The 72,089-nt window shown below is 37.9% G+C and overlaps 1 protein-coding gene and 1 long non-coding RNA gene across 2 annotated transcripts; one reads left to right on the forward strand and one right to left on the reverse strand.

Moving 5' to 3' along the window:
- Nucleotides 1-11,957: 11,957 nt before the first annotated feature.
- On the forward strand, nt 11,958-37,964 carry ISX (intestine specific homeobox). The gene is made up of 6 exons (XM_039353138.1): nt 11,958-12,020; nt 12,357-12,411; nt 13,078-13,194; nt 31,734-31,885; nt 33,412-33,522; nt 35,538-37,964. The coding sequence occupies exons 1-6, from the start codon at nt 11,958-11,960 to the stop codon at nt 35,625-35,627; spliced, it is 588 nt and encodes a 195-aa protein (XP_039209072.1). The 3' UTR covers nt 35,628-37,964.
- A 17,940-nt stretch (nt 37,965-55,904) lies between these two features.
- Nucleotides 55,905-68,909, reverse strand: LOC120312421. Its single transcript, XR_005557893.1, has 3 exons — nt 68,862-68,909; nt 56,175-56,306; nt 55,905-56,052 (listed from the first exon to the last, which is right to left on the reverse strand). It is a non-coding gene; the product is annotated as an uncharacterized LOC120312421 (long non-coding RNA).
- Between the last annotated feature and the right edge of the window lie 3,180 nt (nt 68,910-72,089).

The following is a 72,089-nucleotide window of genomic DNA, read 5'->3' on the forward strand; positions in this document are numbered from 1 at the left end:
CCCGGCTAGCTAGACAGAATGATCTTTAAACAGGGGTTTTTATACCCTTTTGTGGTTTCCAAACTTGTCATTTCTGATTGGTAACAAACTTACCATTTCTAATTGGTGAGTTAAAATTTGTCTTTCTTGATTTGCTGGTTTGTGACTATTGTTAGTTCCTTTTTCTTGCCTAAAAGGTGTTAATTACTTTTATTGTTGTGTGTTAATCCTGATTGCTGCTAGCTGGTTCCTCATTGTGTGTGTCAAGTGTTTGCTGTTTAGCCTCAGGCTGCTGTTGACCCAGTTTAGTTGGGGTGTTCCTAGGATATTTCTTAGTTGGGCTGGGGAGGGGGTGTCCAACTCTCATCAATAGATAGATAGATAGATAGATAGATAGATAGATAGATAGATAGATAGATAGATAGATGGATGATATGGCATGTATGTCAAGAATGATTGTATTCCAGACAGCATGGAAGGTCATCCTCAAGCATTCACTCTTGCAGTCTCTTTAAGTCTCTCTAGAGCAGAATCTCCTCTGAAGAATTCAGTGACTCATCAGGTTTGCAACTTACAAGGACTTTGTCAAGTTTTTTGGTACTAGGTGCTTATATATCAAAAGTAAAACATTGAAACTAGATATGCAGTTAGCTGTCAGCCAATACATTTGCATCAGCAGAGGTCAGTAATGCTCAAGTGCGCCACTTGGCAACTTGACTACAACTCTTCTGCTCCAGCTACCATTTTCAGATCCAGATCGAGGGATATCGTCCTACAGAGCACATTTTCATGGTAATCTATAGTTGAATAACTGTAATTAGGCTAATCCTGCCTGAAAAAGGGTGTAGTTGCTATAGCAACTGAAGCTGACAATCAACCACAAAAATCACTTGGGTCTCCAATGACAATGATGAGCCAGAAACATTTTCTATAACTGGGATTTAATATTCACCCACTGGTTCTCTGTCTTTTCAGGATACAGTCTCAGTTTATTACATAGCATGTTTGATGATACCAAAATCTACTGAGAGATTAAGCTGGATCTATAAAGTTATACTCCTGTCCTCTCCGTCCCTCACAGAAAATCATCTATCCAGTTGATTGGGTTGGATATTATCCTAAATCATGACTATTACCAGACTGACAAAGATCAAGGTCACTGATGTCCTCCAAATATATTTCAAGTGGAAAGATACCATCTTCTTAAACACAAAGTTGCTCTAATTCTCTGTATCCATAAAAAAGTTATTTCTGGAGAAGATAGCCTATTGCTTGCTTTAATGTTGTTGGCTCCACTTCACTATTCAGGGATGTATCCATGATTCCCTAGATCCAATATGACTTCTTCAGTTACTTTAAATCAGGATGTCTAACTACTGCCCTGTAGGCCGGACACATCACATGGAAGCCATGCCCACCCCATTGCCAGCAATGGCAAAACAGTCCTGATATGACGCACAACATCATTGATGTCGTAAGTTTGACATGTCTGCTTTAAATAAATCAAGTTTGATAGGCGTCAAAAAAAGCATGTGCTAAGGGATCAAGCTCCCCAGACCAGGAGTTAGTTATAAATCAGAGTCCTCCTTCATATCATTTAATTAGGCTCCCAAGCTGGAACTTGACAGAAGTATCTCAGATATTCTATATTATACAGCATAAGAATATTTGTTATATGGAGCAATTGCTTAACCTCTGTCAATGTGAAGGTGCATTCCCTCTTATGCCCATAGCAGTTTAAACTCATTGCTTTTTCATCATATCTTTCATTTTTAACTGACTTTTATTCTGCATTTCAAAACCTTGAAAATGAACAGTTGTTGACTGCTGACAATCCTGACATCTCTATCTTGACAACTGCTGGCTTTCAGCCAAATTCTCATCCTTGTCTTGCCCTGCTCCTGTGGCCTCAAAAGCTAAACGGTGCCTATACAAATCAGCCTTATCCAATGTGGTCTTTTTTATGTTTTATTGATTTTTAAGAATTACAATTTTTAGTGCTTAGTAAACAACATGTTGCCTAAGTTCAGATATTTAACATTAGCTTCTTCAATATAAATTCGTTTAGTTCTACAAAATCCAGTATTTTTTCCCTGATCCTCCTTTCTTCCCCATATTTTTTCCATTTTCCCCTCATTACACAGTTACAATTTTTGGTACTGTTGATGTACACAAAGTTAGATATAAGCATCTTCATCATATTTTACTAATGTCATACAAATAACAATAATATCAATTCATAAATCAATAATATCAACTCATAAATCAATATCCTGTTTTTCGTGCTCTTGTTAAGGTTTGATTCCCCATCAGTTATAATTTTCTCAATATTAATTACATTTATATGGCTAAAAGTTTTATTCATAGCAATCCTCCTCTTATTTTCATATTTCCCATATCAAAAAAAGAAAGAAAAAAATGCTATTTTAGTTCTAAATCATATCTTTCATTATAAAAGTCTAATTATATTTAAGGGTCATTCGTTCTTTTAATCTTATTCAAACAAGTATTTAAGCATATAATGTCCCCTCTAAAAGATCAAATCTTCTGTTTTTTTTAAATCTGACTCTTTTTTCTTTCTTTGCCAAGTAGCTTTCCAAGCCAGGGCAATTAGATCGCCCAGAAATTTTCTTCCTATTTTTGTGAAAATTGCTTGGCATGAGGAAGACAATTTAGGTAGGGTATTTGGGGGGGGGGAATTCCACCTACTCTACCTATTCCTTAAGTAACTCCCAGTTTCTTTCTCCCTCAATTTCTCTTTTCATTCCCTGTCTTCCAAGTTATAACATTTCCCCTAACAGCTCTATATTCCATTTTTTAAAATCTGCTTCCTTGCCATCAGATGTATTTTGCAGACCTAAGGGGTAAAGGGTCTTTTGCATTTTCATTGTTATGGCTAAGTCTTGCAGTATTTTGTTTGTGTATGGTTGTTTATATTTCCCTTATTTTATCTCTTCCGTATCTAAATCCATTTCCTCTGTTTCGTCTTCTGATTTCTGGTTTATTTGTTCATACTTTGTGGTCATTATCTGGGAACTTTCCAGTTTTAGATTTAATTTGGATATTTGCTCATTTATATTATCTAAATTGTTTTTAGTCTCATTATGATTTCTTTGTATATCGTCTTTGTATGCAACAATTGTTTGGTGAATTAGTTGTAGCATAGAGTATATTTCTTTCTGAAAAGTGTTTGTTTTTTCTTGAGGCATTGTTCCTGGAGATCCTCTAATATCACTAGTCTCAGTAAGAGTAGATCAAAATTTCCTCTAGTTTTCTGGTCTTTATATGTAGCCATTATAATCCAATAGATTCTGGAGTATAGGTCCAGTCCTGAAAGCAATATTTTATAGTGATTCTTTGTCTCAAGTATCCAAAAATTGTCAGTCAGGCAAGGTTGTAATCCACAATGTTCAAAGTGCTCAAAATGTTCAACCTCCCCAAAAACAGTTCAAATGTCTCTCCCATCCAGGCAAAGTCCAAGGTCAAATTTTTCTTTCTCTCCCACTAGCTCTTTAGGTTAAAAGTCCACGCTCAGTAAATATTTATAATCCAAGAAGGTCAGGTGATAATATGCCAAAATATTTTCCTTTATTGCCAGCTGTTCTTCTAATTTAGGAGTCACCAAGCAGCCAGGAAGCAAATTATAGTGTTATACGCTAATACACTACTAGATGTCATTCTAAATCCATTTTCCACTCTTAAGACAAAGGATTGATTTCTTATATTTCACCTCAATGTTTTTTTTTCAAAGAGAAAATCTTAACGGTTATCTCAGTTTTCAAATTTATCAAAACCGTAGCTTTATGTTACTTCAACTTCAGTATTGTATGTTTCTGTCCCCCATAAAATTAAAACACTGCTTACATTCACATTCAGAGGCTTTTAGCTTCCTGGGAACCTTTTCCAGGAAATTCAGTTGTAAAATAGTAAAGAAAGGATCAGTATTCTCACCCAGTTCCAAACATGCTGTTTATGACGTGTTAATTGGTGATTTTATTTCTTCGGTTGTCAACAGCTAATGGCCAGCCACAGGAATATAGCCAGTCTTTCCCCTGCTAATTTGGAGGGCTTTCCTTGGATCAAACAAAAAGACCACTGTCTCTCTATAATCAATAAGGCACCCCTCCTCTTCATCATCTTTTTGGGGCAACTTCATCATCTTTTAGGGGCCTTTTTAGGGCCCCCAGCAGGGCGAAATCAGGTGTGGAAGGCAGAGCCCTGCCTCCTGCATCCTGTACTGCTGCAATGCAAAACCAGAAGTCTGCCAACATGGTCTTTTTCAGATGTACAGATTGAGAAACCTGAGATTCTCATCTCTACATGTGGAATGGGCAGCCAGTTGAGGAAATATAGCAAGTCAGCCTCACATATTGTATATCCTTTCCATAAAAAATGTCACAGTTCAGAAATAAACAGGCATATTTAAGATTTTAAAAGCACCCCTCCTCATCAGACAACTGCCACTTTGATTTAGCAGATAAAATCTTTGTCAATAGGATAGGACAGGATAGGATTCTTTATTGGCCAAGTGTGATTGGACACACAAGGAATTTGTCTCTCAATGTACATACAACCATACATGCTAACAAACATATGGTGTGTATACAAACATAAACTCTCAGTGTACATGTAACCAACAAAATGATAGATCATAAATCATAAGATACAATCATAGATCATCAGATACAAACAACAAAGTGATAAAATACCAATAGGAGAAGGTAATAGGAAAAATGAGAAGGATAATAGCAATACAGCTGAAAATTGCACAGGGATCTATTCAGATTTCATTCACTGCATTCCTCTGAAGATAGCTTTATTTTCATTTTTGTCCTTTGGAATCGAGTTCTCAGCATTTGGAAGACATCTGGAACACAATAATCTTGGATGTTGCCCATCTTTCCTATTCCAGTAGTCTTCAGATTATCTTTGGAAAGCAAAGGCAAGGAAGCTGATTAATAGTCCCCCAAGGGATACCACAAGCATGAAAATATGACAAAGTATATAATTCATTTTGTGCTGCCAGCAGAAGAGGATCAATAAAACAGGCTTCCCCCTCAAGTGTATTAAATAGAGATCCAACTGGCACCATTAAAAAATAAGCAAAACAATTGGATCCATAGAGTCAAGAACACTGCAGTCTTCATGTGATAATGCCATATGGAGGAAGCAGAGCATGTAGGAAGAAAACTTCAACAACAGAAGAAAGTAAGAATGGGTTTTACAATACCTGATGTTGATGACAATGTCTGTGATATTAATTTCTTTGATTAGGCTTCAGTACATGTATTCCTCACACATTTTTTGCAGACATCATGAACTGGGTGTATTTTGTTTAGTTTTATGGGCAGCTCACCAGGTTAGTGTACAAAACACCATTTGGCACAAGGTAGAAATGCTGATATATTTACTAAATTTGAAAATGAAATATCAAACCACTTCCCCCACAAATAAACTATATAAAATATTATAACCTCAATCACAGTGTGAAAAAGACATTCCTTTAAAAGCTCATTTAAAGTAAGACTTCATGTGGAACTGTTCAACCATGATTATATCTATTTAGGCCTAAATAGAAACAAAAGTATCCTGTCCATTACAAGTGTTATTTATCTTCCTTAGGTTGTACTTTCCAATTATTCCTGTTGCAATTGAATGAGATTTGCACTTAATATTTGATTATATTTCAATGTAATAATCACATATTCCATATTGCATAAATCCATAAAGATACCATAATGATACCACTCCACTTGTTACCTTTTCCATTGTATGCATATACCTAAGTCAGCTTAGAATAACTTTCAAGTGAGCTGAAGTCTGACAACATATGGCAGGGATCCCAAACCTCCAGGCCGCGGCCCACTACTGGGCCATGGCCCATTCACAACCGGGCCATGCAAGCAGTGGGCCAATACACACACACGTGTGCACAGCTTGACTTGTTTGAGTGATGGGCCGGCATTTGTGCACATACACGCACAGCTCAACTTGAACAAATTGAGCTGCGTAAACATGCACATACGCGCTGCCCTGCCACTCGCACAAGTTGAGCTGCACACATGCGCACCGGCCTGCCACTCAAGTAGCCTGGTTCCCCTCTCCCCCCTCCCCCCCTCCCCCAAGGCACAAAGTTGGGGACTGCTGGTTTATGGCATAAACATATAGTTACATTTTTTTATATTTCTTAAGTCCTTTCATTTGTTTCACTACTGCAGGCTTACATGGTTACCCCAAAAGCCCCATTTGCCATTGCACAACTGTGATACACAGAAGCATGTGAGGAGGATAATGTCAATAAATAGTGCTTACCCATAGGTAACAGATACACATGGTCTGAATTTAGAATTTCCATCCCAAAGAGAGTCCTTGATTCATGGCACCATACTGATTTTCAAAGGCATGAAGGAATGACCCACATTCTATTGTAACTATAATATGTGCACCATCCCTTTCTATTTGAAGGTTTTCAAGTGCTCTAAAATTATTAGATTTGAACTAATGGATTACAGCATTATGTACTGCACCTGAATGTAGCTTTAATAGCTACAATTTATATAGTACTTACTGCATATGTAAAACAATAATTTAGGAGCCTTTATGCTGAAGAAGCAAGCATTCTTGCTCCAGCTACTTTGATTCTATCTCTTAATAAGTTGGTCCACCGGACGATATTAACACTTTAGTGACAAAAACTAATCCAATGGACTAATTATTTATACTTTATAGTCTCTATACTCCTTAAGAGCATAAGAAGAACCCCTTCTTCCTCAACTCCAGGACACCATGACCACCATTCTTTGTCATGCAGGGGACAACCAACTTCATTCAAGAACATCACAAATATGAGCAGGTGGTAATAAATGATAAGCATAACCTGTATTTAAGGTATGCTACCTGTGTATTTTATCTAATCTTTCACAGTCTAATTCACAAAAACCTGGTCTAATTTTAAAACTGTCTAAATTGGTGATCATCTCTACATCTTGTGGTAGCAATTACCATCTATAATTATGCATGGTATAAAGAAGTACCCCTTTTACTGTTCCTGAAAGACCGGTTATGATTTCTTAGAATATCATACCCTAACCAAAAAAAATATGAAAAAAAATATTTATAGTGTAGTGAGATTCATGGCAGATATGATTGGAGATGGGTGGTTGTCATGGACCCAAATCATATTTTTTAAATAATTACTCAAAAACATTAGATTGAAGTGACTAAAGTCTAAGCAGGTGCCTTCTTTCTTTTGGCCCTTTTATCTCAATATTGTCACCACTGCCAGTTTTGTGGCTGTTTAGAATTTTAATGTTATTCAATGTTCCTTCAGAAATGCTAGCATACAAACCATCTGCTTTCTTCATGGAATATGAAAGCTTTGGGTTCAGGTCCCTTCTTAATCAAGTACTTCATCAAGGATAAGCCCTGATGGCATTAGCATAAATTTCTCCCAACAGCACTTAAAAATGAAACAAGAATGAAGATTTTCAGTAATCTGAATAAACTTTCTAAATGTTTAGTTATTTAAATAAGAGCTTATACAAATTCTCAAGAAATTTTCCCGTTGTTCAAGTGTTTACAATGTTTCAAGCATTGGCACACTACCCAGTGCAATTGTCAAGCATAGGCTCTTTCTATTTTAGATTGTTAGTGAAGGAGTAAAGAGCCTCTGCTGGGAATGAATCAATAGACCTTGAATTTATTATCTGAAGACGGGTGCACTACATGCAGTGGAGAATATATTCAAAAATATATCTAGCCACAGAGAGTTCAGAATCCTTTCCATTTCAACAAATATTTTCTGAAGTTGAACAAGATAACAATGTAAACATACTGTACGTTCCATCAGTAGAACAAGAACTGATTATGAAAGAATGTCTCTTATAAGAATGTTACAATAAGTGGTATCTTGTATATGGGATTGAGTGATATGTATGAAACAAAAGCCTAAAATAAAATGGTTTCACTCTCTATTTATTCTTTGCAAAAGAGCAAAGGTAACAAAACAATTGCAACCATTTCCAAGCATAAATTAAACTCTGTCTACCATCAAGTAATGCTGTTATAAAACTGATTACCAATACTGCATAATCAATGCAAGTAGAGTTGAACTATTTAATTTTTTCTCCTCCCCCCCCCTTTCACATTTCTCTTTATCGTTCCACAAAATTATTATTTTATCTTGGAGCAATGGGTTCATAGGCCCTGTCACTTCAATGGATTACATGACTGTCTTAAATGTCAATGGATAATAATTATTCCATAAAGAACATGATAAATATTATAGGTTTAAACCCACTGTGGCATGCTATTAATATTTTTAAATCACAGGCACATTAACAGAGACAATGAGAGTAATAAATTCCCAAGGAAGGCTGAATGTGCTGTCTCCAACTTTTTTCCTAACTCTTAAACTTGTGAAAGGTCAAAGAAATGGCCCTGGGTTCAGCATTAAAACCAAGGATGAGAAAGTGAGGTTATCAAAATGTCAAATTACATATGACATGGAAATTCCAAAATTGGAATTCTAATCTTATTTTATGAACAGCTTTTAACATATCCTATGTAGGAATCTCCAATACCTCATACAACTTTATCTTCTTTTCCTCCAGGTTTATTTGTTTTACATGGCACTTCAAGGGTCAATGATGTTGGTATAACTAGCCTGGTCTCTAATTTGGACACCCTATAATGATTTGCCTATCTATGAGACCTAAGACTAATAGGAACATGGCATCTGCAACAAAGTTAATCACCATAATTTAAAATACAGAAATTTGGAGGAATTTCTGCAATTTCTTATTTTCAAGTAGAGAGATGAGAAAGTAAAACCCAAGAAATCATTCAGAAAAAGTATTTCATCAAAGAAAACTGGCTCATCTTTAGAAAATTTGATTTAATTTAGTATGCTTTAATTTAGTATGCTTGTCATTCATCAAAGCCTGTGCTTACTGAAAAAAAGTATCTGTCTTCAAAGAATAGCTACCCATTAAATTCCTATAATTCACAAAGCAATTTTTTTTAAAAACCCTCTGGATACCACTCAAGTTGTATACAGCAGAAATATTTCACACTAAAGAGAAGAATTGTAGTGCTTTCTTTCTGCATTTATTTTAAGCTGAGAAAACAGCTAGCTTCTTGGATTCAATGGGAAATGCAGAATTTTGCCATTTCTCTTTTGAACTGATAAGCAAGCAAGCCTAGCTTTCTTAACATGGGTTGTCATTCTTTTAATAAATCTATGAATCATAAAGTGAATGTTTTTTCTCTTTTCAGTGCCAACAAAGAGCAAATGGGAAAGTGTTATAGAGAAAGGGTTTCCTTCTTTTTATTAAATATAAATCATTGGGCATCCTCCAGATACATACTGTTCAATTTCTATACAAATGTGCCATTAACAAAAATTCTGGAAGTCTAACAAATATAAATAAATAAATACTAAAAGAAGATGTGATTGTGTTCTTTAAAAAGGATGCTTATGTGAAAGGAAATATAGATGACTTCTTGGAATAAGGAACAGAAAGGATTGTAAGGAAGGACTTTAATTGCAAGATGAGTTCAACTACCTGAAGCAACAATAGGCTTCCCTTTGCTAGAGATGTTTAAATAAAGACTGGATGGCCATTGATCAAAACTGCTGTTAATTCATTCTGCATTACAGATTCCATTTACCTTTGAGCAGGAGATGGCTTCTAAGGTTACTTCTAATAGAATCGGAATATAACATTTGGAGGATCTTAAAGATCATCTATTCCAACCTCCTGACTAATGCAATGATTACATTGCCCCTAACAGATGGCCATCGAGCCTTTGTTTAAACATGTTCAGCCCAAGAAAATCCATGTCTAGAAGCAGACTGTTCCACTGCTGAATGACACTATTAGGAATTTTTTTCTATGTCTAAATGAGATCGGTTGCCTTGTAATTTCTTGTCCTGTCTTCTGGAGCAGTTCTACTCTGTCAGGTTGAACATTTCATTAGCAAATCTAACCCATGTTGCAATTTAGCACAGACATTGTTTTGTGAACTAAGTTTGCAGTACAGCCACTTTAAGTTACCTATAATTAAGGATGAGTTACTTTTGCCTCCCAAAGGAATGTGATAAAAGCAGCATGGTACACATCAAAAGAAGCATTGATACAGATAAATAAAGGGCCCTAGAATGTATGCTTATTATCCCCGGCCTTTTGCTAGAGGTCAAGAATCATAAAAACACTAAGGAGTAAATTTGTACTACAAATGTGAGTAAATCTGGATTATAAATTTTATAGAGTAGGGTAATAAAAATCTCAGCCATCTCTGCAGTTTCTTTTTTCCAATGAAAGGTCTGGCTGAAGAAAGACTTTTCATATGATAATTGGCACATTTAGAAGGTGATTTAAAAGTAATTATTAGAGTTCAATTTTAAACATAGTATATCTCAACATATGGCTATTCAGCCAGTTGGAATGGGACAATTCATCACAACCAACTTACCAAAGACAACTCACCACAGCCCACTCACCGCAGGACAACTCACAATGGGCAACTCGCTGTGGGACAACTTGCCACGTGACAATTTAACACTTCGATTTAATTATTTAAAATAAATTTTAAAAAATATTTTTAATTTTTGTCATTCACATTTCATTCTGTCCTCCTTTTGCATCCTTTCTTTAATGCTTCTATTCCACTATTTCTTTGATATTAGCATAACTTTTGTCCTGCAGAGAGTTGTCCCACATCAAGTTGATTGTGGCGAATTGTCCTGCAGTGAGTTGTCTGTGAGTTGGCCACAGCAAGTTGGCCATGGGGAATTTTCATAGGCCCTCAGCCAGTTGTTCTTCAGATATTACCACCAAGTGTTGGATTCTGTCCTCCATTAGTGTGCTTTTCTGTTTAAACCAGACTTGGACTGAATACCCCTTAAGCAGAATGCCCTACCATTTTACATATCATCACCTGGAGAATGCTCAAACCTAGTGGATGTGTCTAAATCATGTTTCTCACCTGTGGCTATGAAAATCTACTGGCTGGGGAATCTTGAAGCCTACACATCTTCAAGCTACTGAGGTTGAATAACTGGTCTAGTTCTATAATTCACTCCTTTATCACTACTGCTAGAAAAGCACATTCTTTTTAGCAAGAATTATGATTAGCTTCTTAAGGAGTGAGCAAGAATATTTGTTATCACTTGCAGTATGTAGCCAAAGAATTTCTTTCTTTTCATTTTTTTAAATAAAAAAGTTGTCCCATGTGCTGACTCAGAAGATGGGAGGTTTTGCTTCTCTTCTAAAGAGAAACATCATCACCTATCTCATAGGGGGGAAAAGCAACATACCGTATTCCTCTTTGAACTTTTAGATAGACTTTGAATACTCATAGCATACACAGCTTCTTGTTTGTCCTTGTCATTCTTTGGGAAATACAATCCCTGACCATTTCTAGGGATTGCTACTGGTAAGCATAAGGCTTTCTCCCCTCAAATTAAAAAAAAGTAAGGCAACTATCTTCCTTTCCCCCCCCCCCTTCCTTTTCTTTAACCACTCACCACCTGCAATAGCTTGGTAAGGGATCGATTCTTATTCAGTTTTCAGCCGCAAGATGATCAACACAACTCAATTTACCTCTCAGCAAGAGTCCCAAAAGTGATTTTTTGAGAGACAACTGAAAAAGTACCTTTGGGACAACAATGACCTGGATGACTGAGAATCTCCATAGATTCTCAGCAAGAGTTTTGATAGGAACTACATGGTAAAGTCAGACTTAAAGGCGTATAAGATTGCAGGATTCAGGAAGCAACACATGACAAAGCATGTTTCTATTTCAAAAATCTCAAGTTAAGTGTTTGGCATTTCCTCATAGAATTGTGCAAGTCCTTTGCTTCTAGTTTTTATAATCCTGAGATAGAAAGTGTGCAGCCAGCCAACTGTTGCTGAGCTATAATTTCCAGCAACTATGGGCAACATCTGGTGGATAATGTTCCATTCACCCGAGGAATGGCTAAGTTCAATGTCCAGACTCTGCACAAGGCAGCTTCTTTTGATCCAGTGAACTGGCAAGTATGAGATTACATCGTCTGGTTGCAATCTTATGCATATTTATCTATAAATAAGGTCCACTGAATACATTGGAAACAGTTTGGATTAAATATACAAAGCATTTTACAACATTCTATTACACTTGGATAATGATATATTTATTTATTTTCCTGCACAATAACTTCATAGTCCTTGGGAAAAGTCAACCGTCTTTCATCTTATCAGGTGTGTTTTATTGCCATCTGGTTACACAGTAATTTCAGCCTAAGCTTTACAACAAATCATATGATGGAATATCAACTCACCAGCGGTTGTATAATTGGGCAAATAAGAAATTGTCTATTAGTACAATCATAGGATAAAGCAGTGAGTAGCAGCAAAGGAAAGGGAGTTAGAAAGGTAACATTTGAAGGTAAGGAAAAAATCTGGAGAATTTCAACTTTAAAAAAAAGGTTTATAAAAGTATATCCTTAACTAAATTTAAAGTAAGAAAAACAATTAGAAGGAATGGAAGGAAAGGTGGTCTTTTCAAGTTCTTTCTAATGGACTTCTAACATTACAATTATCTGTTGGGATACTTCCTAACTAGATGTGTTCTTTTAGGAAAAAGCAATTTTTTTTCTTCTTCAGGTGTCCTTGATTTTATTATGGTGGCCATCCATCATTCCCTAATATTTGCAGAAAGAATAGTTTTTAAAAAACAGAAGATGAGAAAATGAATATGTGAAGATGCTTAAACCTTTTAAACTGTAAAGAGGGGGTACATTTTAATATAGGTGAGGCTGAACACAATTTCAGTTCAGAATAAAATTATTGGTCATGAATTAAGATTTCTAAATTTTGTGGAAAATTTCCATGGGGAAATGGGCATTTTTCTTCTTTTCTGGTCTTTTGAATGTAAGAATAGAACTCAGGAAGGAGAGAAAATCAAATTTTACTTGCCTTTTCCTTACATAAAATGAACAACCAAAAGAATATGACATATGCCAAGAATATTTTGTTTACTATTGTGGAATGAAGATGAGCTGCTCCAAGGAATGTGACAAGAAGGAGAAGCCTATTTTGTCTTTTTCTATAGAAGCAATCTTAAAAAATCCATCTACTGAGACTTGCCTCCACAATACGGTGACCTGCAATAGCCAACCTGAAGTGGCTCAAAAGTTCAGTTCTAAGCCACTTTTGGACAGGTATAAAGGTAGGAAATTTGTTCTAGTTTAAGAAACATATGAACATTCTTATCCCTTTGCATGATATTCAAGTTGATTTTAAAAAATACTTGCAGTGTGTTGAATTCATATTTTAGCATGATTGTTAATATTTCACAACATCTAGCTTCTATGGATATTTTGAATTTGCTTTATGGTACATTAGGAATATGACATACAACATTTTTGGCACAATAGCATGGAATTGAAGCTTATTTTCCAGATAATAAAATGGTACCATAAATTGCCAGATTTGCTTTCCTAGTTTTCTTTTACATTTTAATATATAAATAAAAATATTTATGTATGTATTCATTGTTATGAGTTTGTGTGTGTGCTTTAAAGTAGGGCAAAATTAAAAGCTTTTCATTTATGTGCTTTTTATTTTTAAGGACAGTTTGGTATCATATTTTTCTAGACTAAATTTGAACAAGTTGGATTAAGAATATCTTCTTTAAAATGTTATGTTCTAATGTCATACCCAGAGCTTTAAACATATTAGTTTGTTGCCTTATAAATCCCTAAGGAATATCTGATAGGTTTATGGAAGAAATGTTATTGAATTAGTATTAATGGGGGGAAAATCTAATTATATAGATCTGATAAGGACAAAGTACATTGTCTGAAAAGGCCAGACTTTTCTTTAAGTAATATGGGAACCCTACAAAATGAAGCAACTACTTAGCAGATAATACAAAAAATGCAGTTATATTGAAATACTTCTCCAGTACATGGCTGTCCAGCTTTTTCTTGATGTCCACCACCTTCCTAGGCAATTGGTTTCCTGGTTATATTCTTCCTGAAGCTTAAGTCCCTAACTTCTGGGACAATCGAGAATAGATGTTGATATTCTTCAGCTGACATCTCTTTAGGAATTTCAAGAGTGCCATCATGTACTTCCCCTATATTATCCTAAGCAAAGCATGGTTAGTTTCCACATGATTAAACATGAAGCAGTAGAAAACAGGAGGGGATGAAGTCTGACAGTGTATCTTCTCGTTATGGGCTGATTTGAAATCTGAAAGTTTAAACCACTTCATGTCATGTGGAAATTGCACTAGCGTTAGTATATTGAAGAGCCCATAGCTAACAGGCATAAATAGAGAAGCAGTTGCACATGCTTTAAGAGATGATGTATAAAAATTGTAACAGATACTAAAATGAAAAGTCTGTACTAATCTGAAGTTATACTTGAATCTGCTGTGCTAGTTCTGAAACAACACTTCATGTGCACAAAGCATTAGTCTACACTGCTGGTTAAACAAGCTATGAAATGCCAATTTTATTATGAAAGTAAATCTGAGCCCCCAAACACCCAATTTGCTGTATAAAAGCTTTATACACTGTTAAGGCAACATTACCTTCATGCAAAATGTGCATTGTTATAGATACAGTTGGGAATGGGAAAAAGACAAAAAATCTCTTCCTAACAGATGCATTATGTGGTCATGATAATTCCTCATTCCAATATTTTAGAAAGATGTCATTTGGAGAAGCGCATTTCAAGCCCATTTTAAAATCACTTCAAATATTTTGAAAATAAAGTGTTTTACATTTTAAAGTGTTCTTCTGTTATTTAAATTAGGCTGCAATAGCTTCTTCCCCAACAACTCCCACCTCCCATGCTTTGAAATTGTTGAATGCAATTAGTGTCTAAAAATGGAAAAAATGTGTGAAATACACCATCCTCTTGTCTTTCCTAAGGCGGAGTACTGGGATCCTTCCTGATATATAGATTTCAGTGCCCAGAATTTTCAGCAATGGCCATGATGGCTGGGGATTTCTGAGAGGTTACATAGTTGAAGAATGTCCAAGGGAAAGAAAAAATCCATAGTCATTAATAAATACTCATGGGCAACTTTATGCAATAATTCATTTAATTTTCTATTCCTCATACACTTATCATCTTTTCTAAATACAAATCAAAAATGCTAGTATTGTTTAATTATTGATAACATCCATTGTCATAGGTATTTGAACAGTCCTAACTTAGTCCAGCATTTGGTGTCTCAAAGTAGCCTTCTGGATGCTAACAAGAAAATACCTAGGGACATGTCCCTTGCCAGCTATTATTCCTTTGTAACTGGTATATAAACGCACGCTTTCCCTAGCTTGGACAGGATTTTGAGAATCCAAGGCTAATAGATAGATAGATAGATCTATCCTCCATGAATTTATTGAACTTCCTTTTTAAAACTATCTGAGGTCCACCATTTCTCATGGGTAATGAATTCCAAAGGTTAATTAAGTATTGTGTTAAGAATTACTTGTTTCTACCTGTTCTAAATCTCATGTTTTATATCTAATATATGAATTGAAGTTTTAGATGATAATTTATGAACTATCAGAACAAAGTTCTCTTCAGCAATAATTTGAGTTCTGCTAGAAGCTTTACATCTATATTACTGTGAAATACGCATTTGGTTGCAGCCATTTGCAAGCTCGCTATCACATTACGAGACATGCTTGTCATTCATATTATGCAAGCCTACAGAAAATTTTCAATGTACATTTTAAAGTTGGAATATGTATAACAGCCTTTACATTTTTATGAGTGTATGCCTTACTTCTCTATCTCAAAAAGTCTACTATTATTCTTTACTGAATTACTGAAGAACGATGGTCCCACATTTTGCATCTGGCTATCAGTCTTTAATCTTTCTGTGAAATAATTTTGCCTAAAGTGAATTCAGCTATATTACTTATATTTTTTCCTCTGCATCTTACTGCATATGTAGATGCTGAAGCAGTCTGAACCAAACCTTGAAGCCATTTCTCAATCGATTATTAACATTTCCCTCAGTCTGCGGCAAGCTAAAATGTCACCATTACTGGAAGTCAAATGCTACATTTACCAAAGAAAATGTCATTCTGCCTCCAAAGACTTTTTCTCAACATCATCTTCCCACTCTTAAAACCTTGGTTTTTACCTATTCCATTTCCTTCTTTCCCTTAGAGAGGTTATTTTAAAGATTTCAATTTTCTTTTTTTTTCTTTTGTTTCTGATAGAAGGAAGCAACTAAAAATATTGAGATTGGCATCATCACAAATTAGAATTGACATTTTTATAGATTTTTTGTTCATACAAGACAAGCAGAAATTCAGGAGCCAAAGCAAGGAAAGGCTATTTTCTCCTAGGGAATGTACTTTTAAAATGAGCAGTCTTGTTAGATTCACTAAGAATCAATGGAAGCAGAACAGTTTTTTCTCTCTTCTGTCTAACCTTTTTATGGAGCAGTGGGGTGAGAGTGGGGAATAAACTTAAAATCAGAGACATTTGCAAGTATCATAATTACCAGCTTTCTTCAGATGAGGACTATGGTTCCCTTTGTGAATTGGATGGTTCAGACCTTTATATTGTAGTCAAAAATCACAGTCATGATTGCATAATCACGGTTATCATTTTTTATTTTTTAACACGTATGTACTCCATGTGTGTTATGTTTGCTGTTCGCTGTGGCATTGAAGAGGCAGCAGGTGAAACACAACTCTTTTTATTGCAAAGGCAAAACCGAAACTGAAAAAGCACATGCTCTACCCGTATTTATACATTCAGCTTAGGAGGCATCAACCAATCAGATCACAGTATTCTCCCACTTAAATGCATAACAAGTAGTCTCCAGACAGAAAGTCTGGCTTGTTGACCACATGGTCTGCTAACCATTACTACACAGTTTAAGCACCCAATTTCTTAATTTTAACTCAATACATTACAACGTGCTTCCCTTTTTTTTTTTTTTTACAGACCAAATGCTGTACAGTGCTTGACCTTTGAATGCTGGGGCTGCACTCCCAAATACAATGGATAATGCCAGGATTTAATTATTGTTTAATTATATTTTTTTTAAAAAAACCTCTTGATTCTTCAGTTATATACAGTATTAAAAATTAAGAGGAATTTAATTAAAAATTATGGCTCATTAATACTTCAGGTGCTTTGATTTTGGAGGTTGGCTGAGAAAATTTAGGACTTGAAGTCCACACAACTTAAGGTGGTCAAGTTTGAAAATCGTTGATGTAAAGAGAACAGAAAATGTATCCACCCAGTTGTTGTTTTGAATGGCAAGAAAGCCATTGTTTGGTTGATAATAAAACCAGAATGAAAAATGTTCATTTTGACACTGACCCTTTATATTAATTTAAAGCTGTGGCTTTTTACTAAATTCAGAATGCTCTCAGGTTACTAAGGAAAGCTACAGCTGACAACGTTTTGCCTTATTTTTGCACAACCACCAAGAATTATTAGAATTAATTTTCCCAATGGCCCAATTGTTTCTGTGTACAAATGAACAGTGAAAGTAGGGCAGACCCACTTTTGTCTTAGCTCTAGTTTTTAAAAAGAGAACTAAGTAAACACATATATTTTATCCTGAACAACTGACCCAGAAGAGAGGTAGAATGAAAAATGTGTTACTTTGGACTGACATTTGTCTTCGCTGTATGAATAATGATACTTTCAGATTACATAGATTATTAAAACTGACTGAAATAATCAGTAATGATTGTCAAAAAGAAAAGAAAAGTTCCATTAGCCAGCCAAATGAAATGTCATTCTGTTTAATTATTATTACATTTATTTCCTTTCCTTCTTATTTCATTGCCAGACTACAAATTTGAAAAGGTCACATGCTTGCCTTGTATTCAGTTGTATTTGGATGTTCACAAGTTTGTAATTGCCTAAAAAGAGTCATATTTCAACCGTGGCTATTTCTTGGCTAATGTTTTTACAAAATTCTTATCACAGTTTTTTTTCTCTCACCTTTTCTCCCCTTGTTTCTTCTTGTTGAATGTTCCCTCTCTTCATGAGATCCAAGACTACTGGAATTTTCTTCCCATTGAAGAATAACAGAGTTGGAAGGGACCTTGGAGGTTTTCTAGTCCAACCCCCTGCTTAAGCAGAAGACCCTATACCAGTGATGGCGAACCTTTTAGAGATCAAGTGCCCAAACCGCAACCTAAAACCCATTTATTTATTGCAAAGTGCCAGGGCTGCATAAGCATTGTGGTGCCTTGGGGGGGGGCAGGGAGGCTCCTCTGTGCTGCCTCTGGCATGCAAAACTTGGGGGCACAAAAATGGGCCACCATGCTGCAAGGCGCAAAAACAGCCGCCACCATGCCACAGGGTGCAGATACAAGGTGCTGCACCACATAAGAATGGGCAGGGCTAGTGAGTATCATGCAGGCACTAGTCCCACACCATTTGTAGTGCGTCTATGCTCGTGGACCCATGTGCGCATGCACGCATGTAAAATGCTTCCTTTTCTTCCAGTTCACCAATCAACAGTGGTTGGTGACCTCTGCTCTACCACCTCTACTCAAGCTTGCTAGTCAGCCACTTTATCTCCTTTGTATTGAGAAGGGCTCCTGCTCTGGGTGGCGGTGGTGGCCTGATGGACTGCTGCTGGCGGCGGTGGTGTGTGTGCCATATGTTCGTCACCACTGCCCTATACCATTCCAGACAAATCACTCTCCAATCTCTCCTTAAAAAAAAATCTTCAGTGATGGAGCACCCACAACTTCTGGAACAAAGTCGTTCCACTGAATAATTCTTCTCACTGTCAGGAAATTTCTAGTTGTAGGTTGCTTCTCTCCTTGATTAGTTTCCATACATTGCTTCATGTTCTGCTTTCAGGTGCTTTGAAGAATAGTTGGCTCCCTCTTCTTTGTGGCAGTTCCAAGCATATTGAAAAGAAGGACTAGGGCAATATGATAGCAGTGTTCCGATAGCCTTGGGACTCCCACAAAGAAGAGGGAGCCAACTAGTTATACCCAATTCCTTCAACCATTCTTCAAATTTTTAGCCTCAGGAAGGGGCAGTTCTGCCCTGATTCTTCCCCCCAAGCAGGAGTATTCTTGTTCTTTTCAGTTTTTTGCTGTGTTTTTTCTTTCTCTTTCTTGGCTGATGGTTTTGCAAAATTCTTATCGCATATTTTCTTTGCATTATAGTATGTGTATGAGCTATCACACAGAATTCAAATCAGAGAGAGATGGTGATGGATCTTCTCTCTTATTTTTTCTGTAATGAAATGAAATTCTGGAAGTGAAAGAGTTGTGTTCAGCTTCTTCTGGTCCCCTACTCTGCCATACAGTGCTTCTGGGAGGAACCGTTGACCACATTATACTATTTCCAGAAAGGGTTCTTTTTAGTTGCTCAATCTATGAAACTTTTATCTTATCAGGAAAAAAATGTTTTAAAAAAGAAATAATGGGAAAAGGTTGTCAAACCATTTGTGTGTCACTTGTAAAATAAAAGCCCCCCATCCAATCTTAGTGTCAACAGTATCTTCCTCCTTATCTTTGCTGAAAGCACATATCCATTGCGTGAGGGCCTTTGCTAAATACTTTAGTCCAAGTCACAAACAGGTAGAGCAAGTTTTGATGGATCAAATATCAGGACTGGTGGATCAATAATGTCCTTGATAGGGGGGTTATTTTTTTAATCCTGCCGAATGAAATTGTTTTGAGGACTGTAGAGTTCCTTGGGTTATATGAGCTTTTTCATAATAATATAGCTGGGTAATTCCTCTCACCATAAGATTTTAATGATAGCTATTCTTATTTTTGGGATTTGTCATCATAGTCTAAGTTCAGATGTCTATTTATTACATTATCATTATTCTTCTCTGATTAAGAATTGGGTGCATATCATTTATATATTGTTTTAATAGCTTCTAAAGAGCAGAAGCTGGGAATGTAAAGATAGTGATAAAACTGCACTGAGAGAGCAAGAAGCCTATCTGAGATGAAGTAGTTAAAAAGCAACAGCTCCTGATCAATGTGCTGGGTTCAGTATGTATAAAAAAGAACAGATAACATCAGACAGCTTGTAAATGCTCTACTATAGAAAACAGATAAGAAATTCAACTATCTTCACTAGTTCAGAAACACTACTCTTCTAAATCATAAGAGCCCTGTGGGATCATATCAAAACTTCAGTTTTTCTAAACCTGTTAATTTTACTGTGTTGTGTAATAGTTCCCAAAATTCCCAGTATCTGCAGCTATTGTACACAATGCACAAACAAATCCAAGTTTGCTATCACCTAAAAAAAAAAGTTGTCAATTACTGCCTTCATAGGAAAGGGCTAACTTTGAATTTGAAGGTGACTATCCATTTCAATGGCCTAATTTTGGCAATTGACTTTATTTATTTATTTAGTTAGTTAGTTAGTTAGTTAGTGTATGGCATAAAATATCAGGGAAATCTACACTTGCTAGACACACAATGCAGTCCTGACAGCCTAGAATGCTATTTCATTCTATTTAGCACTTACCTGCTTATCCTTGGTGCACTGTGGGGGGGGGGCAAACTAGCTTTACACCAGCTAACTAATGGCCCTCAGGTTGCTGGCTCTTCTGAGCTCCTCCACCAGTCTCACCACGCCTCACCTCACTTCATGTTGCAATGCCTTGCATCTAGCCAGGTCCAGCATCAGCTTCCACTCTCTACACACAGAAATGTAGCTAGATTTTTCCCACTAAAGTGTACCCATTTATCTACTTGCAATACTACATGCTTTCAAAATGCTGGGTGGGCAGGAACTAGGGAACGAATGACAGGAGCTCACTCCATCTCACGGAGCCAGGCTTGAACCATAGGAGTGCAGACCAGTTCCAATGTCATTAAGTCTCTGAGTCACACCATCCCCTTGGCAATTGATATTATACCTGACATGCAAATCTCTAGTTTTATTGATACAAAGATTTAATAAACTTTAAGCTGCTTTAATGTCTGCTTTCTGCCAGACCAAGTGCCTTGTGTGTCATTCATGGCAAAGGTGATCATGATCTTTCTAGTTTCTGAGATGGGAGGATTAATTACTTTGATTATTTGACCCTGAAGACTTGGAGCAATCTGGCCCCAACAATGAGTAATTATGAATTTTCATTCACTTTACAGATGGTTAATACGGTTGTTAAGTGAATCTGGCTTCCCTATTGACTTTGCTTGTCAGAAGGTCACAAAGGATAATCATATGACCTTAAGACATAGGAATGGTCATAAGTATGAACCAGTTGCCCAAGCATCTGAATTTTGATCACATGATCATGGGGCTGCTACAAAGGTCTTAAGTGTGAAAAACGGTCATAAGTCACTTTGTTCAGTGCTGTTGTAACTTTGACTGGTCACTAGATGAACTGTTGTAACTTGAGAACTACCTGCATTCAACTGCCAGTGCAGCACACTTCCCACTGCCCAACCAAAATTCTTTCCCCTCAATCTCTTAATGCTATATTATACTGTAATGGCAACCATTGGCAACAGGATGCGTGAGTAATCCCACTATTACTCTGCTTGCATGTGCAAATTTTTTCTTCTGATTATTCTACCAGTTGTCATTCGTTTCATTTTCTTTATATTTATGTTATGTTTAATTTATTAATGTTTGGTATAGACAATAGCATATATTAAGTATTCACCTGGCAATATAAAATTCTTTATTGGCCAAGTGTGATTGGACACACAAGGAATTTGTCTCCAGTGCATAAGCTGTCAGTGTACATATAAGCAACAAGTGATAAATCATGATTATAATCATAAAAAACATTCATCATAAACCATAAGATACAACACTCAGAGATGGTCATAGGATACTAAATAAGCAATCAATATAAATCATACTAGGATACTAAATAAAACAATATAAATCATAAAGTACACTCAACAAAATTCTAGTCATAAGAAGATAAGGAATAGGTAATAAGAAAGATGAGAAGGATAATAGTAATACAGCCCTACTATGTAGTTTGACAATGTTGTGGGAATTAGTTGTTTAGCGGAGTGATGGCATGGGGGGGGGGGACTGTCCTTGTGTCTAATTGTTTCGGCATGCAATGCCCTGTAGTGTCATCTTGAGGAAAGAAGTTGAAACAGTTTATGTCCAGGATGTAAGGGGTCTGTAGATATTTTCACAGCCCTCTTTCTGGCTCATGCAGTATATAGGTCCTCAATGGAAATCAGGTGGGTAGTAATTCTTTTTTCTGCAGTTCTAACTATCCACTAAAGTCTGTGTTTGTCTTGTTTGGTTGCAGTGCCAAACCAGGCAGTTATAGAGGTGTAAATGACAGATTCAATAGTTCCTTTGTAAACTGTATCAGCAACTCCTTGGGCAGTCTGAGCTTCCTGAGTTGGCACAGGAAGAACATTCTTTGTTGTCCTTTTTGGATGACATTTTTGATGTTAGGTGTCCATTTTAAATCTTGAAATATTATGGAACCTAGAAACTTGGAGGTCTCTACTGTTGATATTGTGTTGTCTAGTATTGTAAGCGGTGGTAGAATAAGAGAGCTCCTAAAACCTACTATCATTTCTACAGTTTTGAGTGTGTTAAGTTCAAGATTGTTTTGGCCACACTAGGAGGCTAGTTGTTCAACTTCCCCTCATTGTCTCGAATGAGACCGATCATTGTTGTATCATCTGCAAACTTCAGTACTTTAACAGAGGGATCCTTTGAAATGCAGTTGTTGGTATATAGCGAGAAGAAAAGTGGAGTGATCACACAGACCTGAGGAAGGGTGTGTGCTAATTGTACAGATATGTGATTTTGCCTAACTTCACCTGTTGCTTCCTGTCTGTTAGAAAGCTTATGATATGAAGTAGAACTCTGTAGACCAGAAATCTAGATCTCAAGGAAATATGCTTAGGACACTGTATGGCTGGGATAATAACATTTCTTACAATAGTAGCAGGTGTCAAACTTGGAAGTGGAACCTGCAAGAAGCAAACCCTTCAGCCAGTTAATGCAGAAAGGTTAACTACGTTATTTTCAGCCATGTTGCTCTAATCTTTTCAGAACTGAATAAAGCTTCTCAATATCAGTTACCATCAAATCTTTGCTTGCAATGCATTCAATCTCTTTTTGGACTCCTGCATTATTTTCTTCCATGCTTCATTTGCTTTCATTACACTGGCAGCTCAGCAAGGAACCTCTCAAAATACAGTTAACATTGAATAGATTTTTCATGAGAGGGACCTCTCTCTCTCTCTCTCTCTCTCTCTCTCTCACACACACACACACACACACACACACCAATTTTTATCATTCACTTTTGTTGTAAAATATTTTCAGCCACTCTTTTTTTAAGCATGTAAAGCTTTCCTGTTTTTCATGCCAGAGATTTTTCTCCTATTCTTCATTCCAGCCATCCGTTTCAGTAATTAAGTGTCTGTGATTGGAGCCTAGGTGAAGGCAGCTTTTGTCTGAAAGGCTTTGGTCTAAAAGAAATTAAATGGAGCCTTTAAACATTTCAGCATCCTGCTGCTCCATTTCTTCAGTGCCCCAAAAGATATCAGCAGGAAGCTAAATGCTATGCTTCAGTGGCAGAAGGCTCTAGTCTGAGCCATTTGTATGCATCCAATTAGAACCATTCTCCCAATTAAACTAATTCTTTTAATAAGGGGTGAGAAGATGCTCTGATAAAAATTAGCTGTGGTTCCATATTTTCAATTCCAAGTCTCTTTGTAACATCTTTTAATCAAATAAATAGACTCTTTAGTTTGTTGGAGAAGGCATATGTTCTCCTTTTGTTCTTTTTCTAATGAACAGGCTATCCTACATTTTCATGAGAAGGTCAATATTTTTCACATCACTCGTGAATCAATGATCAATATCATCATCATCATCATCATCTCTCCAAATGCCACTCACTCTTCAGATTATCTCTAGATATAAAATAAATATATTGTGAGGAGATAGATTATTGAGCTGTGCTTATTTTGAAAATTATTTGGAAGAAATGCTTCAGATTACATGTAAGCATTTGTACATCTCTGCTCTTCAGTAAGGAAGCACCATGTTTTGTTATGCTTCCTTGTATTCTTGTAACAGGTTCCACTGCTTTAAGAGTCATTGACTCTTGACTTCTTAAAACACTGGAATATTTTTTCAGGCTTACATAGAAGTTGGAAGAGTAGCAAAGTTAAATAGTAGCAAAGAGGTGCTGGGTTCATATTATGCCTGATGTACTTCATTGTAAATCCATCATTGCACTTAACATTTTACAAACCTATAATTTCCCCATTCATATTAGGCTGTGATTTTGAGTGTTGCTGTTTGCTATGTGATCTCTTAATTTGAGATCTCAACATTTCTTGTAAAAAATTGGAGCTTCAAGAAATTGTCGCTTTGTAGAGGTGAACATTAGTGAAGACTTGCCTCTGTAAATCCAGTCACTCACATGCAACTAGTCCTTGTTTAGCTACCCAGTTGGGACTGGTAACTCAATCATTAAACGAAGCAGTCACCAAGTAAAACCACAACTATGCTTATGATCTTACATCAGCTTTCCTTTGCTTTACAGACTTGGGAGATCATAAATTCAAGGGTTGGTTGAGAAATTACATTTTCATCACAGTCATAACAGTGAATAGTCAGTGCAAGGGACAGTCACTAACACTGCTGAATGAGGCAGATACTAAGTCACTGCACAGGGCATTGTACACATCTTCTTCCCTTCTTCCTTCTCTCTCCCTGGAAATAGAAATATTATTATGATCAAGTTTAATAAAAATACACCATTTTACTTTCTTACTAGATGTTCTTGATTAACTTACTATACTACAGTAGCAGCAATTTCATTCAAAGTTGAAATCAAAATCAGTCCATTCAGTCCCTGCTGGTTTACAGCTAACCTCAGATTATTATATTATTATAATCTGAGTGATCCAGTTAAAAAGAACTGCTTAGCAGGAATGTCTACTCAGGTTCCTTGTATTGTTGTTGCTGCTGCTGTGGCTTTGTATACAGAAAAAGTTTTGCAGAATCAAATTTTTGAGGAGAGGTTATTATAAGAAAACAGGATTGTTTTAGATCTACCACAGAGCAAGGCGAACTAACTATTCTCAGGGGCAAATCTGTCCTCTGATGTGTTTGGTGATGGAACAAGCTCACCCTTATATTATCAAGTTGGCATCATCCAGCTGTGGTGAGCCAAGCAAATTATTTCTAAATTTCTATCATGCCTTTCTATTAGTATATTCCAGGCAGTTAATAAAATTCCTGGCCAGCATTCAGACTTGTCCTCCAATTTATTAGCCAGGAGTAGAGCAGGATAGAAAGGCTTTTCTTCTACTTTCCAAACCAGATTCACCCTTGCTAACACTTTTCAGAATCAGTTTGGTGTAGTGATTAAGGCATTAGACTAGAAACCAGAAGACAGTGATTTCTAGTCCTGTATTAGACATGAAGACGGCTGGGTGATCTTGAGCCAGTCATTCTCTCTCAGCCTTAGAAATAATCTTGGCAATAAAACTGCAGGAAATTGTCCAAGCAATAATCAAGAATCAACAGTGACTCAAAAGAACAACAACAAAACCTGTTTTTAAAATTGACTGCAGGGGGCATAGGAGGCAGATATCTCGTATATGAAGTTTGATGTCAGCCACCCAGGGTAGCTGAGTATAGTACACGTCTCTCCCACCCTCTCTTCCTCCCCAATCTGAACACAAGTAAAGTTCCTTCTCAGATAAGAATGCCAGATATCCATTTCTATGATCAAGGCTAAATTCCCTCAGGGTGGCATCAAGAAATTACATTGTTCTGTTCTGAGCATTGGTAAGGCATTGAGATGAGGCAGGAGTAACAACAGTTGCTTCTTTATTCAATCTTCAACAGAACAACACAAAATGGTGCAGATCCCTTTTATAACCCCTTACAGGGAGCAGCATCAACCAATCAATGCAACGTATCTTTCCCACCTTGTGCATGTGCAATAGGCTGGAGACAGCCTGTCTGGCCCAGGCAGCCACGTGGTCTGCCTGGATCTCTCTGCAGCTTCCTGCACCTGCTGTGTCAATCACAGCCCAGGACATAACACCCCTCCCCTCTTAGTTCAAAAAACATAGCCCTTACTATTTTGCAATACTACAAATCTAACACTTTTTCAATTCTTTTGAGCATTTTCTGATTTCTAAGGAACACTTAAGCCTGCCCACCTACTAACTGGAACTTCACATAGTCCTGAAAATATTTTGGTGGGCCTCTGATCTTCTTGGAGCGGTTGCAAGTGCCCAGTCTACAAGCTCACCTGCCAGGCTCGGCAGGCTGGGACTTTGATGCCCACTAGATACAGGCGAACCCACATCATGCTGATTGGCCAGGTCCTGTAATTCCAGACCAGAGTTCCTTGGTGGAGTAGAATTCCCCAGGTCCATGACAGATGCCTCTTGGGAGCACTGTCCCATAGGCACAAGGCCAGCAGACGGAGTGGCCTGAACAGCCAACTTTTCAGGAGATTTCCCTGCGATGAGGACATCATCGAAATATGGGCAAACTCCCGGAATGCTATGGAGTGAGGCCAAAATGTGGCTCACCACAGGCACCAGATAAGAGTGCTGTTGTAATGCTTTGTTTAGTGTGCATTTATAGTCAGCACAAATGCGGACTTCCCCATTGGCCTTCAGTGGCATAACTATGGGTGTTTCCCATTCACAAGTTCCAAAATACCTTGCTGAAGCAGTTTGTCCAACTCGGCATTAATATTTTGCTTCAGTGCAAAGGGCACCCGACAAGGCTTAATCCTAATCAGGGCAATGAATGGGTCCAACCGCAAGGCAATTGGAGGCCCCTTGTATGACCCTAGTTCTGGGCTAAACACATCAGCAAACTCCTTGCAAATTTCTGCAAGGTCTGCCACTTGCAAGCTATGTAGCCCAGTCACTTGAGTCCCAAGTGCCTCGAACCAATTGAGTCCAATTAGACTTGTGTGGTCGCCCTCTACACAACAACGTCCAGAAACCCTTTGAATTGCCTACTCTGCACTTTAAGCGTGGCCTCCCCTTTCACCCTGACTCAGAAATTCTGAAAATCTGTTAAGACCAGATTCGATGGCCTGAGTTTAACTCGCTGGCCGCTTCTACAGCAGATTTGCTTGAGGGTGTCCTGGGATATGATTGACAGAGCTGAACCCATGTCCAGCTCCATTGTTAAGGGGACCCCCTGCAATTTGACATCAATGCACAGCTTTTTCTTCAATGGGCGGTGGGCCCCAGTTCTCAAAACACGCCTATGGGACGCGCAGAAACCCACCCTATTCTGGCTGGGGACCCTGATATATTTCCGAGGCAATTCTTCCAATGGACGGTCTTTCTTGTGACTCAAACAGATAGCGGCTATATGGCCTTGCCAGCCACATGCCCGGCAAATAGCAGAGCAGAAATGGCAATTGGAGCCCTTGTGGCATCCTCTACATCCAAAACACTGAGGGAATAGAACTGCCTTGTCAGCCCCCTTGTCAGCTCACTCTTGGGGCTTTCTTTCCACTGGCTGCTATAGATGGAACCTGGTTCAGCTACCTCTCGAGCAACCTCTTGATGGATGGACCCTGAACTCGTAGGATGCTTGGAAAGCTGCAAGGCCTTGACTGAACCTCCCGCTGCTTCGTTGGCTGTGATTTCCCTTAGTGCATCCTGGAAGGAAATGTCTTCCTTTGCAAAAATCTTTTGTTGCAGCTCACGGCTCCTCAAACCACAAACTAGCCGATCTTGCAGCCATTCCTCAAGGACCTTGCAGCTTGTCGCAAAGCAGTAATAAAGTCCACAGCAGACTTTCCTGGCCATTGGGCCCACTGTTTGAATGTGTGATGCCAGGCAATCACCAATAGCTTCAGTTCAAAATGTTCCCTTAACATTAATCCTGAATCCACTTAATCCCGAAGCTACCGATCAAGTGGTGTATGAGGGAATGCGAGCTAGGAACAAAAGAATGTGTATTAAAGGAGGCATGCTTGGGTTACATTTTGAACAGCTGGGGCCAATGACACGCTCTAAGAGCTGGAAGCAGACGCTTGATAACAGGATGCTTGATAACGGTATATAAGTTTACTCTCTATACTTGCCTTTTAGCCCTAACAATGTCAAATGTATTTTGATGAAAGCTAGGTTGGTTAATTAAATTTTATTCTCTTAAAGCAGTGGTTCTCAACCTTTTTATACGGCGACCCCCGGTCACATGGATACGCCGTGCATGCGCCGCGCGCCGTGCATGCGCCGAGCGCCCCCATGCGTGGCACACATGCACGGGGCTGCCCCCATGCGTGGTGCGCATGCGTGGTGCGCCCCCATACGCAGCGTGCATGCGCAGCGCCGCCACTTGAGGGGGAAAAATGGCGGATCGCGTTGTTTGGCAACCCCCGTAAAATGGTCGTTCGACCCCAAATGGGGTCGTGACCCATAGGTTGAGAACTGCTGTCTTAAAGCATTCTCTTGGTGATCATTGTTTTAATAGTGTGTGTGTGTATGTGTGTATATATATATATATATATATATATATATATATATATATATATATATATATATCCCTCCACTATCTGTTATTTAAAGCATTGTACCGAGGACATACATTTCTGTAAAATTTTGATCTAAAATGACATAGCTGCATCACTGCTTGAAACTGATTACTCAGAATGAGTGCAGCTGGTAAATAAAAGAAGTCTTTGTGGTGTTTGGTTAACAGTAAACATGATAGATGGAGGCAGCCCTCTCTTTCTTAATACCCATCCCCCACAAAACTACTGGCAATTTGCATCCTGATAGATCTCCTCAAAAAAACCCAATTAATTCTCTCTTGGATTCCTGCTGTGGGTTCCGTGCAAGAATATCTTTCCTTCTTACAATACAGAAGCCTATCAGTTAGATGATATAGATTAAACTCTTCTTCTAAAATAGGGGTGTCATACTGATGGCCGGATACGTCATGCACAGGCCACACCTACCCCAGCTCCACAAAGGCAAAAAATGTTGCGATATGTTGCAATATGTCACATGACACAATTGAGTTTGACACCTGTGTTCTAAAACAGTTTCTTTCAATAATATTACAGCTTCAGGATTATTGCTTTTAATGTACACACAAGGAACATTTGCTCAGTTCTTAATCACAGCATACTTTCCTTCCTTCCTTCCTTCCTTCCTTCCTTCCTTTCTTCCTTCCTTCCTTCCTTCCTTTCTTTTTCTTTCTTTAAAATATTTATGCTGCTCAATTCTGCCAAATTCTGTGTAACTCTAAAAAACAATGAAACTGATACATAAACCATTAATAAAAGTAAAAATAGGGAATAATAAATAATAGATAAAAGATAATTAAACAAACTCTGTGCCCTTGGAATCCTCTATAGCAGGTTCTATTGCCCTCCTACCATATAATCCACTTAGACATTCCTCAATCCTCAGTAAAAAGGTAGGTCTTAAGGACCCTCTGAAAAGGCTAGAACAGCGGTGGCGAACCTATGGCACGCGTGCCAGAGGCGGCACTCAGAGCCCTCTCTGTGGGCATGCGTGCCATGCCCCGGAGATGGCAACTGTCCCTCTCCAACCAGCCATCCGCTAACTCACTGAGGTCCCACATGGCCAGATGCATCCCAGCATGGCTGGTTTCCCTCCCCCCCATCCCATCCTTCCTGGCCTTGTATGCTCTCCTTTTCCTGGGCACAACCCACTGCATCACCTTCTCAGCTGTCAGCTGGCCGTCCAGCTTAGAGGTAGCTTCTCTGAACTGCTAGCGGTGGGCTGCGGAGCCCCAGAGTGTGCCAGTCGAGGGGCCAGCAGGCTATGGCTGCTGACGGACACTGTCGGCCCCCATGCGCTCGCTGGCCTCTGTGTGCGGGGGCTGACAGTGTCAGGCAGCAGCGGCCCCAGCCCCATGCCCACCTGGCACCCTGTGATAAATAAGTGGGTTTTGGGTTACAGTTTGGGCACTCAGTCTCTAAAAGGTTCGCCACCACTGGGCTAGACAGCTGTTAAATGCTGTCATAATGCCAGCAAGACTCAGCATGATTGACAATCATGACGTGGAAGTAGTCAGGGGAGAAATATCTAATGACTTGTACTTTGATATACTAAAAGTTCAAGGGTTTGAGATGGAGCTTCCTACTAATGGGTTGTATTCATTCATTCAATCAATCAATCAATCTGACTTTTTATTCTTTGCTAAAATAGTAATGACAGCATAGATCAAGAAAAATGTTCCTCTTTCTACCCAACTGATTATATATTGAAGCCTATGCTGAAAACATTGTCACCAATTATCTTCAATTCTGATTATCACAATGAATCTTATCAAGCCTGTTTGTTTTGAAGCCTATTATTTTGCAAAGCCATATACACCAGATAACTGTAGATACCACTTTTTATCTTAGTAACCAGATAACTGAAGATAGATCTACTGTATGAAAGATTTATGGAATTGTACCTGACAAAATGATTAAAAGGAAAATTCATATTAGGCGTCATTACAAAATAAATCAAATACATTCTTTTGTAACAAGTTGTAGATCAGCTACATGGTCTGCCTGCTTTTCTGAACTGATCTTCCAGAAGCTTCTTCCAGAGCTTTATGTCATTTTTTGCATTTATTTATGTCTTTGACTTCTAAAGGTGCCCATTTCAATGAGTGACTTGGGCAATGTACATCATATAAACAATTAACAGGAAAAGTATAAAATAAATATATATGGAGCCAAGTAAAATTGCCATTATGGATATTAAGTGTCTGACATATTGGAATAATCTCGGGTTAGCCTTATTTATACTTTTCTCCCCATTCTAGGACAACATGTGAAAGCTAGAGTGGGATCCTAGCAGGATAACCCAACTGCACTGTTTGTTCCATTGCTTCCTATCTCAAAATCTTTGTATGAAGTGTAGGCTTTTCCAAACACATTAGAGCAAATAATGCTACTTGTCCATTGTAAGTTATAATTGTGCTGGATCTCAATCTTATGGATCTTCTAGAAGCATAGAACATGTTTCAAAAGAATTTTGGAGATTGTCTTCCCCAACTCTCTACCTAGTGCAGAAATACATTTCTGACAGATGAGCATCAATATGTCTAGTTGGGAATGCACTAAAAGAGTTAGTCCTTTGTTGGATAGCTTTTACCACCATTCTACTTGTCTTTCTCTTTATTTTTAAACTGCCCAGAACAGTCAAGGACTCTGGCCATCTTGAAATTAGAACTGAAAATTGGCCTACCTCCCATAATTCAAATCCTTCTTTCTCTAAATAATAGCTTTAAATAGCTCTGCAAATGTTCTACATGTCAGCTTTCATGTACTTGATGATAGTTATCAGGCCTCGCCAGTCTTCTTTAGACTAATCATACATAATGCCTCAAATCTCTTTTTCTATTTTTTTTTCTTCTCTTATGGTTACTCTTCTCTGATCAGATTCTAGTCTGCCAATGTTCTTACCAAAATATTGCATCCAGATCTGGAATCAATATTCTGGTTGCTGTCTGAACAACCAGAACAGAAAGGAATGATAACTTGTTTCTGATAAACAATTGATCATGCATAGAAACCATTTTGCATTCATCATAATACAATGGGTCAGGCCCGATGGCAGCATTGTTTAGGCCATTTACAAAACTAAACTCTCAGGATTTGTGCAGGCATCCTGAAACAGAATGGGAGACAGGCACGGTAGATCTATCAAAAATATTTGACATATACATGGTTCTGTTCTTCTTCTGGTTAGATTTTCTTTCTATATTAAAAGATTGTTTTTCTTTTAAAATCTGTTGCCTTTTGTACAGATGACAAGAAGGTGAAGCGTAGAATTAGGACCACATTCACAGCAGAGCAGCTCAAGGAATTGGAGAGAATCTTCCAAGCTACACACTATCCAGATATCAACATCCGCAATCAGCTGGCAGCCAAAATTAATCTTCCAGAAACTAGAATTCAAGTAACTTCTGCTTCCTTCTAATGTAGAGTAAATGAAGCTAGATGCTGATTAGTTATTGATATTGATAAGTTAACAAAAAGAGAAAAACTGATAAGTACCAGTCAGATTACAACAAACTTTATAGCACAATATATAATCTAGAAAAGTTTTTGGTTTATGAAAGATTCTTAAGATAGTTGTATGCACTAATAACAATGAATTAAATGTAAGCCAGTTATCATACATCAGAGAACTCTATTTTTGTTGCTATTGAAGCTTGAAAAGTAAATTCTCTGTAACAAAAATTGATTTCCCAATATTTATTTAGTTGCAAAGCAATGAACCTCATAAAATAACAATGTTTTCTACTTTTAGATAAGTTTGGAAACTTAACCACATAGAATTTCCTCAGAAAATTTTAATATGTCAAACCAATCCCAATTTTCCAGATACTGAAAGCAAAGCAAAGTAAAAAAAAACCATATTACACAGTTATTGATTTATTAGTTCTTAAACTAGATTTTAAAAATACATCTTTTGGTCTTTGTTAAATGATCAGATAAAACAAGGTATCATTCCAGTAATAGTATTTTTCTATTCTTGTATAAGATGTAGGAAATCTGCAGATTGTTAAACACCATTGTTTGTTTAATCATATTTAATCTTTGTCTACTTTTTTAGCTGTACATATGTACTCATTCTAAGCTTCACCCACAAAATTCCTCAAGAATAAAATAAATTTAGCAGGCATACTAAATGTCAGGAAAAATAAATTTGCTCTGAGTTTAAATATATTTATTTATTTGGTTTGTGTGCTGCCCATCTCATCTAGAGGCAACTCTGGACAGCTTACAAACATTAAAAACCAGCAAATATTAAAACAGTAAATAATGATAATAATGATAATTTGCTATTGTAAAATGGGGGGAAGGAAGCATAAGGTACACAGAGGGAAATGAGGTCTTATCTTAATCTGATAGCCACCTCCAGACTGGTGCACCCCTGTCGGGGCCCCAGGCCAACTGGTAGAAACAGGTCTTCAGGCCCTTATGGAAAATCAGGTGTTTGGTGGGGTTCTCACCTGGGGAAGGTACAATGTTCTAAAGAGCAGAAGCCACGGCAGAAAAGACTTTTCTCCTGGACTCTACTAGCCAAAATTCTTCACCCATGGGGTCTGTATCATGCCCTTTCTGCTGACACAGATGAGGTGGGCAAATCCCATTCCTTCGGAATATTTGAATTTCAATCTCAGAATTCTGAATAAAATTAGAATTCCAAATTTAATTTGAAATCAGTATTCAAAATACCAAGTTTTGATTGCACGTATCAAAATGTTTAATATAAAAATTATATAATATAAAAATTACTGAAAATATATTGTAAGCCAACTGTCAGATACTGTCAAATAACTATTTTTCTATTTCTTAGGGCAAGTCTGAAATTATTGTTTTCTGTGAATGTAAACATTCCTCCTAACTGATAGAAGCAGTAAAAGTAGTAGCAATCACTAATAAAATTTTAAATTTTTTATTCTTTCTTTTACATAGATTTGGTTCCAGAATCAACGAGCAAAATGGAGGAAACATAAACGATTTGGCAATTTAGCAGGCCTGCAGCATCAGACCAAAACTGATTTTATTTCAGCCCCAAAGCCAAAAGTAAGTGTGGGTTTCACTATTCATTTGTAATAGAAAAAGCAATTCCATGAAATAAAACATTTTCTTAATGTACTATTCAATAATACCAAATAAAGACACACCAAGTGCAAAAATGCAAAAACATAAAATTAGGCAGAAAGCACTAACCAATTTTTTAAAAATAGAAAAAGAAATCACAATCAGCAGGCAATTCATTTTTTTTTAATTTATTGGTTTTATGTACTTCCCATTTTGCTATCCAAAATGACTCTGGGTAGCTTACCTTGTAATAAAAATACAAATATATATAGTATTATAAATATAAGAACAAATAAATTTACAAGAGTTAAATAAAGAGGAATAAGCAAAGGTTTGACCTCAGCTTTCTCTGTCAATGCACCAACCACTTCCAACCTAAGGCCGTGTATCAACTAACAATTATAGATTTTAAGAAGTATTCCATTTTAATCAGTGAAGTAAAACGTGACTATGTTGAATCAAACATTTTAGTCATTTCATTGTTTGATAGGTAGCCAATTCAAAAAATGAGGGTACATACAGTATGTTTCTTCAAATCAGCCATTGACATCCAGGGGTAGTACTGTACTCTCTTTTAAAGAAAAAAATATAATCCAAGTGTTTTTTATAAATTGGTAGATTACAATTAAAATAATCCACTAGTGCCTTTAAATTTGATATTTATTCTCTTATTAAACCCTTAATTGTATTAAGAACATTAAACCAATATGCAGCCGCAAGTGGAGATGCTGAAATCATAAATGTTAATATGCCTTCAAATTTATTATTACACCAATATATGAGTAACACTATATGGAAATATAGATGGCCACATCTTTTGAACTTTCACATCTAGGAAAACCTGAAAAATATTTCTTGATAAATTAGGTCCAAATTGAGAAGTTTACAAATATTCTGACTGAATTTTCTGAGATTTGAGGCATGTTGTATTATTTTGTAATCTCTCAAAAATTGTACCTATGTAACTGGCACCAAGATGTTCTAAAGCATTAAACTCTTTTCAGCTAGTTTTAACCCCACCTTCACCCCACCCCAAAGTTTATCTGCCATTTTTAAATAATATTATCTCAGAGAGTCAATTTCTCATGAGAACCAGGATTCAATTTAAGCCTGACTTCAACCCACCCAGAGGCTATGGGCTGGTAGCTTCACCTTTGGTGCCTACTAGATGTTCTCACCTTTAACTTTATTTTCAAAGCTTAATGATAATAAATGAATAGGAGGTTGACCTCCTGCAAAGTAAATTGCTATTTTCTGGCACCAATCCTATATCCAAGAATGCCCTTGTGTCCCACATAATCTAACAAGTATGCATAGACAATAAACATGGGGATTGTTGTAGTCCAATGCTATGTTTGAAAATAAATCCAGTTGCCCAGACAAAAGATTACAATTCACATTTTACTCTCTTGTGATTTTATAACAAGCCATCCTGGTTATGGTAGCCGTTTGAGGAAGAATTAATGCAGTAATTTTTAAAGGGTGACAGTACATATATATTTAAAATTCCTAATTCCTAAAATTCCCAGTGCCCTATAACATTTGCCTATCCTTTAAAGCAGATACCTTGAACATTCTAACCTTTATTTTCTTGTGCCAATATAGCAGCAGTTAAATTTTAAGGACATATTCGATTTCCTTCACTTCCTTCCTAATTTTTTTTTCAGGGGAGGGCGTCATTAATCTTTCCCTTTTCCAGTGTTTGACACAGTTGAGAATAGGTGTCCATTATCACAAACTATGGTTAACACAAACTAGAAAGTGGAATCTGCCAGAAGTTAAGGATTTTACATTAGTAGCTTTGATACCTAATCTTCCCATTAAAAAAATCACTTCATTTATTTTTTCTTACTTTATATCAGTTTCTATTGCTTTTTATCTTGCTTTAAAAAAACTGTAATAAAAATTCTACTTATTATTGTGGTACATGTTGATAATATTTTATATAACTTCACCCTGTAAATCCTCTCTCATTCATTCTTTTTATCTTGTAACAGGACCCTTCCACGATGCCCAGCCTTTTTGGTATTGCCCCTCTTTCAGGGTCCTATTATGCACTTATCCATGAACATTCCATGCACACCTAATTATCAGACCTTCTGTCTTGTCCATGGACCCTTTGGCATTTTCAAAATCATTATTGACTGTCTTCCTCCTTATATCCTTCACCTTCTGCTCCTGAAGCAAGTCAGGAAGTGTGCTACTATCAATTTCACCTAACAGAGGATGAATTGTAAACATCTTTGAAGCAATGTCTGATTCTTCTAAACAGATGCCTTCACTGAACCAGTATTATGGTGTTATGGGATTCCAAATAATTCCCATGGCTACAAAATTTACAGGTTTAATACAATTTGGTTACTCTTTCTCAGCTTATCTTCATTGGAAGAAGTACCAACTGGTGCAATTTAGAAAATGGATGAAATATAAGTAGAATATTAAAAGAACTGTAGACAATAATTTTCCTTTAAATATAGAGCTAAAAAGTTTAATGTTGGCTTTGAACAATGAGTGGAACCTGGTGTGGATCAGTGGTCCCCAACCTTTTTACATCCTGGGGTAAATGACACCAATCTTCCATCAAAGTTCAACAATTCAGTGTTAATTATACTTTGATTGAAACAATATACATTCTCAGATAACAAACAACTATAGTATTGCATCCTCTATGGAAGAGCTGAGACTTTAAGTGACCAACAATTGCAGAGTAGGAGTGATTAGTTTTTATTGGCCAGTAGCATATTCTATTCTTCACTACAGGGAAAATGTTGCATTTTAATTGATCAGATTGGCCACTCCAAACTATTAAGCCATTCATTCTGCATCTTTTGACATTAGCTAAATTTTTGACAAGGCATATAAAATTTAAGACTAGGATTAGCAACACCAAATATAGCTTTTAATTATTATTTTTTACCTTTAAAGAATAGGATCGAGGTGTTTGCTTTATTATTTTCCAAGTCTGAAATAATGAATTATAGATTAATGCATTAGATGGCAAGTGTGGGAGACAGACAGAATGCGAAACACAGAATTATATTGGATGAAATATTGGCTTGGTCTCTTAAGGGATTTCTTTAAATGATTAAAACATTTATGAGGGAAAACACTTTAGTTTTTTTTTTTAATGGTGAAGAAAAGAACACAGGAGCCACAAGTAGTGGGGATAGAAGCCATAATGAAGATAATGTACTGGGAAAACTATTTGAATTTATCTAGAACTCAGCATTCATACATCAAACATGCCTGTGTACTTTTATAGAATTTAGGAAGCTGCCTTATACTAAATCAGACCAATGGTCTTTGACATTCAGGACTGTACACAGAAGGAATGAAGAACATATGGGCTTTTAAATGAGTTCAACGAATCCAGTTTTATCTCTAACAGCATAGCTGATTTGCACATCATATGCATATTATTTATTCATTCGTTTAATTTGTGTAGCCATTTACCTTCTGCCTCCTCCAAATAGGGCCACAACTGGTACACCAGCTGAAATTACATAAATTCTCCATTAACCATGGTCTGCATTACAAGTAATTGTTATGGTCTAGGAATATCCCAAGTCATAGGTCTGCTTCTTCATATGGTGTGCTACTCCATCCAGAAGTATCATCAGGATACTTATGAACTAGATGGTTTCTGGATATACACCTGTACTCAACAGCTTCATATTGATGTTAAACAGCTGGGGAGGAAAAAAAAGAACTCTATGGTGCCTCATATTGGAGTGATCTACCAATAGATTCCCCCATTTCCTACTACAAATATCTGGAACTACAAACTTAGATAGAAGTATGTCCATTAGATCTAAGTATAGATCTAATGTAAAACTGGACCTCTAGGAACTCCAAATTCTCCCTTCACTGAAGCCTAAGGGTATAAGATAAAATGTTATATCAATGCTACAGTTAACAGAGCAAAAAGGTGCACTTTTTATATGCAATTCTTGCTGCATCGGACAATGGTTAAACCATCTGATTTTTATCCCATTCACACTCTTAAAAGCTGAATAAAAATGATACCGTAATTCACTTCCTCTATGGCACTTGCAACTGAAGACCCACCACTCTTTCTAAAATACACTTATGGGAATTACTGGATCAGACCCAAGGAAAATCCCTTCAAGAAGAAATATATCACTGTTTCTTGCAAGGCAGACAATACTCCATCCTATTCCAGGTATTGATGAGATCGCTGATGCAGTCAGTTATCCCTCCATCTCTCAAAGAAGCCAGGAAAGGCAAAGCTCCAACTGAGAAGTGGCAAGCTTCCTGGTCCACAACCCTTCATATCATAGATATCACCCTAGGAAGCCGCCTTCATCTTCTGCCTTCACATTGAGGTTGGTGCAAACCTATGGTGGATAGATTTAGCTTATTTTTTTTTTTTTAAAAAAAAAAAAAAACACTTTAAAACTCAAGATATCAAAAGCATTAAACTTAACTGTTCAACCAGAACCTCTTTGGTAATATCTCACCCTTCACAATTTGTTGGTTTGATTTGCTAGGATAATATGCTTGAATCTCCCATGTCAGGAAGCTTGACAATAAAAGAGTACTGGAAATGGAAACAGATTGGAGGTTATGTGGAATTAGATCAAATGCCCTGAAGAAATTTGTCCCCCTTTTCTTTCAAAACTGATAACTGTTTATACTGTAATTCTTGTTAAAGCAGTGAAATACCAAGGAAAAGAGTTTCATTAATTAGTGATTATAGAGTGAAAAAAATTAAACATACGAAAGCAAATTCAACAGAAATATCCATATAATAAATACTGTATAAATACCTTTGTGGAATTCATTCATTCATTCATCATTCACTCATTAGGCTTATTATTAAAAACCATATCACAATGTACATTCCAACTTTTGATTTTTAGAGCACATAAGCATTTATATGTAGCAACTTTCAAAGTAGGAGATGAAGAACTGAGTTTAGAATAAGTAAAACTTACTGAAATTTCAAAAGTGTAAGATATTTGCTCTCCAAATGGTCCAAAGGGGAAATTAACCATAATAAGTCTAATTCAGGAAAAATATAGACACTAAAATGAAAATCTAGTGATATAACTGAACATCTGGCAAACTAAAGCCACCATTCTCATAAGATAACCACAATGTTGCCAAAAATATTCTAGGGCTTTAGGGTGCCATTAAAAAAAATCTCATTAACTTATCTATCTCTGTAAAATATCTAATAAAAATTAATTTGGAAACCCTCTAAAGATATACATTAATCTTAATGTAATATTCTTTTTAATAACATTAATCTTACCCTTGAGACTTAATAGGAATTTTAAATATCAAGATATCTATTGAAATTGCATCTATACATTGGACAACATTAATTCAATAAATTATGATAAACTTTAATGAAGCTATAAACTCAAGTATTTAATAGAATCTATATAAATCCTAACAACTCACAGGAAGCTATAGATTGTAATGATATGGGAGAAAGAACCTGGAGGAATGGGCCCAGACCCTCTGCCCAGGGAACAGTCAGATAAAAGATTAACTATAGCCTTCAGATGGATAGTAGGTGGGGCAAGAGGCTCAGAAGAGACCCACCCTAGTTTCTCAGGCTATTATGTGGACCAGGTAAAAATAGTACTTTCAGATTATTTCAATTAATAACCTTGAAGAAAATAGGCCACAGCCTTTAGGAAAACATGAATTTAATCCAGAAAAACAGGAAATGGTGAGAAATAAGATAGTTGTACTCTTCCAGCCTACAAAAATCACAGACATGTGGTTAAGCCTTATTTTTCAAACAGAATTCTAATGGTAAAAATGTTTGAACAAACAATCAACAGCCCTCACACTCAAAATACCCAGTCTTCAAAGAGTCAACCAACTTAAATTAGATATAAGCTAATTAAATCATAAACAACATACTAGAAGTTCAAACAAATATGATATAAGTGCCCAGGTTCACTGCTTGTGAGGAAAGGCTGTGTAGTTGATGAACACAGTGGTGAGGTAAGTGGAGAGTTGTTGTCAACTGATCTATGAGTGCAGGAATGGCATGAGGGCAAAAGCTTGGCAGGGCAATAAGCTTCCTGAGTGCCTTTGTTCAGCCCTCCTCTCTTCCCAACAGGTTCTTGCATTGGGGGAGACATGCTAGCACTGCCTCTTCATCTTCTGAGACGAGCAATCTCTGCCTTTCCTGGTTGCTAGCAATGCTCTTTCCCCTATGTGTGACTCTTCCAAATGAATCCTGTCAGGGTGATGATCCCCCTGCAGCCTCTCTTCAGCTTCTGGGTCTATACTGGGCTATTGTCATGCTCTGCCTTGACTTTCTTTGATATAAGAGGGAGAAAAAGAGGAACCCCACCAACTTTTCAAGATTCAATTGTCATAATCTACTGTATGTCAACAAAGTAGAGTTCACATATTTCTTATGGTGACTATTCTTCACCTAGTTACCTCAAAGAGCTAGTATATAAGAACAACTTATATTAGATGAAATGGGCCACCAGACCTTTAATATTTGGGGAATTGTTAATTGTTCAAGAATAAAATCAAAAAATAAAGGAGACAAAGATATCATTGTCATGCATCATAATATAATTTAATGAGTTGGGAGACAGTTTCATCGATGATTACTCTAGTCACAGGACAAAAATACAAATTTGTAATCCTATGAGCAAAAGATGAAAGAAACCCATATATTGTGCATCCAGTCTGAGCAATAATGACAGTCTTTTGAGCATCCAACAAAATTAGAATAAGTGATTCCACTTTATCTCCAACAATGGTATCAAAGTAGCACTGCTGCTGTTAACCAGGTCCTACCTCTTATTTTTTTCTCTTTTTTTTTTTGAGTCTACCTCTTACTGACTCAGCTGCAACACATCTCAAGCAAGAACTCTTTCATTCTGGATTTAAGAATAGCATTATGAAGGAAAATGGAAATGTTTTTTGTAGAAACTTGAGTTTTATTCAGGTATTCAGGTCCTTGTCACGGGGTAGTTTCCAAAAATTTCCAAAAACTTATATTAGTGCCCTCATGAACCTCTTCCAAGATGAAGAGACCAGAAGAGGTGAGTTTTTAAAAGATTTCATGTTAAGATTTACTTTGTTTTCTGAAAAGATGGTTGGTTGAGAAGTAAAAGCAGTGTACAAGCTCTTTTCATTGATACGTTTAAATATGAGCTTAGTGTTGAATCTTCATATAATTTTAGATGAAATACTTTAAAGGAAGACTCAAAAAAGATTTTTTTTTTATCAGCCCCATTAAGATTTTCCACCTCTGAAAAGTTGCAAAGAATGTATTGCTCTGATTCTTGCTTTCATACAAATGACCTCCTTGAAATCAAGGACAGCAATGAAACACTGGTTGCAAAAACCTTAGGAATTGCATTTTCAGTGGTTGGTACTTCAAATTTTCTGGCTATCCAACTATCTGCTAAAATAATCAGTTGATTGAATAGGACCCTTCAGTTTAAAATCTTTAACATTGAACCATCTTCATTTTAAGCAGCCTTTTATTCCACAGATTTTTTTCCGGTGTCTCTGCTATGTTAAGGTCATTCATTCATTCTGTCCACATTCTTTCAACACTCTAAGCCTAAAGCAACGTTCTTCAAAGGTTATCAAAACCTTCAGTCGAAATGGCTGGCTATTTAATGGCTTTCAGTACAATAAGAAATGGCAATATTTAACAAGTCTAAAACTGTGAATGTCTTTTTGTCCAAAAAACAAATTCTATCTTTTAACTTTTCCTTCTGTTTTATTTATGTAATTTCAGAAAATATTTCATTTGAGATTTTTGTCAACTGTATGTTTGCTGGTCACTGATGAGCCTTTCAGGACTAGAAGCAGATCTGTTGTCATGTTTCTACCATTCATTTTTTATTTGCCATTTACGATAACAAAGAGCTTATTTCTCATTTCTGCTCCTTTTAAATGGATAATACATTGGGCTTCATGTACATACACATACTTATATATAAAAACAATCATTTTTTTAAACAAAGTTATAAAACCAGTCTAATCAAATGAATTTAAATATTAAATTAATAAACTAACATTTAGTAAATATGGCATCACTGGCTATCTTTAATTCCCAGGTGCATATGGACTTCACACCCTATAATTCTGAGCTATTTTGTTATGACTGCCCTAAATGCCTTGAAGATCCATCCAATGCCCTTCCATAACTTAAGCAAGCAAGATAGGAATCACAGACTAAATGTTCTTATTTTCCTTCACTTCCTATTTCAGAGAGACCCAGGACATTCAAACTGTAATGGAATTGAAGTCCAGTTTACAGAATAGAATACAAAATACAGAATAACCGAGTTGGAAGGGACCATAGAGGTCTTCTAGTCCAACCCCCTGCCCAAGCATTCCAACCATCTATACCATTCCAAACAGATGATTGTCCAATTTCTTCCTAAAAACCTCCAATGATGAAGCACCCATAGCTCCTTGAGGCAAGCTATTTCATTAATTAATTGATCTCACTGTCAGGAAATTTCTCCTTAGTTCTAGGTTGGATCTCTCCTTAATAAGATTGCATATGTTACTTCTTGTCCTGCCCTCACATGCTTTGAAGAATAGGTTGACCCCCTTTTCTATATGACAGAACCTCAAATATTGGAAGACTGCTATTATGTCTTCCAGTCCTTCTTTTAGTTAGAATAGATATACCCAGATCCTGCAACTCTTCATAATATGTTTTAGCCTCCAGCCCTCTAACTATCTTTGTTGCTCTTCCCTGAATTCTTTCTAGAAACTCAATATCTTTTTTCTATCATGGTGACCAAAGATGGATGCAATATTCCAAGTGTAGTCTTACCAAAGCAGTATAAAACAGTACTAATTTTACAGGATCTTGATTCTATCCTTCTGTTGATGTCGCCAGTTATGAATCCATCTGGTGGTAATGCTGTATATCCACATTTTTCTACTTTATTAAAAATCAGGCTGTGGCCTACTTTGTCAAATGCCTTACTGAAGTCCAAGTTTAGAAAGCATCAAGTTGGGGAAGGCTTATATAAAGGCAGATGACATTTTATCCACTGCACAGCAGTATGGGATTAGTAATTCTCAGGGAGCAAGCAGAAAGCTTGTACTCTTTCCCCAGTTGACCAAGGCAAGAGAAATTATATATGTAATGTTGCAGCTGCCTCACTAAGTTGTAAGAATAAAAAGCTGGAGTTATTTTGCACATATAGCAACAGACAGTGACAGCACATTCATTGACAATTATTTATGACTATCTGGAGATATAATCACAGGAGGCCCTTAGGAGAGATGCTGAAGGGACGTGATGGCAGCTTCTGAATGTTCCTTTAGAATTCCCCAATGTTTCCTTCTGTTGGGGAACAGAAATGCCTGTATAAATCCTGCACTAGGGACTCTAAATTACTCTGCTTCCTCACTTGCAGTGGTAGTTACAAGCACTGAAGCATGCAATTCCATATAGCTTCTGTATAAAAAATGAGGAAGGGTTGCCTTATTTCCAGCAGCTAGATATTTGAATGATTCAAATATCATTCCAGACACAGAGATTCAGTATGCCATTTCCTTTAAACTAACAGGAAAGAGGCATATGGGAAGAGGCATTTTGGGGAATGATGGTATGGTGGCCTCCTCAGCTTCCATACTGAAGGATGGATGTACATTTAAATTAGGCCTCATAATGTGGGTGAACATAATTGGGTAGCTTCACATAATATTAATATGAAGCTACCCAAGGAAGGAAGGAAGGAAGGAAGGAAGGAAGGAAGGAAGGAAGGAAGGAAGGAAGGAAAGAAAGAAAGAAAGAAAGAAAGAAAGAAAGAAAGAAAGAAAGAAAGAAAGAAAGAAAGAAAGAAAAGAGTTTTCCCATTTGCTTAAAATGTCTTCAAATCTTAATCTCCAGGAAAGGCAGTTAGAAAACAGATGTCAGACATTTTATAGCCAGCTTCAACAGCTGAGAAGGTTGAAACTACATGGCATTATGTTGGCCAGTTGCTCTATGCTAGTGCTGGAATAATTTCTCTGTTGTTTGGCTAGATAATTGCTTTCTATGGCCCTGAACAGAAATTCTCTGTGTTGGTAGCACTGACTAATTTTCTACAACTTACAACCCTTTTCCCTCATTCCTTTGTTTATCTCTTGCTATGCAGCATCACCTCACTTGTTATTTAATGCAGATAGTGCAATTTGCAAATCTTTAACTTGCAAGAGAAGATTAAACAAATTATGGAAGATGAGGCTATTTTTGGCTAGTAGACCTCACAAAAATAGTTCCAGAAAATCCAGGTGGGAGGATAATATGGTGTTCAAGTACCACTTGCCAGGTTTCCAAAAGTATCCACTTGGCCATTGATCTATTATTGTTCTTCTTAAATTTGCATGAAGAAAATAGAACAGAACAACTTAATGAAAAATAGACACAAGTCAGATCAATCCAATAAATGGTAGTTCAACACTGATTGAATTTTTTCATCAATCTAGAGTGCTACTTTTCTCCCATCTTCCTTAGGCTGATGGCTCCAGAGGGAGCATTTTCCTGATCAAAATTCACATTCAGTTGAATTAGTTTAGGATTACATGTTCTTTAAAATGAACAGCCAAGCAATTGGGTAAGGCAAGATACATAAAGATTTCAGAGGACTGTCTTCTGCACCAAGAGCTATTAGGAAACTGCCCTCTGTTTTTAATGGGTTGCCCAATCCAAATCTAGTTTAAAGCTGAAAAAAAAGGAGAAAATAAAGTTTTGAAGTTACAACATTATTTGGTATGATAAGAAATCAAATATTTGTTCTTAATGAATCGTGATTATTTCTAAAGTTGCAGTTACAAAAAATTTCCAATTCCTTTTTTTTTTGTTAATACAAACATATTTTCTTTTCCTTCTAACCTAGTGCTTTGTTAATAGCTAAGCAATCATCATAAAAAGAAATATTCAGGCTTGGCTTACAAATCAAACAAAACATTATTTACAAGATTCATCAAGATTTCCTCATAATACATATTTCCAGACACATGGCTTAGAAATTAAAGGTTCAGGAGACTTCTTATGGAACAATTATACTAGATAATTAGTCTTTTTAGTAGTCTATTAAATTCTAATCAGCTAGGGCAGTGGAGGCAAACCTATGGCACGGGTGCCAGAGGCAGCACGCAGAACCCTCTCTATGGGCACGCGCTCTATCACCCCGTCCTAGGTCTTCAGCTGGGTTTTGTAAAATCTTTTTGCTTTAGGCCTCTAAAAGGTTCAATCAGTCAATTTCAATTCGCGGGGAAAAAAAGATCTTGCAAAGTTGGAATTGATTGATTGAACTTTTTAGTCCCACCCAGTCTGCCGTTACCACCGCAGCCACACCCAGCCAATGGGCCACACCCACCCAATGGGCCACACCCAGCCAATGGGCCACACCCAGCCAGCACTTGACGATGCATAAGTGGGTTTTGGGTTGCAGTTTGGCACTCAGTCTCTAAAAGATTCGCCATTACTGAGCTAGGGGAACACTGAAAAGATTTATAGGATCAGAAAAGGGAAGATGATGCTATATACTACTGAACCAAGGATATATACAAGCATACCAACAGGATCCTGGATGATGAATGAGCTAATGTATGTTTCTCTGTAGTTTTGTAGTCTCAAAGGAACTGATGGGCTACACCAATTGCCTCCAATAGGGAATATAATAACATAAGGAAAACTAACATGGATCCATCCATCTGATAAGGGGTCTGGAGGCTAAATCATATGATGAAGAGCTGGTGGCATAGTGAATTGCAGACTAATTCTGCTGACTGCCAGCAATTTGATTCTTACTGGCTCAAAGTTGACTCAGCCTTCCATCCTTCCAAGGTTGGTAAAATGAGGACCCAGATAATATGCTGACTCTGTAAACTGCTTAGAGAGGGCTATAAAGCACTAGGAAGTGGTATAAAAGTCTAAGTGCTATTGCTATTGCAATGAACAGCTAAGAGAACTAGAGATGTTTAGCCTAATGAAGAAAAGGCTCATGGGAGACATGATAGCAATCTTCCAGTACTTGAAGAAGTGTCCATAGCACTTGAGGGCAGGATCCAAAACAATGGTTGGAAGTTCATCAGAGGGAGATTCAAACTGGCAATAAGGAGGAATTTCCTGACAGTAAGAATGATTAATCAGTGGAACAACTTGCATCTCGGAGTTGTGGCTGGTCCATTGCTGGAGGTTTTCAGGAAAAAACTGGACAACCATTTGTCCAGAACGGTAGAAGGACTCCTACCTTGGGCAGGGGGTTGGACTAGAAGACCTTCAACCCTATGATTCTATTATCTGCTAGAGGATGAGCTGCAAATAGCACTGATTCCTTTTCCCTACTAATAAAAAAATTATCTTTATCATCATCCAGTCACTGTGTGATGTTTGGATAGAAGGCATATGTAACTTGTTCTAATCTGCTTATTTATTCATCTGAAAAACAGCCCCCCCAAAAAGAAATCTTCAAAATAAAAAGGCACATGTTTCTACATGCTACCTATTTATCTACTTGCTTTCGAACTGCTAGGTTATCAACGGCTGGAGTAAATGAGCTCCTGGAGTAAAGGAGCTCACCCTGACACACAATAGCACTCTGACTTCGAACAAATTGTTGAATACAAATTGTCAGCCCAGCATCCTAACCATGTGAAGCATCCCACTCCACTAACAGATAATAAAGAGTATATCATGAATTATAGAGTGGCTTAGATTTCTTTTGATAAAGTGTCTTGCACTAGAGAGGTAACACTTTGTTTTTCTTGCCAAGGGAAAGAGTTAACACAAGGCATTTTAATTCACAATTATTCACAATTATCCGTGGTCAGAAAAAGCTGTGATATAATACAAAACAAAACAAAAAGGCAGTTTTGCTTTGTTTTTGGATATAAGAGGGACACATATCTTTTGCATACTATTGCTTTATTGTAATAGAATCACCATCAACTCACTCCATCAAAGCTTTGCAATGCCTTCCTTAGCATGACAACTTTGAAAAAATGATGTGATGGAATTCATATTAGATGTATTTGGAGTGTATCTGCAATATGTTTAGAGATATAATTAATTTCAGAAGACTGTAGTACTGGAACTAGTTTGGTGGAATGGTTAAGGTGTCAGCTAGAAACTGAGAGATCTTGAGTTTTAGTCCTGACTTGTGTATGAAGCAAGCTAGATGACCTTGAGCCAATCACTTGCTCTCACCCTAGAAAGGATGCAATTGTAAACCACTTCAAAAATCTTGCCAAGAAAACTGCAGGGATGTGTCCAAGCATTCTCAGATCTATTACCACCTATTTTTCTTAGTTTTAGACATACTGTACATCATAACTGTTTTTCTTTCTTTCTTTCTTTCTTTCTTTCTTTCTTTCTTTGCTTTCCTTTCTTTTCTATTTATACAATCTTTTATCATCAGCTGTGCCCATAGGCACTAACCTCCAGCCCCCCCAACTTTCCATTGCCATTGTCAGTATAGTCAATTCTAAATATGCTTTCTCCCAAAAGTTGTTTACCTTGTGGTACAGCATAATCATTGTGGCTAAGAGAATAATCAACAGCTAGCATAAACCCTGCATAATATTCTCCAGCTTGCCTTCCAGAAGGGTTGGACTTTAAATCCCCTAAATCCCCAGGCTGGATGGAGGATTATGGTTGTTCAGTCCAACACATCTAGACATTAAATTGAGGAAGGCTATGCTAGCATCAAAGCAATCATTCTGTAAGGATCCCCTGGGATGTTATTCTGTGCTGTAATAATTGGGATTTGCACCAGAGCACAAACATACATCCCAGTACGGTTTGCACAGTTCTTCTTGATGGATTGTGTCCCTGGTGCAAATCATTGTAATTTCTGTTTTGTTCAGAGGGCATTTCAAATATACTCAGAATATTCTGTGTATAAAGACTGGGGAATACTTTCAATGAATTCTGCCAGGCCTGGTTTCATTTAAATCACAGCTCTTTCCCAATGCTGTAAATTCACAACATTTTATAACTGCTCTAAAATGACATAAGGTTTTACAAATGCCAATGCACAGAGGAATACAAAGCATAATCATCAGCAACTAAACCCTGATGGTGGTGGTTAAAAGTTTTCAAAATATACATTGTAAAGAGAGAAAAAGAAGAGAAGGAAGGGGAGAAGGAGAAAGAAATATAGGGTTTCCTGCTAGAGACCTCCAAGCTCCCTTCCAACTCTGTTATTCTGTTGTAACTTGCTTGAAACATAAGGGCTTCAACATCTGTACAATTCCAATGTGAAATTGGGTTGCCAAGGCTTTACTGTTTTCAGTTTTCAGCTCTTACCCAAAAACTTACCCAAAAAATCCTATTAAATGGGATAATCAGTGAAAAGGGGAGAAAACATGTGGAATCTAGAAAAAGGAAGATACTAAAATGAAACATCCAAGAATTTCACAAACCACTCTAGGCAGATTTTACTATGCCATTAACCAAGTAAACTTCATTTAGTGTTGTGCCTGGAATAATTTAAACCAATGATTCTGTAGTTTTTAAACCATTCTTATTTCTGTTATACATTATCAAGGAAACTCTACACTATTCCCTTCTACACATTTAAACAGTCTTCCCTGATATACAGATGCTTTTTCAAAAGGCAATTGGACTTTCTTGTTTTTTCCTTGAAGATGTGTTGCTTCTCATCCAAGAAGCTTCTTTAGTTCTGACTGAAGGGTGGATGATGGAAGGATTTATATTCAGAACTGAAGAAGCTTCTTGGATGAGAAGTGAAACGTCTTCAAGCAAAAACAAAGAAAGTCCAATTGCCTTTTGAAAAATTACCTTTGGGACAACTGTGATCTGGATGACTAAGAATCTCCATAGACATCTTCCTGGGCCAATTTCTGAGCTCAAGAGAAAAAGAAAAGAAAGACAAAGGATCTATCATTTGCTTTTGGTCATTGCACCATTGTCTGTCTGGACACAGTTTCCACGAATGATTGGAAGAGATATTCATTGTCAGCCATCAAAGTTTGGATAATTTTAGCAAATCAGTTCACTCTAGCAAATTGGGAGAAAGAAAGAGAAATAATAAGAAAGGAAAGTGATGCATGTTGGACTGGATCAAATTTAGTGGGAGAGAAAGGCGCACTTTGGATAGTGGTGAAGATATCAGCCTAGAAATCAAGAGATCATGAATTCTTATCCCATTTTAGGCACAAAGTCAGCTGGGTGACCTTCGTCCGGTGACTCTTTCTCAGTCCTAGGAACAAGGCATTGTATGCATTTTAGCTAGTTATATTAACTGCATAAATAAGAATGAGTGCCTGAGAGTTTATTCTCCTCTTTCTTTTCAAACTTTTTTTCTTTTTTCTTTTAAATTGTAAACCTGACAGCAGGATGAGCAAAGGATTTAAGACAAAATAATGAATACCATATTACAGAATTCTGATAAGCATGGTAACTAAAATTACTTCCAATCTGCAAAGGATATCTGATATTCAGAAATCATGAAAGCGTTTTAGCATATATGTTAATGTGCTTCCTGCGTGCATATAAAAAAATCTTAAACTATTCTTTTCCCTTTTTTTTATAAGGAGGTTTCTTGCAACACTAAGCCCAAAGTTTTATCTGATTCAACAATTTCAAAACCATAAGTTTTAAATAGCCTTGTTTGAAGACAGGGACTCAAATCCTTATGCTTGATTTAATTATATAATAATAAACCCAATTAATCTTTTACAGCTAGATAATGTCCATCATCTGTTTTCAGTGCTAACTGGTGCAAGAGTAATAATAAAAAAGACAAGCCATTATGTCTGCAGTTCCCACCAATGTAGAAACTACAGATAGTCTTCAAGCACACTTGATCTGAACTTTTCTGTTGCTAAGCAAGGCAGTTGCTAAGTGAGTCATATCCCATTTTATAATCATTTTATAACAGAGTAAGATCTTGGTTTCTAATCTACCAGAAAATTCTTTGCCATTAAAGAATTTAGGAATAAAAAGAAGATGGTTAAAAGATTCTAAGCCACCTTTTATTACCATGAAATCTGCCATCTGCAATATAAAAATAGTCAACTGCAAACAGCATATAAAATGCTTAAATACATTTACATCACTTAGAATGAGTGAGTTGAAAACCCAAAAGAAAATTTCACAATGATGATGTATGGAATAAGTACTCTTTTTTGTACTAATATCTTTGCAAGGTTTTGGTGGTTAAAACTGGAGAAGACACGGATATCCAGTCACAATTAAACAAAACACTTGATTGTCTCCATTGACCTCTGTAGACAATTATTCAATTAGATCCAGGGCTACTTTTAAATATCAATTAGGAAACAACCTACCAAATGGTTGACTGACCCTGCTCTTTTAATATTTGTCTATGAGTGATTGTTTTCTTTCTCCTCCTTCCTGTATTTTTCTGAACAGAATCTAATAGGTTGCTTTAAAAGGTTTTATGGTTACATTGTCATAATGTTGTGTAGTCGTACAGAGGTTTTAGTGGCTTGCTTAAACCATTTCCACAGCTTTCACATAAATTTTTCACTCCTGCCATTTGGCTGAGAATTTCCCTTTCTAGTCTCAATTTCTCTACTAACAATGGCTAAAGGGCAGAGACATGAGCACCAATCAATTGGACCAAATGGTCATGGGGAATATCATTCACAAGTAAAAAGACAGAAAGAAAGCTACACATATATAATACTTAAATTAATTGATAAAATTAAGACAAATGAAAGATAATAAGAATTATATAGAAGTTACATCATATGTATAATGAAATTATTGCACGAATGACACATATGAAACATTATAATCTATACTGACTGATCAAGAATTGATGCAAATCTCATTGCTTGCATAATTTGTGTTATGGCTTCATGATGCATGGGCCATCATTGTACCTTGCACCTAGCACCTATGAATACATTATTTTCAGTAAATAAATGAGAGAAGAAAATTACTGTAAGTAAGAAAATCCCTAGCATAATTGTAAATGTGTTGCCTTTAAACAAAATGAACAATTGAGATGCGTTTAGCAAAGGGAAATGATGGATTTTGAAACAAGAGTAATGGAAAGTTAGATAAATTTATTACAGGAGATCCTGTGAGGAATAAAATTAGGATAATAAAAAGTAAAAGGGTGGAGGGGCGCTGCAGGAATACATGACAACACAGAAATTACAGAAAAAATGCATCTTGGTCAATGATGAGATATGACTGCAATAACAGCAAAATTGCATCCATGAATTTGTCTTAAAGTCTGGATTGAAGTACAAGGTCACTCTGGTTTGGGGATAGGATTGTCAGACTCAAGAACCAAGACTTTAATTTCCTCCCCTCAAGGCATTACCTGAGCAGCCATCAAAAGCACTGCTTTTGTGTCGCCATCCTCATTTTGGGCAGGTATTTTTATTCCCTGCCCTTTCTAACATGATAAACTTCCAAAATATTTATCAGAAGCAGAGCTCCATGGAGGATTTTAGATTAAAAATATGGTAAGTTAGTTATCTCTGTCTTGCCTCACTGTGTTCCATGTTGGGTTTTACATTCTTTAAAATACTGGTTTGAGGACACAGGCAATTTGCTCTTTAAGTGGTTATGTTCCAATCCATGAAAGCAGCCTGTTCAGGCTAGAAACTATCACTGAAATTTTTCCCAGATATTCCCTAATTAGCCACTTTCATCTAACTTACTGTGTTTTCCTTGAACCTCATATTTGCTTATTTGTCTATTATTTAGACAAATGGAAATGTCTGAGGTTATGCAACCCTGTGACAACTCTGGGCAGCATACTGTAAAAACCACTGTACAACAAGTTAAAATAAAAAACAATGGCAAATTCTAAAAGAAAAACAACCTTTAATACAATAGATACTTGTATTTGTATGTTTACTAGCAGAATGTTCGAAAAATACCTTGTAGTTCTGATGTTTAACAGGCTTGCAAGAAATGTAAAGTGTTGTTATGAGAATAGCTTCACTTTAAAAATTTATTTTAAGCCTATTCTGGCAAATCATATTGAAGACAGTGGCTGCGCCCTGCTTGATAATGAGTTTTCATGTATTAATTGATTTTTAAGTAATAAAGAACTTTTATTTTCATTCAGTCATGGCAATTAAATTAACCAACTCCATCCGTATCTGACACGTGTTTATCTAAAATATGTATAGTTGTAGAAGACTGATGCTTTAAGAAACCTAACAGAAGTGATCTGACAGTTTTTATATGCTGGTTTAGCTTTGTATTTCAGAATTGTAATTGTAATTGTAATTGTAATTCTTTTTTTAATCTTCAAATGTCCTAACCAGAGTTTACCTGAAAATTACTAGAGCAGACCTTTGTACTGAAAACAAGGTGGTTTATCTATCACAAATGAGGGCAATATGCTTTGCTGCTGCTGCATGCATGCTCAGTTATTGTTATACTGGAGAAATACCACAAAACACACTATATATCATAAAGGCATTACATTAGCAAAAAACAAGTCCAAGTTTGGGAGTTTGGGGGCAGGGTGTTAGAGCTCTCAGAACAGATGTTATCAAATGCTTGTGTTGTTACCATTTCATAACTTTGTTCCCTCCCCCCCCCACACACACACACAACATTTCAATAGGACAATTAAGTCATTTAGCAGTAATTGAAATCCCAACCATCAAAGTCAGGGATCCCCAATCTGTGGGCTCTGGCCCACTAGTGGGCTGTGAGGGGATTGCAATTGGGCTGCAGAAATGGCCAGCAAGCATGCGTGCATACACATCCTCACATGTGTGTGCAACAGACAAGCTCTATTTGCGTGAGCAGCAGGCGCGTGTGCACACTGCTCTTGCAAATGGAGCTACATGTGCATGTGCTTGCTGGCCACTCACATGGAACAATCCCCTCTCCCCCCCCCCTCCACCACTGGTCTGCATGGCCAGAAATATTGGGGAACTCTGATCTAAATAATTTACTGCACTAAGGTAAACAACTGTTCTTATCAGTGTCCAGAGTTCTAGTATGTTTGGAATATAATATAATAAAGTATCAATGAAGCCAATAGGATATGATGGTAAAACTAGGTGGCATGTTTTTTCATGAATAACAGTGGAATAGCAATAGCACTTAGACTTATATATGGCTTCATGGTGCTTTTAGAGCCCTTTCTAAGCAGTTTACAGAGTCAGCATATTGCCCCCAACAATCTGGGTCCTCATTTTACCAACCTCGAAAGGATGGAAGTCTGAGTCAACCTTGATCCAGTGAAATCAAACTGCTGACAGTTGGCAGAATTAGCCTGCGATACTGCATTCTAACTACTGCACCACCACAGACTCAACAATTAAGGGAATTCAAAAAAAGTTATTTGCATAAACAAAGAAAATTGTCTAAATATCTATGTTTAAATGTTCTAATTTTTCAATCAAGGTGTGGGGAGGAATTTTTTTTCTTTCAAGCCACTTCTGCTCTGCTGATCATTCTGCTAAGAATGGATAAAGGTTTGACCTTAACAACAGTCATATTTTATATTTTCAGAAATAGGGTACTAAGAATAATGCCTCAAACCCTAGTATATTGTACACTACTGTTTATGCTAATTGTGATTTAGTCAGTAAAATACATTTAAGTGAGATATTATTTAGAACAGCCTTCCTTAATGTTGATCCTCTCCAGATGTGTGAATTTAATGGTCTAATTTTGACATCTACTTATCTAGAGGACAAGAAGTTGGGGAAAATTTTCTTCATATGAGATGAAAATAGGACCCAGAAGATTTTATGCAAATTATTAGTTAAATACATTTATTTGCAACCATAGATTTTAGCCAATTTCATATAAAATTACGACAATTCATACCACTTCATTTCATTCCCCCCAAAATTAAAATTGTCAGCATCTGCTTTTGCATCTTCCTTGCTGCTATTTAAAAACAATGAAACATATTTGTTACATGTTCATCTATATCAGTCAGCAGGAAATCATTTTTTTTTTTTTTGTTTTATTCTGAACTGATTCAGGTAAGTTCACAAAGACATAATAAATCTAGCTCTGGGTTCCCGAAATAATTTGCAATGTAATAAGTAACAGATAAGATCTTCCACCTAGGAATTATCACAGATGCATAAATGCCAGGTAATTGGTAATCCTTTATATCTTCTATTCAGATAAGCTGTTGGCATTATCTGAAAATGAAGTTTTGTAAAAGCTTGTCCCAGAGAGTGGGATGTTAGAGGCTGTAAATAAGATGATATCCTTTTTTCCATTTTTAAGTGATCAATACCACTTGACCAACTTTAGCTTGTATACATGTTCTCTATTTTACCTAAAATCTTTAAAAAGTAAATGATCCCTCAATAATGTGTGATCATTCATTTAGCAGTTCTGGATCTAGTGAAAATTGTGAGAATATTTTTAGACACAAATTCACCCATTCGGTATTATTAAATTGTTTGTGGAGGCATGGTTTGCGAAATAAGTATCAGCTGATAAGTCATCTCCTATAACATAAAATATAAAACTATTGCTTTCTGTACCCTTATATAAATTGATGGAAGTCCCATTTGTAATCTCTGCATTGTTGCCAACATACATTGGAGTAAAGCTAGAACTGACCTCATAAATTTGTTCTGGACACACTCTAATTTTTCAGGTTCACTTAAATCCCAAATTGGGCCCCATATGTCAACTGTGAGATGGTTCCCTCCCCCTCCCCCAAAGTTCTTGTGAGCAAGCTGTACTAACCGGCCTACTTATGAATAAAAAAAGAGGCAAATAATTATCATGGATCACATAGCTGTAGTTCCATGATAATGTTTTAGTAAAATGGATGCTCAAATACTTGAATGATTTCATTTGTTCTATGTCTTTATCATTTAGGGTCCATCTATGACTCTTTGGCCTTTTGTCAAATACTACTCTCTTGGTTTTGAAATAATTCATTTGTAGTTATTCTTTCCTAGAATAAATGCCAAATTTTGTCAAGATTCCTGTCCTTCTAATTAACATTGTTGACGTAAGTACTGTATCATTGGCATATAGCAGTCATGGCGAACCTTTTAGAAATCGAGTGCCCAAACTGCAGCCCAAAACCCACTTATGTATCATTGGGTGCTGAGTGGGCATGGCCTATTGGGTGGGCGTGGCCCATTGAGTGGGCATGGCTGTGGTGGTAGCGGCAGACTGGGTGGGACTAAAAAGTTCAATCAATCAATTCCAACTTTGCAAGATCTTTTTTTTCCCCGCGAGAAGTTGAAATTGATTGATTGATTGAACCTTTTTTTTTTGCACACGGCGGTGGAGGCCTAAAGCAAAAAGGGTTTATAAAACCCAGCTGAAGGCCTAGGACTGGGGCAATGGCGCATGTGCCCACAGAGAGGGCTCTGCGTGCCACCTGTGTCACACGTGCCATAGGTTCGCCACCACGGGCATATAGTAATAAAAGACTTTCCTATTTCTGACTGAGAAGGTTTATTGAGCTTTTTTACAATGTTATTTATATAGAAGTTAAAGAGGAAAGAAACCATGCAGACTGTTGATTCACATAACTTTCAAGCTTGTTCCAACCTTTCAACCAGTTGATCTTATGACAAACATAAAATAACCTGTGTTATAAACTGATATGTCATATGGTAATATTATCTAGGTGAAGACAATCATGTTTACAATTTATTCCTATGGAGTAAAAATAAACCAAGTTGTTTTCACAATGATGTATCCAGCCCAAGGTTCATTCATATCTCACTTAGAGCCTATATAGTAACCTGAATTGCTCTTGAGATTGCCAGGTTCTAGAATTTGTCAAAACCTGTATGTTTTTCTTCTTTTTATTTTAGCTTTGAATCTAATTCTAGAACTTCTGTATATTTTTTGTAGAAAACAGTCAATCCTAATACAACATAACACATGAACATGTTCTCAAACACTTACTGGATACCCAAGAAACTCCTACTTTTGATGATCCAGTTCAATCTTGGCCAAGTTAATATCTTCCAGATCAGTTGCACAATAATTCTAGTTTAATAGGAAATTATAGAAGCTAATATTTAATAATCTGAGGGATGCTTGCTTGTGGAAGACAGATCTTATTACAGATAGTCCTCACTTTATAGCCACAGTTGGAGCTGGCAACCCCATTGCAAAGCAACGCAATTGTTAAGTGAAACATCATACAATCATGCGTAAGTTACAACATTAGTTCCACTGTAGACATTAAATGATTCACCATGGGCCATTAATCATGACATCATGTAAATAAGATTCCTGCCAGTTTCTCCATTGACTTATTTCTTGAAAGCCAGTTGCAAAATTACAAATAGTGATCGTGTGACTGCAAGATACTATAAATGCCATAAATGTTTGCCAGTTGTGTATTACCTGAATCACAACTGTCATAAGTTCAAGAACTAGTTGAAAATCTACATTTTCAATGCCATCATAATTTTGAAGAGTTGAACAAGGCAGTTTTTAAACAAAGGCTGTCTGTATTTGGGTGAAAAAAGCTTGTTCTGAAAGCGTTGCATTTTTGTAGCTCAGAAATTCTTTCCTATTCCACTTTAATAGAACGACATAGTAGAAGTATATCTTTCCACCTAAAGCAGAGAGAGAAAAAACCCAAAAGTAACATGTGGAAACACAATTCATGGGCTTCAGGGACAAGATTTCAAGAACCATTCTGACATTTATTAGTACTGGCTGGAAATAATATGCTTACCTTATCTATGAAGGACTTGTTAATCAATCTAACAAGGATGATTATGGATCCAGAAATGATATCACAAATGCATCAGATTTTAAAGTATAAGACTGACATTCTGAGAGTGTTGGATTTTCTGTATATATGGGTCTGCACATGACGGGGGAGAGACAGAGAGAGAGAAAAATTAAACTGAACCATTTTTTAGTTTAATCCAAGAAAATTCCATGCCTAGCAATTCACATGGGACAGTTCTAGGACAGTTAACTCTGAAGCTGAATTTATGAAGTTTTTATGTCATCTTCAACTGAACCCTGTTAGACAGCTTTACAACTGTTATTGCTTTATAACCTCCTGACTGTAAATTCTTCCATTATACTTTCTTTATTCAAGGATAAAAATATGTGCTCTGATGGTTTGTTATTTAAAACTAAAGGATTACATTCACTTAAAAATAAGATGATTGGTAGATTAGATAAAGGAAATACAAACCATTCCCAGTTACAGGTCTCTGGGCCCACTGTGAACATGTGCAGTAGATGGAACTGCAAGAAATGATAGTTAGCCTTTTACTCTCAAATGGAATTCTCAGAACACAGAAAGCTCTTAAGGATGAAAAGTAATGGAAGAAATAAAAGTTTTATCATTCTGGTGGGGAAGTGCATTCTTAAAATAGCTCAACATTTAGCAACATCCAGGAATTCAGATGATCTGAGTGAATTTCAGATTTCAGTGTATCTTTATGGTTAGGTACATCTTTTTCAAAGACAACTCATTTCATTTAGAAAAGTTAATTGATTCAGTTGTGGGTGCTCTTTTTTTATAAATTCTAATTATTGCATAAATAATTCATTTTGGATCCCTCTGAGATGTCTTTTAACAGCAGATTTCTTCATCCACATTTAGCATTTCAGTGTTTCCGTCTAACATCTTTCCATAAAAATGTGGATATGGCTTATGAATTATTCATATGATATATACTCGCAGGTAAGCTGAGAACTTTTGGTGCCAAAATACACTCCCCAAATTGAGTTTGGCTTATTTGCAGATGGATCTATCCATGAGTGTGTATGGTAATACTGCTGCTCAGCTATCGATAATATTATAGTAACCTTGTAAATTAACTTCTTTCATTCTAATGATCTTTAGAAGGCAATAGTTGGCACTGTGTCATGGAAATCTGTAAGGCTATCAAAAAAGTCAAGATGGCATCTGCAATCACACCATAGAAGTCCTGCTTCTTTTCAATCATGTGGCTCTGGCCACCATCTTATCTTTTTTCACCCCAACCTGCAGACACTTCTGTACAAAATCATCTTTTTTTCTAGTCCAGTGTTGTCCCTTTGGTTAATAGTCACTACTCTTATTTTTTATTCATAGCTTAGTTCCCTTCTTTTATTTGTAAACTTGATAGTGTGTACAACTTATAAGAACATACTTGTCAGAACTATATCGCCTCAGAGTACAGGCAAGCCATACTATTTAAATTTCTCCCATATGTTAAAAAGTATATAGAAAGAAGGGGCAAAAGATATCCTTGTATTGAAGTAGACTATTAGATATAGGGCTATGCTGAAAGTTTTCTTCCAAACTGTAGTTCCCTTCTTAAAGAAACACAATTCACAAAGGACTGTAAGCATGAACATTTATTGAACAAATATGTATGTCTTCAAGAGAAAATTATGAAAAATTCTGACCAGTAACAAAAAAAAAACAAAAGACTGAACACATGCGATCTACTATGAAGTATTACTTCCTCATTGTGTGTGGATTTTAATCAAAGTGCCATATCAGCCTTTTTTGCTGGCATCACTTTTGCAGATGTCCGCTCAAATATCCATTCCATTTTAATGTGTTTTTAATTTTATTTATTTCATTTATTTATTAATCTTTTATGCTGCCCATCTTCCCTACAAAGTGAGTCTGGGCAACTTACAAGTTATAAAACAAGTAAAAATAGTCAAACACATATTAACATATTATCAAGATTAATATGAAAATTCATACTAATGAATGAACATTAATAATATGAACATTTGGATTGAAATATATATTTCAACATTTATTCTCAAAATATACATTCCTAAATGAACTAAATACCCACTTATGCATTTATGGTCTATTATTTTGAGTGAAGAGTTCTACCACAACATTTTGACAACTGCAAATCCTAGATCTTGGTTTGGGAAAGGTTGCAAGCACAGATTAGTAAAGCAGCCCTAGATTTATAGCTTTTTGTCTCAAAGAACAGCAATATAGTCTTACATTCCCAAAAGATCGGTCCTTTGTATTATATTTTATTAGCAAAAAAACTCTATGAGATAAGTTTGTCTGAAGGATGGTGATTTGCTCAGTGTAAAAATTCTTCATGGCTGAAGAATTAAATTCATGAATTTAATTCCCATTAAATTCCTGCTCAACAACAGCACAAAGATTTTTATTATTATTACTTCTCTACATAGAAAATATTGAATAAACTATTCTTCACGCTAATGATCTCTATATCAAATTATTCCAATTGCCACACTACAGATATTTTGAAATATAAACACTAGTATTCCAAGCTATTGTGGCCAATATTTATATTGATTGTGTATATACTTAAGTAAGAGACAATTTGGTGTAGTAATTAAGGCACCAGGCTAGAAACCAGGAGAAACCAGTCCTGCCTCAGTTGGGTAACCTTGAGCCAGTCACTTTCTGTCAGCCCTAGAAAGGAGGAAATGGCAAATCACTTCTAAAAAACCTTGACAAGAAAACCACAGGGACTTGTCCACACAGTTTGTGAGAATTGAACATGACTGAATGGAAGAAAAAAAATAAATATTGTGTTTGTAATGTAGATAGAAGAAATGTTCTGCATCTGTCTTGAATTATGCTGCTTCTTAGGTTATTTCAGTTCAAGAATTATATTTGTCTTTTGAATGGCAATTTACTGGTGAGAGAAACAAGGGAGGGGGAGGAGGAGAAGGAGGAGGAAGAAGAAGAAGAAGAAGAAGAAGAAGAAGAAGAAGAAGAAGAAGAAGAAGAAGAAGAAGAAGAAGAAGGAGAAGGAGAAGGAGAAGGAGAAGGAGACGGAGAAGGAGAAGGAGAAGGAGAAGGAGAAGGAGAAGGAGAAGGAGAAGGAGAAGGAGAAGGAGAAGGAGAAGGAGAAGGAGAAGGAGAAGGAGAAGAAGACTATTTTTTTAAAAAAAAGCCTTTAACAGTGCCAATATTCAACACAAACTATGATGTCCTTTGGCCTAAATTATGTGGGCTTGTCTGTGTTTCTAAACATGCTATTTGCTGAAACTTCACCTCCAGGTTCAAAGCAGTAGACAAGAGTTAACTAAATGAAAAGTGATATGAGGCCACAGTCAGAATAAGGCTAATATTATTTTTCTTCACAGCTATCCCATTTAAGCATGTTTCATAAGACAATGTGAAAGACAACATGGCCCTGAGGGACAGTCAATATTCCACAATATTTATTGTTTGGCTTATACTTTTTAAAGATCGTCCTGCTGCACATAAAATCAGGGTTGCAATTTCAGATATTGGTGAGGGGAGAAACAATTTTTCAAAACAAAATTTACAGGCTTACTGATGGATACTTTCTGTATTATATTGAAAAAACAGTAAACATTAGTTATAATTATTTTAACTTATTCAAATATTGAAAATAACTATACAGATTATCAACATGAACCAGATAACTTTATATTGGTATATTTATTGTTCATCTCCTGGAGTAACAAGCACTGGATAGTTTATAGAAGAATAGAATAGAATAGAATAGAATAGAATAGAATAGAATAGAATAGAATAGAATAGAATAGAATAGAATAGAATAGAATAGAATAGAAATTTGTCTCTGGTGCAGAAGATCTCAATGTACATGCATAGCAACATAATAATGATAATAATAATAATAATAACTCAGGACATGGCTATCAAACATCAAAAACATCTGTAAGACTATCCCACCTCCTTTACATGGATGATCTGAAGCTGTATGGAAAAACATCATCTGAAATAGAATCGCTGCTCAACACTGTCCGTATATATAGCCAAGATATTGTAATGGAGTTTGGCTTGGACAAATGTGCCACACTTACTATCAAACAAGGAAAAATAGTGAAAACTGAAGGAATCAAGATGCCCACGAAAATAACATTAAGAGTCTGGATGAGGAAGAGTACTACAAATACTTGGGTATCCTTCAAGCTGACAACATCAAGCACACTGAAGTCAAGAAAAAGATTAGAGGTGAATACATCAAGAGAGTGAAGAAGATCTTAAAGTCCAAACTCAATGGAGGAAATACCATAAAGGCAATCAACACCTGGGCAATCCCAGTCATTAGGTACACAGCTGGAATAGTGGACTGGACTCAAGCAGAACTAAAAGCAATGGATAGGCAGACCAGAAAAATAATGACAATGAATCATGCCCTTCATCCACGCAGTGACATTGATAGACTTTATCTACCAAGGCAAATAAGTGGGCGTGGAATGCTACAAGTACATCAGATGGTTGAAGAAGAAAAAATGGCTTTGGAAGAATATCTGAAGAACAATGATGAAGATGCACTGAAATTAGTATATCAGGAAGGCTTACTAACTACTGGAGAGACCAAACTGGCCTACAAGAAAGACCAAATGAAGAACAGAATAGAGGCATGGGAAGACAAAGCACTACATGGCCAATACATGAAAAAAATAGCTGGGAAAGCAGATAATAATAAAACCTGGCAATGGCTAAGAGCAGGAAAATTGAAGAAAGAGACCGAGGGACTAATTCTGGCTGCACAAGACCAAGCCTTAAGGACAAATGCATACAAAGTCAAAATTGAGAAGACAGCAACAGACAGTAAGTGCCGCCTATGCAAAGAAGCTGAAGAAACAGTGGACCACTTGGTAAGCTGTTGCAAGAAGATTGCACAGACTGATTACAAGCAGCGGCATGACAAAGTAGCAACAATGGTGCATTGGAAGATCTGCAAAAAATATCATTTGCCTGTAAGCAAAAACTGGTGGGATCATAAAATAGAGAAAGTCATAGAAAATGATAAAATTAAACTGCTCTGGGACTTCAGAATTCAAACAGACAAGCACCTGCAACATAACACCCCAGACTTAACAATTGTCGATAAGAAAGACAAAAAAGTCTGGATAGTGGATGTGGCAGTGCCTGGAGATAGCAGAATAGAAGAGAAAGAACTGGAGAAGATAACAAAATACAAAGACCTACAAATAGAAATAGAAAGACTGTGGCAAAAGCAAGCAAGGGTAGTACCAATAGTAATAGGCTCCTTGGGTGCAATCCCAAAACAACTGGAGCACCACTTGAACACCATTGGCATTGACAAATTCGCTATTAGTCAATTGCAAAAGGCGGCCTTATTAGGAACTGCTTCCATCCTGCGACGATATCTGTAATACCATCAAACATCCACATCTGCCAATCCCAGGTCCTGGGTAAGGACTCGATAGGTAGACAAAATGCCAAATCCAGTCTGAACATCTGGCTGACTGTGCGATGATCAATAATAATAATAATAATAATAATACCAATAAGAGGGGGGTGTAAGAAGGATAATAATAAATACTAATGCTATAGCCATACTACCTGAGTAAATACACATACACATTAGGCAGCACTGTGAAAATTAGGTGTTCAGCAGAGTGATGGCCTGAAGGAAAAAAAACTGTCTGTCTTTAATTGTTTTGGCTTGCAGTGCCCTGTAGTGCCATCCTGAGGGGAGGAGTTGAAACAGTTTGTGTTGAGTCCTTCGCGAAACGGCAAGACACGAGAAGCAGTTGTAGTTCTCAGGAAACTTCTTTATTCTTTAGTTCAGCTTACAGTTAGAAGACGCCGACAATGCCCAAAACTCCTGGCCTCTTATATAGGCCATCCCCGGGTCAATCTGCAACTTTTGGCGCGCCAGCACTTGCGCATGCGCACAAGTACTGGCGACAGCCTGTCTGGTCCCGGGCAACTTGCACCTGCCCGGGACCGTTTGCAATGCCCCGAGCCTGCTTGCACAGGCTCAGGACATAACACCCCTTCCCCCCGGGCTAAAACTATTCCTCATACCATAATAACACATAACTCATTTCTTTAGTGTAGTGCCATGCTCCCCAATACCAGGTGTTCCCCGTTTTCCATCAGCCTCAATGCTTTACTTTTTTACTAGCTCTGTTTTGCCAAGAGGGTTACAAAATCCTCCAAGTACTTAGGAGATTTCCTTGCTCTCTGTGACCTCCTAAGCTCTGGGTGCTTGCCAAGTACCCTTTGACTGAGGGGTGATACGTGACTGTCCCCCCTAGTTTGCCTTGGGGGTTCTCAAGGGCTGTGCTCTGCTGCCTGGCCTGCTTGCTTGCCCACCGGGCTCGTCAGGCCAGGACTTTTTTCTCTGTGTGACCTGGTTGTCCCGCCTAGCTGTAGGCTCTCTGGCCCTTCTAAGTGACTGTCACTGTTGGGCGTTTCAGTAGAATCTCCTAGGTCCGTCCAAGACCTGTCAGGAGGCTGTCTGTCCCCCAGATCCCATTCTGTGTCCGGGCTTGTGTGGTTTTCAGTACTGTCCCAAAACTCAGTTGTCCCCTGAGTGAAGTCAGAGGTGATGTAGTCGGGATTTGGTTCCTCGACCACCTCCCTGTGTGTTTGCCCCCTTCTGGGGACAGGGGTAGTGTTGGGCCAACTAGAAGGAGTGTGTGCCAGCTCTCTTGCAGGGTATGGATTGTTGGGATGCTCCCGGGTATTCTCCCTGACTGGAGTACTGAGTGATGCGGGTGAGTAGTGATTATGCCCCCGGGGTGACTCCCTGGCTGGAGTAGGCGTTGATGCCTGGTATCTAGTTGGGCTCCTTGAATTCCTGTTTGGAGCACTCGCGGAATCTTGAGATGGGCTGTGTGTAGCTTCCCCATTGATAATGGGCATCATTCCATGCCCCTCCCTTTGCCCAAAGGGTTCCCCCCCCCCAGAAAAGATCCAGGAGTCTCAGCAGGTAGGTCCCGTCGAGGGCAAAGTTGGTCAATGTGCCGGCGCAGGACACGACCGTTGTCCAGGGACACCTCGTAGGATAGAGGACCCGTGACCCTGGATATGGAAGCGGGAACCCATGTATGACCAGGCCCGTAATTACGAGTCCAAACCGGGGCACCCACAAGTAGTTGCCTAGGTGCCCTGGGGTGGGAGATAGAAGGAGGCAGTCTGTCCGGATGCAAACGGTCAAGCTTGGTAGTCAGTTTGTGCCCCCAACGAAGTTCAGCTGGGCTTCTCCCTGTAGAAGTGGATGGTGTGGTGCGATAAGAAAGGAGGAAGTCAGCCAACCTGTGATGCCAGTCTCCGTAGGTTAGTTTCTTCAAGGAGTCCTTGGTGATGCGAACCATGCGTTCAGCCATGCCGTTGGTGGACGGATGGAAAGGTGCAGAGGTGGCATGACGAATCATGTTAGCCTGCAAAAAAGGTTGGAATTCGGAGGAAGTGAATTGAGGGCCGTTGTCAGACACAATGATGTCAGGAAGCCCGTGTGCAGCAAAAATCCCCCTCAAAACCTGAATAGTCTTTGCAGTGGTGGTGGATGAGTCAGGTACAACCTCAAGCCATTTTGAATGGCTGTCAACGAGGACCAAGAAGAATTGACCCTGAAAGGGCCCAGCATAGTCAATGTGCACCCTAGACCATGGAGATTGAGTTTCCTCCCATCTATGCACAGGAGCTTGGGCCATTTCAGGGTGCGAGCGTTGACAAAGGTGGCATGCATGCACCTTAGCTTCAATATCCTTGTCTAGGCCAGGCCACCACAAGTGGCTGCGTGCAAGAGCCTTCATTCGTACAATGCCAGGATGACCCTCGTGGAGGGAACCTAAGACCCTAGTCCTCATTGAGGTGGGAATGACAACTCTGCTTCCCCAAAGCAGACAACCCTGAGAGGTGGACAACTCATTCCTTTTAGACCAGAAACTCTGAAACTCAGGACTAGGACAGTGCTCAGGCCATCCAGACAAAACCCAAGAGAGGACACGTGAAAGTGTGTGATCTGTGCCCGATTCAGCAGCTACATCCCTGACATTCAGAGGGGACTTGGGCAAAGCTTGAATAGAAAGAAGATTGATAGCTGGTGCGGGGTCAGCTTCTATTACCGGCAGGGGTAATCTACTGAGGCCATCAGCATGGCCCATTTCCTTCCCAGGCTTGTGAAGTAGGGAAAAATCATATGCAGACAAAAAGATAGACCACCTGAGCATTCTGGGGGAGATGATTTGGGGGGTTTGCTTACGTGTGGTAAACAGTCCCAGCAAAGGCTTATGGTCAGTGAAGACCGTGAAATGCCTACCATATAAAAAATCATGGAATTTTTTAATCCCAGCAACAACAGCTAAGGCCTCCCTGTCTATTTGAGAATAATTACGCTCAGCAGAAGATAATGTTCTGGAGTAATATGCAACAGGAACCTGAGTTCCATCAGACCTGAGGTGGCTCAGGACAGCCCCTGCCCCATAAGGGGAAGCATCACAAGCGATGCACACAGGAAGGGATTCATTGAAATGTGCAAGTACACTGTTAGAAGTGAGTAAGGCCTTGACCTCATCAAAACTTGCCTCATGTGTTTGTGACCACTGCCACACTGCCTGTTTATCTAATAGCCTGTGAAGAGGCTCAGCTACACTAGCCTTATGTGGAGAAAAGAATTGTAGAAATTCAGAAGGCCCAGAAAGGCCTGAAGTTTGGCCTTAGACTTTGGCCTAGGGGCATGCATAATAGCTTTTAGTTTGGATTCAGCAGGGTGAATCCCAGCAGCATCAATTTTAAACCCCAGGAAATCAGTAGAAGGCACCCCAATTTTGCATTTGTCCTTTTTAAGTTTGAGACCAGTTTTCCTGAATCTTGACAGGACAGCCCTTAGCCTTTCAGCTAAATTGTGTGTGGAGTCTCCTGCAATTAAGACATCATCAAAGTAGGGGCAAACCCCTGGTATACCCCGTAGTGTGTTTTCCGTTACGCTTTGGAAAATTCCAGGAGCGACATTTACTCCAAATTGTAGCCTCTTTACCTTGAAGGCTCCTCTGTGGGTCACAATGGTCTGAGCTATAGCAGCATCATCATCAACAGGCAGCTGTTGATATGCTTGAGCTAGGTCAAGCTTTGCAAAAACACCCCCCCCCTTGAGGAAGGCCAGAATATGACTGACCACAGGAACAGGATAGGCATGTTGCTGCAATGCCTTATTCAGAGTGCATTTGTAATCAGCACAGATGTGAATGTCCCCATTTGCCTTGAGAGGCGTGACAATGGGAGTCTCCCAGGGACTGGAGTCTACAGGTTCTAGAATTCCTTGTTGGGTCAGTTTATCCAGCTCAGTGTCAATTTTACTCTTTGAAGCAAAAGGGACCCTTCTTGCTTTAATTCTAATGGGTGTGACAGTGGGGTCTACCTTAGTGACACAGGGGGTCCTTTGAATGTGCCCAGCTGGGGGCTGAAAACATCTGCAAATTCTTTGCAGACTTCCTGTAGGTTGAGTGTTTGTAAGCTGTTAAGCCCTGTGACGTGTATCCCCAAGGCCTGAAACCACTCGAGTCCTATGAGACTCATTCATTCACCTCCTACTACTAATAGGTCTAGTGGACCCTCAAAATCCTTATATTGCACGTTAAGGGTGGCCTCCCCCTTAACACACACTCTGGAGTTTTGAAAGTCTGTTAGCACAATGTCAGAAGGCCTCAACTTGGCCTGGATTCCGCTGCCGGAACAAATCTTCCTAAATGTATGCATAGAAATGATTGAAAGTGCAGACCCCGTGTCCAGTTCCATAGTTAATGGAACCCCTTGTAGCTTTACCTTAAGTGATAGCTTTTTCTTAATAGGCTTGTGTGTGCCTGTCCTATAGATGCTTCTTCGTGAAGCGCTTCTTCTGGCTGGGACCCCTGGTACCTTTCAGGCGCAATTCTTCCTGAGGTTGTACCTTCTGACGGCCCAGGCACACAGCTGCAATGTGTCCTTGTTTTCCGCACGCCCTGCAGATAGCGGAGCGGAACTTGCAGTTGGCTCTCTTGTGGCGACCTCCACAGCCGATGCACTTGGGGAGAGCTGAAGAGCTTCCTTTTTGTTTCCCTTCCTTTGTGGGGTGGAGACGGTCGACTTCCTCGTCCGGATCCTCCTCAGAGTTTCTTTGGACTTCTTCCTGGTGCACAGATGCAGCATCTAGACTGTTCCTGATCGGCCGCATGTTCTTGATGGCGCTGCCCGCTGCTTCTTCTGCGGTGACCTCTCTCAAGGCATCTTGGAAAGACAAGTCCTCCTTAGCAAAAAGTCTCTGTTGTAACTCTCGGTGCCTTAGCCCGCATACGAATCGGTCCCTCAGTCGTTCTTCGAGGTCCTTGAACTCGCAATGTTTGGCGGCTTTTCTTAATGTGGCGATGTATTCCTTGGCCAATTCTCTGGGTCGTTGATCCCTCTGCTCGAAGGTGTGGCGCCACGCGATGACGGACAGGCTGGAAATGCTCCTTCAGTAGCTTTTTTAGATCTGCATAGCTGACAGAATCTAAAGGAACAGGTGCTGCAAGGTTCTCAGCGATTTCGAATGCGTCTTGACCACAAACGCACAGCAGGGTGGCAGCCTTCAAACTATCTTCCCTTACTTGGTTCACCTTGAGGTAGTTTTCCACCCTGGCTACGTAGGACTCCCACCTCTCTGGATGTGAGACGTCGAATTCCAAAAGCCTTCCAATTTTTGCCATTTTTGTAGAAGGAAGGGTCTATCAGCCAGCCTACCCCCGAATGCACGCTGGATTGGCGGGTAGCTGCCGAGTCAACGCCGTTCCTGCCGCTCAGGACTCACTCGGGTAAGCTTACACCTTTTCTTCTTCGATGTAAGGCAATCCCACCTTCGTCGCCAGTGTTGAGTCCTTCGTGAAATGGCAAGACACGAGAAGCAGTTGTAGTTCTCAGGAAACTTCTTTATTCTTTAGTTCAGCTTACAGTTAGAAGACGCCGACAACACCCCAAACTCCTGACCTCTTATATAGGCCATCCCCGGGTCAATCTGCAACTTTTGGCACACCAGCACTTGCGCATGCGCACAAGTACTGGCGACAGCCTGTCTGATCCCGGGCAACTTGCACCTGCCCGGGACCGTTTGCGATGCCCCTGCACAGGCTCAGGACATAACAGTTTGTGTCCAGGATGTGAGGGGTCTGCAGATATCTTCTCAGCCCTTCCTCTGACCTACACAATATACAGGTCTTCCATGGAAGGCAACCTGATTACAATTATTCTTTCTGCAGTCTTAACTATCAGCTGGAGTCTGTATTTGTTCTGTTTGGTTGTTATACCAAACCAGTTATAAAAGTACATAGGATAGACTAAATAATTCCTCTGTAAAACTGTATCAACAGCTCCTGGGGTAGTCTGAACTTCCTGAGTTGAACAGAAATGACATTCTTTGTTTTCCTTTTTAATGATGGTTCTAATGTTGAGTGTCCGTTTCAAGTCCTGGGAAATCTGAGTTCTCCACACTTCATTGGAGTCAGTCTTGCATTAACCTTGAAAATGGTTCATTCTAGATGGGATGTTGGATCTAGGGCCAATAACATCTAGCCAATTCCCAACTCCTGCCAATTCAAATGTGGAATCAGGAGCTGAAAATTTAAGCTAAATTGACACATTGACTGAAATCTTAGTTTATTTAACAGTCTGTTAAATCTGCCTTACATGGCTTAGCTTGTACAATACAGAAAAATACACCCATAAATCAGGGTTAAATTTTCAGCTAGAATTGTGTTTGGAATTTTAATAGCATCTACTGAGTGCATTCACAAAATGGCCACCACAACAGATATAACAAGTCAAAACTGTCGATTTGCCAGTGTAATGTTGCAAGCCTGAAGCTGTTGCAGCAAATAAATCTATTAATAAATACAAATAAATCTATTAATAAATACAAACTCAGGCTAGTGCTTTCCCGTACAAATTGCTAGCTTCGTATTCATTTTGATTAAGTAATCTTTTTAAACCACAGGTACCAAACCTCAAAGGAGATCTCTGATGGTACATTGGCAGTTAGAGGCTCAATACTGCCTACCTGCTATTCTGTAAACTATGGTTTCTAAATCGCATTAGCTTTGTTTACATAGCAGATTAAGCCAAATCCAAACAAACTGCAACATACTTTAGCATAGGTAAACTTAGTCATTAAACTTTTAAAGAAACAATACTAATAATTATGAATGTAATTCTTGCTTCAAACTTCCAAAATGTTTCCTGTCTCCAAAGATCTGCTGGGAAACCGTAGATGTTTCTGCTTTTTAATCCACCATAGAAATTCATCCTTAGATAATATTCACAGAAAGAATCAGAAGAGAACATATACCATTTTGTTCCAATTGGCTGATCTGACTAATCTTGATATCAGCAAAACATTTGATGAAGTAACCCATGACATGTTGATTAACAAGGTAATTAAATATAGGATGAACAGCCTAACATATAACTGTCAGGCCTAACCCAAGAATGATGTAAAATAATCCAGCAAAAGTCCAGTTTACCTATATAAACAAGAATCTTGCCAGACTAAACCTATACCACCCCAACCTAATGGATATACCCTGGGAGATTCTAGGTTGTGGCTCATCTAAATCTGTTTCTTTTCCCATGGTCCAGCTCCAGTCTGTGCTTTCTCTTGTCTCTACCCCCCCTCCCCCCCAAGTCCTTTGAATGTGCTACCTTCTTCCTGGGAACCTGCTGCATTACTGTAGTTCATCACAATAGCTGTCACAGGGTTCCTGATGAAATGGAAGAAAATTATCAAGTGGCTATCACAAGGATCAGTCTGATTTTCCAGCCTTCAATATTGTTGTTAATCATTTCAGTGCAGAGGAAGGAAATGTTTATCAGACTTGCAACTCACTCAGAACTGGTTGAGGTAAAACAATATCCTAAAATACAGATAAGATAATCTTGATGGGCTAGAGAAATGGACTACAAGTAATAGAATGAAGTTACCAAAGGTAAGCACAGAGATTTTCAGTTATGAAAAAAAAAAATCAAATGCATATTAATGGCACGATTGAAATGGATATTACAGTAATAATTGACCACAAATGTTTTATCATACTGAAAACACTAAAACATGATTAAAACATAAGTAATATTTCGTGTGAGTGTGTGTGTGTGTGTGTGTGTGTGTGTGTGTGTGTGTGTCCTTGATAGCTGCAAAAATGCAAATCCCGGGCATATTTGTTCAATAACACAGCCTTCGATCTCCGGGAGAGGTATAAACCAGTTTTTTATTGCTAAAAAGATATTTAAAAACAATAAAAACAACTATTTACAATGTGTGTGTGTGTGTGTGTGTGTGTGTGTGTGTGTGTGTAATCTTTTGTGTTGTAACGACCTGGGTAATGGGCTGTGTGGTGACATCCTGAGATCTAGTGTAGTGATATCCTGAGTTCTGTGTTGCAACATCCTGGGTGGTAGGCTGTGTTGTAACCTCCTGAGTTCTGTGATGTGATGTCCAGAGCAGAAGGCTGTGATGTAACATACCGGGCTTTGGTTTGGCTCTGAGTTTGTGGTCTAACTCTGTGTTCATGTCGTGTGTCCGTTTGTTTTGTGTGGGGGTCCCCCTCCACAGCAACTCATGAAACGAACAATACACAACATATCAGACAGAACCCTCACCATAGCAGAAACCAATGTCCTTTCCAAAGGATTCAACTTTGCAGTAGCCCCCAAACGCATCCCCACTGAAAACATCATATGTGGAGTTGCAGCTACCCTAACCAAAATCAACCCAGATGAAGCCAATAAAATCAAACTTGAAGTCAACAATGTTTTCCTCTCCAGCAATCCACCTAGATGCAACTTACATAAAGAAGAATAAAAAGCACTCATCAACCTGAGGAAAGACAACAATATAATCATTCTCCCAGCAGACAAAGGTAACGCCACGTAGTGATGAACACATCAGACTACCAAGCCAAACTATCCAACCTACTCCAAGACCCCACTTACAAACCTCTAAACACAGATCCCACCACCTACCTGGAAAAAAACCACCAAATCCAAAGTAAAAGCCTCTCCCATCAGTGAAGAGATCCAGCAAAGAATCATCCCCAGAGAGAAATCATCCAGATGCCCCAAGCTCTATGGCCTCCCCAAGATTCACAAAGAAGAAACACCACTCAGACCCATAGTCAGCTCCATAGGCTCACCTCTACAGAATCTTGCCAAATTTCTCACCAAACAACTTCATCCCTACACAGAATCCATCTCCTCACACATACAAAACTCACTCCACTTCATAGAAACAATAAAGAAACAAAACCTACAACCCAGCGACCTACTTGTGAGCTTCGATGTCACATCCTTCTTCACCCAAGTGCCTATCAAAGAAGCCTTGACAGCTATCCAAAACAAATACAACCCCCTAAGCACATCCTAGATCTGACTAACCACTGCCTAACCAACACATACTTCATCCACAATGGACAAAGATACAAACAGATAGAAGGAGCACCTATGGGATCACCCCTCTCACCTATCATCGCAAACCTATATATGGAACACTTCAAAACCAATGCCTTAGACAAATCTGAACACAAACCCAAACTCTGGCTCAGATATGTAGATGACACTTTTGTAATTTGGCCACATGGGAAAGAAAAACTGGACAACTTCCTCACACATCTCAACAGCCTACACCCCAAAATACAATTCACAATGGAAATGGAAGCTAACAACCAACTCCCCTTTTGGACATCCTAATCTACAAAAACCCAATGGCTCCCTAGGACACACCATCTACCAGAAAGCAACACACACCAACCGCTACTTAAATGCACAATCCCATCACCACCCTGCACAGATCAACTCCGTAGCCAAGACCCTCATCTCCAGAACCAAACGCCTAGCTGACAAGCACCACCTGAAAACTGAATTACACACTCTCACAAACGTATTAATCTCCAACAGATTCCAAAGAAATACAATTACCAACCTAATCCAAAGGGAAACACCCCCCAAGAACCGAGACATAGAACAGTACAACGACTGTTGTACTCCCCTACATCAAAGGTACAACAGTACAACGACTATTGTACTCCCTTACATCAAAGGCACCACAGATAAAATCAGCAAAATTCTCCACAAACACAATATCAAGACAGCCTTCGGCACCGACCCAAAAATAGCCAACATCTTAAGAAACCCCAAAGACATGATCCAGCTAGAAAACCAAGGAATCTATGAAATACCATGCAAAATCTGCCCAGCCATATACATTGGATAAACTAATAGGAGAATAAATGCACGCATCGTAGAACACAAGAACGCAGTCAGAAAAGAAGAAAAAACTTCCTCCCTCTTCCAGCACCTTAAAGTTACAAGACATGAAATTGATTTTGAAGGAACCAAACTAATCTCCAAAACTGAACACCACAACAAGAGAATAATTATGGAAGCCATTGAAATAGAGAAACACCCCCACAACATGAATAAACGTGACGATACCTCCCACCTACCAGACATCTGGAAACTAGCCCTAATCAACAAACGAGTCCTAGCCACGAAAACTGACTCCGGACCCAGAACAACACAGCACGCCACCACCACACACCCTCACCAGACCCAAACCCAAGCCCAAACCCATCCCTCAGATGAAATGCAACCACCATCCAGAAGCCAAACCACGATGACATCACCAGCTGCTGCACCTCCCTCCAACCCCCACACAAAGCAAACGGACATACACCATGAACACAGAGCTAGACCGCAAACTTGGAGCCAAACCAAAGCCCGGTATGTTACATCACAGCCTTCTGCTCCGGACATCACATCACAGAACTCAGGAGGTTACAACGCTAAAGCTCAGAATGTTACAACACAGCCTACCACCCAGGATGTTGCAACACAGAACTCAGGATATCACTACACTAGATCTCAGGATGTCACCAC

Source organism: Crotalus tigris, unplaced genomic scaffold (assembly GCF_016545835.1).
Source record: "Crotalus tigris isolate CLP2741 ecotype Arizona unplaced genomic scaffold, ASM1654583v1 scf7180000018491.14276545383:2951260, whole genome shotgun sequence".
In the NCBI taxonomy this organism is placed as follows: domain Eukaryota; kingdom Metazoa; phylum Chordata; class Lepidosauria; order Squamata; family Viperidae; genus Crotalus; species Crotalus tigris.

What these genes read in the sequence shown, in the direction of transcription:
- ISX (XM_039353138.1), top strand. Translation starts at nt 11,958, where the DNA reads ATGGCTAAGTTCAATGTCCAGACTCTGCACAAGGCAGCTTCTTTTGAT. An exon ending in ACTTTTGGACAGGTATAAAG is followed by an intron (nt 13,195 to 31,733) that starts GTAGGAAATTTG and finishes CCTTTTGTACAG; the next exon opens with ATGACAAGAAGGTGAAGCGT. An exon ending in TTCCAGAAACTAGAATTCAA is followed by an intron (nt 31,886 to 33,411) that starts GTAACTTCTGCT and finishes TCTTTTACATAG; the next exon opens with ATTTGGTTCCAGAATCAACG.